Genomic DNA, 72,089 nt, shown 5'->3' on the forward strand with positions numbered 1-72,089 from the left:
TCTATAATTAATTACGCGGACAACGCAGTACACCATAAATCACATATAGATAATAATAAAATAACACATAGTTGATAGAAGCTATACTCATATTTTATTTATTTAATAATTCCACAATTACACATTTAAATAATTCAAAAGTACCCGAGTCGTTATATCCTTCCCCCCTTAAAAAGATTTTGCCCTCAGAATCTGATCCAACTATATAAGTGAAGATATTTGTCAAACATATCTGACTCTAACTTCCAGGTAGACTCTTCTATTTGTGGATTTACACAAAGCATACTTACTAAGAATATAACTCATTCCTGAGGTTTCGATTTAGGTTCTAGATTAATTCGTACACACTATCTTAATTCAAATCGAGGATACACTCCTTCGACACAAAGTTACAAAACACACTAGGAGTGTGCTGTAACTATGGCAACAACGCTGGCTCATAGACGGCTTTACCTGATTTTCTCGGTACCTTAAACGATCCACTATATCTAGGCTCAGCTGCCCTTTGGTTCGAACTTAAACAACCCTTTTCAAGGTAACACCTTTAATAATACCATCGGTCCTATTTCTATCCTTCAGACTCTTTCGATACAAGTTCGTGTTCTTTGTCTAAATCAATGCCACTGCGTCTTCAGTTTACTGCACTAACTTAAGACTTAACATATTCTTTTCTCTTACCTTATTTCAGTAAAGCGGGGTCCAATGCTTACGTCCAAACAAAGCTTCATAGGGTATCATTCCCACACTAGCATAATAACTTCCCTTATCTGAATCATCCTCTCATCTTTACCCTTTGTCTAGGGATGGTAAGTGGTAATCATATTTCACTCAATCCCCAAGCATTCTTGGAACTTCGTCCAAAACCTCAAGTTAAACCTTGGGTCTCAATTAGTCACAATTAAAACAGGGACTCCACGCTTTGTCACAATTTCATTCAAATACAATTTCACTAGCTTATCCAAGGGTATCTTTCATTAATTGAAGGGAAACATGCGGACTTCGTCAACTTATCAACAATTACCCAAAAGTTCTCTGTCATGTCTTGATACGCCCAGGTGCTTCCAGGTGAATAGAACCCTAGAATCGTGGGCTTCTTTTTATATTTTACTCTTCCGCTTAGTCACATTGAAATTAGTGCTCTAGCCGAAAAATCCAAACATACCTCTACTGTCCTTTTGGGTGCAACTTTCCTTTCCATTTAAACCATCCAATTCTTGATTCACAGTTTCTTCTTAACACTTCTCGATTCCTTCCACTCATTCTGACTAAAAAGTGATCTCATACAATTACTCCTTATTACCTCCAGGTACTTGAATTTCAATTTCTAACTTCTCCTATTCTTCTGCTAACTCTTCAATAATCTTAATGATATTCCATCTTTCTTTTCTACTCGAGGCCTTTGTCATTATATTGGTTTTTCCTGGATGTAAATAATAGAACAATCATATTCCTTCGTCACTTTCAATCTAGAATTCATACCTTGGAACTCAGCATACCATTGCTGCCTTTCCAACCTTTTTGTAGGGAAATCTTCAGGTGTTCAGTTTGATCTTTCTTAAACCTGAAGGGACGAGGATGTTATCAATAAATACCATTACAACTTACCCGAGCACTCCTTATATACTATGTCCATATAATCCTATAGATGACTGGTGCATTTGTCAATCCAAATAACATCACCGAAATCTCGTAATGTCTATATCTTATTCTGAACAAGGTCTTTAGTATGACCTCAGGCTTAACCTTCAAAAACCTTCAAAAACCAACACGCTCCTTTAATCGAATCCTATAAATAATTAATTCTATGCAAGGTTACTTATTCTTATTCGTCAACTTTCCAACTTCTGATAATCTGCACATAACTTCACACATACATTTTTCTTTTCTATAACTCACCTCCGTGCACAACACGAAATACACCTTGTCTTACTATTCTTCCATCCCACAATCCTGAAGTTTCTTTAACTACTTACTTGATTCCTATTGAGCCATACGATACGGGGCTTTTGACACCAGCCCAACTCTTTAGAGTAAACAATGAGGAATTATCTCCCACGCTGCGGGATAATCCTGGTAAGTCATCCGGTAAACCTTTGGGACTTCACATGCTATCTGGATTTCTTGCAACTTAAGTGTTTCCTTCTTAATATCCATTACATACGCCAGTATGCTTTATGTCCTTGCTTATGCCCTTAGATACTTATCCTTATATTAGCTTCCATAAATATTATTATTTACTTCTTCTGGTAACCAATCATTGCCCTAGTTCCTTATCAGGGTCTTGAGCAGCTGATCTTTTACTTATATCATACTTCTTATCCGTAGTTGTACTGGATGTCCGACCTTTTGATGCACTACCTTTTATGCTATCTTGGAAAGTACTTTTACAGTTCTTGGCAACATGCCCCACCTTGCCACAGTTGTAACAGATGATTTTTGAATTTCCTACCTTACATTCTGACTCATGGTGTCCCTTCTGACCATGCCTAAAACATTCAGTATTTGCCTTACACCTTCCACCATGCCTCTTACCACATTGCGTACACTCCGATATAGGCGACTTAACCGACTCGGCTTGAGTAGAGTTAGCTAAGGTGTTACTAATCTTGTTTAAAGAAATACTTTTCCCTCTATATTCTTTATTCTTACTCCTTTCTGGTTGGATTCTTCTTAGCCTGATGCTTCTTCCATATCATCTATCTTTCACTTCTTATATTCTTTTCCTCTAGCGGCTAACTTTTAATCAAATTCAATTACTAAGGAGGCTTGAACTACGGAAGGATACGTCTTACGTTGTAATGCCACCACTCTACAACGAATTTCAGGTTCAATACTTGTTGAAATCTCCTTTCCTTCTGAGCTTCAAAGTGTATATAATCTGGTAAACCTAGCCAACTCTATGAACTTAGCCTCATACTCAGCTACACTTCTCTCACCTTGCTTTAATTCTGTTAGGTCCCAATGTGTTTGTAGAAGGGGGGTTGAATACAAACAGTACCAAATAATCGAATAAAATGCGGAATAAAAATTGAAACAAAATTCAAGTTAAATAAGAATATTATTAAACTTGAAAGGTGTTACAACAACGATATCGATTACAAGGAATTAATCTCAAATTAATTATCACAAATCTAGAAAAAATTCGACATGAACTTTTTCTATTTTTGTAATAAAAAGATTCAAATGCTAAACGCAATTTGAGATTAAGTTCTAGGATTTTGATCCGCTAGATTGTTACACAAGAACAAGATAAAGATTTCTAGTGGTTTGGATTTAACTTTACAAACTAGAAATTTGATCTTGAAATTAGCAGAGAAGATATAATGTTTCAGAGGCGGCTGCTTTGTTCTTGAGTTGTGTTCTTTGTTGATTTTTTTACTTCTGTTCTGCTGCTTTTCTTTTTAACAAATCAACAGACATGAATAGAGCTGGCATGACAATCCTTTTAGCTGGTAGGACATTCGGTGAGACTATCCTTTTGAACTAGCAAGACAATCCCAATAGCTAGCAAGACTATCCTTTGAACTGGAGAGACTTTCGGTATGACTATCAAAATGAACTAGCAAGACTATCTCCTCCCAGTGTAACTTTCGGCAAGACAATTATTTGTACTAGCATGACTTTCAGTATGACTATTGATTGTCATACCGATTGTCATATTAGTACAATCAGATTTGTCTTGCTGAATTTAAATGAATTTTAATCCAATTTAAATTCTGAAAATCCTTAATATTAATTCAGAATTAATTAATCAATTAATTCAATTAATCAATAAATTAATCTTTGCAGATATAATTTATTTTCTTAATTAAATTATATGACTTAATTAATTAATAGAGAATTAATACTAACCTTGAGCAGCAACCATTCTTCTACAAATCTTCTGAAAATCACTGAAAATTATGAATCAATTCCACCACTTCAATGTTGACACTTGATGTACTGTCTGGTTCATGAGTGACTAACTTCCGTGACGTTTCTTCATGTCTTGACTTTGACAACTTGATTTTCTTCAGATTAAATCCTTGTAATTCTCTGATACCCTGACGAGATCTCTGTCACTTGATTAAATCCACAATCTTGATTTGTATCACTGAGGCTTGATTAATTTCTTAAGCTTCTTCCAGTGAATTAATTCCTCAAGTCTGTAGATGAACCTTGTTTCTGAATCCTTTGACAGATGTTACTTTGCGAGATCTCTTTGACGGTAGATCCACTATTTACTTATTACATTCTTATTTGAGTTGAGTTAAATCCTCGAATATACAAATAGGCTATGACATATGCCTTACAATCTCCCCCTATTTATTTGTTAGATAATAACACACAAATACCTAGAGGATAACTCAACTAACAAATAAGAAAAAGATATAAACAGAAATGCAAAGTAAATAGCAGAAAAGTTCTGGACTAGATTTAACATTTTCCATATTTCAAATAGATGTTCCTCTAGACTGAACATATCTTCAAGTAGTTTCATCTTCTTTTTGTACAACCACATTTCCTTAAGCTTAAGCTTTTATTACTCCCCTTTTGAAAAACAACTTCTTCCCTTATGAAGAAAATCACCTTGTGTTTACCACCTCTCCCGTACAATAGGATCCGTAGTTACAAACAACAATGGTGTGGTGTAGTGTACATTTATAGGATCTTTTTCTTCCTCCCTGCTATTTCTCCCCCTTAGTTGAGGAATCCTCCAAACTATTACTTAAGCTTTTATCTCCCCCTTAGAGAAGGAATGTATGCCGTTGTCTGAAGGAGTTCTCATATTTCACTTGGTTGGAAAAGAAATAACAAGTAGTTTCATCTTTCTTCCTCACTGTGAGTGTGTGATTCTGTTTAGTGTACCTCACATGTGTTTCACTCTTCTCTTCACTCGTGTTTACACTCATTCTCACAAGTGTATCACTCCTCTCATAGCTCCAACATTCAGCTGTACCTGCAAGGAAAATCACCTTAGCCATCCTTAAGGAGGTCACAGGTGGTGCAATGGGAGTTCGCAAATCCCCATCCTTGTTAAACTCGTCAGATGAATCTGAGTCATAATCTACAAGTTGCTACCTTCCCTTTTAGGGTTCCAGATTTGAATTCTGGGAAGGTAAACAATGATCCAACGAATTTAGCATAAAGATCAAAGTTCCCTTCTAATGTCTGTGAAGACATTTCCTTGTGACTCATCAGGTAATATCTGAATCATTGTCAACAAGTTGCCGATCTGCGTCTATGTCAGATCCACTATCCGCAGATGCATCTAAGGGATTTAAGCCTGGGGAGGTAGACACTAACCACTGACATATGGCTTTTGGATCAGTATCCTCTCCTAACACCTGTAAAGGCAATTGGTCCATTAACGAACCTTGAACAATCAAATCTGACCTTAAAATGGTCGAAACTCTTGTTTCCGTCAACTCATCCTTTGTGTGTGTAACCTCTCCTTGTGCATCAAGAATTATTTATGTTTGAAGTGGTGTCACTACATCGGATGCCTTGGCCGACAGGAAAATTTCAATAGACACACCCTGTTGAGAGAATGAATCAATCTAGTAACTGTTTTTGTGCCTTTTTAGCCATTACATCTTTTTGAGAAGATGTATGGGGGCTAGAAGTTGTCTCGATTTAAATACTACTCATCTATGTAGGAGACAGAGCTACTGGTTTGACTTCAGAACCTTCCTTATGTGGTGCACTAAGGCACTATCTCCCTCACGCTCACTCATACTTCATTTTAGTGGTAAGAGAGTGTTGGTTGGTTCTATTTCTGTGTTTGTCTTTACAGTCTGGGATAGATGTTGTGGGTTTTCAACCTCATGACTGTTAATGAAAGAAAGTCATTGGAGACTGAACCTGTATCATAGAACATATGGCAATAGAGAGATAAAATGTATTTAAGATCTATAATGAATGAAAATTATACATTTAATCTTTTGAGAGAGATGATGTACAATAGTGATTTCAGAGGATTTTACATTAAATAAGAAATCACTAATGTAGAAAGAAGTTTGATTTACTCCTAAAACTCACTGCACATATAAAACAATATGTTTGTGCCTAGTAATTAGAGAGTTATAAATATGACGATTGCTTGAGCAGTACACTAGTTCATACCAACCTGAAGTGAGATTGTGAAGAAGAGATTGCATAGTCCAATAGATCTGCAGCTGCAAAGTCCATGAACTGTGGTGCACTGACTTCCTCTTTTGACTCACCAACCAGGAGTACACTTGTACACATCTTACTAGAGTCCAATTCCAAGAGTAATGTGCATCAGGTGCCTGATATGTCGTAATATTCTCAAGTCTCGTCACTGGTGCTATATGTTAGATACTGCTTCTTGATAATAACCTAGCACACTATACAAAAGTTCACTGATAACATATCCAGCTTGCAAACAACCATATCCCTCAGATAAACCTTTGCTGTTATCTCCAAAGGTAACCAGGGGGCCAGCTTTCTCAACCACATTTGATAGCAGGGCTCTATCTTCGGTCATATGTCTTGATGATCCACTGTCAAGAATCTACACTAGCGGTTACACCTGTTTAATGCCCTGCACTACAAATGGATTAGACCTTCTTCGGAACCCAAACTTGGTTGGGCCCGGCATACTTGTAGAATTGTCCTTTGTCAGAAAAAACAACATTTTTAATTTTAATGGTCTCAACATCCTCAATGACTGAACATTTGACCTTGTAAGCAGCCTTAACAAATTTTTGTTTAGGCTTAGGCACAAATGTCTCCTTTCTAGCCTTAGATGGACTAGCAGTCTTAGACCTATCATGCTTCTTATTATTCACATGCTGACGAGGAGTAGTCTTATCACTAGAAACATGCTTACCATTAAAATAAGCATACATCAAATTAAAAGCACAAGACATACAATTAGAAACACCACATGCTTTATGAGAGATATTAACAGTAGGCAATTTATGCATGGTAGACATGGCATTTTTGTTATCCAACTCATGCGTGTCTGAGTTAGTCTCAGTTGCTTTCACAACTTTGACTGGAACTTTCGACACACTTGACTTGGAAACAACCTTCTCATTAGCATGATCTTCAGCACATATTTCTTCTTGAATAACAGAAGAGGTCGTATCAAATGGTTCAGCAATTGATGCTTTATAGAGGGGTTCATCAACACCCTTAAACACATGTGGTACTTCCCTACCTTTAGCACATACATGAGGAGGGTAGTTTATGCCTAATTCTCCAATAGCAGCATTGTAATCATAACCTATTCCAGATGTTTGATTAACAGCTTGCTTACTGTAGAACTCTTTAGCCTTCGAACAAGAATTGAAGTAGGCTCTAACCTTAGTCTCAAGACCAGTGATCTTGTCTTTGAGAATAGTTTCGAGTTGTCTATAACAGTCAACTCTATTCTCTAGAAAAGATACTTGTTCTTTTAACTTGTCTTGATTAATGTGCACAAGTCTTAATTCATTGACCTCTTTCTCAAGGTCTTTGATCTGCTGACTTAACAGTTCATTATCACGACGAGCACAATCTAAGGAACCTCCTAGATGATAAACTAATTTAGCATCAGTAAATTTTACCTCTTTTCTTGATGATGAAGCATTTCCATCAATAGCCATAAGAGCAAGATTCTCATCTTCTTTATCTTCACTATCAGTATCATCCCAGCTTCTTCCCTTTGCCAGGTAAGCCCTTTCAGAGTTACTCTTCTGATTTAAATCATAAGAGTTCTTCCTTACTTGCTTTGGCTTCCTGCATTCTGTGGCAAAGTGTCCCAACTCATTGAAGTTATAGCATCTAATGGTGCTCCGATCAACCATCCCTATTTTGTATCCACCACTACTGGTGTTAGAGGATGAAGATCCACCTGTCTGGAATCTGTTGTAGTTGGACTTGTACTTGAACTTGGGATTTCTCTTGAATCTGACATTGGAGAATCTCTTGACAATTTGGGCCATTGACTCATCTTCCAATTGCTCCAGCTCTTCCAAGGAATAAAAATCATCACTGGATTGATTTGTAGTAGGAGGATCATATTCTGCTACTATCACATTTTCCTCAGCCTTGGAAAACTGTACCATTCTCTCCGACTGTTGAGATTGTTGTTGTTGTTGACCTTCAGCTACAAGAGCAGTAGATGTGCTGACCATTCTATCTTTCCCGTAGACTTCCTTCTGCTGAATTTGCTCCAACTCATAGGTTTTTAACACACCGTAGAGTCTATCCAAAGAAATCTCACTCAGATCTCTAGCTTCTCTAATGGCAGTGATTCTATGTTCAAGATGAGTTGGCAGTGTTAAAAGGAACTTTTTGTTGACCTCCCTGATTGAATAATATTTCCCATTTATGTTCAGGTTATTGATCAACACATTGTACCTCTCAAACACTTCAGTAATTCCTTCTCCTGGATTTGATTTAAAATATTCATACTCAGAGGTTAGGATCTCCAACTTGTTCTCCCTAACTTCCTCTGTACCTTCATTAATCACCTCAATAGTTTCCCAGATGTGTTTGGAATTTTTACAGTTCATCACATGTCTGTTCATTAAGGGATCGAGAGAATCAACTAAAATTAACTGAAGGCTGTCATCCAAGGAGGCTTCTTCTTTTTCAGCAGGAGAAAAATCCTCAGGCTCTTTTGGATAGGTTCTAGCTTTGGTAATCACAACATCATCTACTATCACCTCTGGTTCAATAACCATTGGAGTTGTTGGACCCTTCTTTAACAAGTTCAGATATTTGGAATTTGCAACTTGTAAAAACAAGAGCATCTTCTTCTTCCACATGATATAATTTTCTTTATCAAATAGTGGAATTTTAACAGTTCCAACTTTTTGTGAAGTCATTATGAATTTTTGAATAAATAAAAATTCAAGAAGTTGAAAAATCACAAAAGTCTAGGATCTTGATTTGTTCGTTAATCAAAAGGCTCTGATACCAATTGTTAGGTCCCAATGTGTTTGTAGAAGGGGGGGTTGAATACAAACAGTACCAAATAATCGAATAAAATACGGAATAAAAATTGAAACAAAATTCAAGTTAAATAAGAATATTATTAAACTTGAAAGGTGTTACAACAACGATATCGATTACAAGGAATTAATCTCAAATTAATTATCAAAAATCTAGAATAAATTCGACATGAACTTTTTCTATTTTTGTAATAAAAAGATTCAAATGCTAAACGCAATTTGAGATTAAGTTCTAGGGATTTTGATCCGCTAGATTGTTACACAAGAACAAGATAAAGATTTCTAGTGGTTTGGATTTAACTTTACAAACTAGAAATTTGATCTTGAAATTAGCAGAGAAGATATAATGTTTCAGAGGCGGCTGCTTTGTTCTTGAGTTGTGTTCTTTGTTGATTTTTTTACTTCTGTTCTGCTGCTTTTCTTTTTAACAGATCAACAGACATGAATAGAGCTGGCATGACAATCCTTTTAGCTGGTAGGACATTCGGTGAGACTATCCTTTTGAACTAGCAAGACAATCCCAATAGCTAGCAAGACTATCCTTTGAACTGGAGAGACTTTCGGTATGACTATCAAAATGAACTAGCAAGACTATCTCCTCCCAGTGTAACTTTCGGCAAGACAATTATTTGTACTAGCATGACTTTCGGTATGACTATTGATTGTCATACCGATTGTCATATTAGTACAATCAGATTTGTCTTGCTGAATTTAAATGAATTTTAATCCAATTTAAATTCTGAAAATCCTTAATATTAATTCAGAATTAATTAATCAATTAATTCAATTAATCAATAAATTAATCTTTGCAGATATAATTTATTTTCTTAATTAAATTATATGACTTAATTAATTAATAGAGAATTAATACTAACCTTGAGCAGCAACCATTCTTCTACAAATCTTCTGAAAATCACTGAAAATTATGAATCAATTCCACCACTTCAATGTTGACACTCGATGTACTGTCTGGTTCATGAGTGACTAACTTCCGTGACGTTTCTTCATGTCTTGACTTTGACAACTTGATTTTCTTCAGATTAAATCCTTGTAATTCTCTGATACCCTGACGAGATCTCTGTCACTTGATTAAATCCACAATCTTGATTTGTATCACTGAGGCTTGATTAATTTCTTGAGCTTCTTCCAGTGAATTAATTCCTCAAGTCTGTAGATGAACCTTATTTCTGAATCCTTTGACAGATGTTACTTTGCGAGATCTCTTTGACGGTAGATCCACTATTTACTTATTACATTCTTATTTGAGTTGAGTTAAATCCTCAAATATACAAATAGGCTATGACATATGCCTTACAAATTCTAGAAATTCAATCTCTATTTGACTCCGCACACAATCTGGGGAATAATTTTCCAAAAATAACTCAGTAAACCTAGCCCATGAAATAAGGTCTTCTCCTTCTAACGCTCTGGTTAACTCCCACCAGAAATTCGCTTCCTCCTTTAAAAAGTAAGTTGCATAATCAGTCTTAAGGTTCTCACTTACTTGGACAAGATTGAAAGTTTTCTCCATCTCTTTGAACCATGCTTCTGCAGCTAATGGATTAGGTTCACCTTTAAACTCAGGAGGGTTAACATTCTGAAAGGATTTGAAACTAGCACTTTGGTTCACTCCTTGCTGTTGCTGCTGCAACAGTAGTTGCTGCTGCCGAACCTATTGGATTAGCTGCAACTGTTATTGCTGCTGCTGGCACAACAAGTCTAGAATTTCATTTATAGTTGGACCCTCCGCAAAACTACTACTATTTTCTTTAGACTGGGTAGCTTTCTTGGGTGGCATCTTCCTGAGATATATATAAATAAGTTTATTCAAAACATAACAAAAATATTTGACAAAAGGTATCACCGTTTTAACGGTGCACCTGCATCAGGAAAATGCTGCCCAATCACAGTACCCATGTCTTTAATATCGGGGTCCATTTACAAAATAAATCTAGATTAGCAGCACTAGCAACAATAGTAGCAATGATAGTAGCAGAATCAACAACAGTACAGAAAAACTGGAATATAAAGAAACTAATCACCGTAACATGGCTCCTTAATACAACAACAAATGACTAACTTCCCGTTATTTCTCTACTGCCATATCAACACTAATCTGATATACTACGAGACTTGGCTGGCTATATCAACCACTGATTACATAGATCAAACTGGTAAATTAGGTCGGCTTAAGGAACGCGAGACTCTTCTAGGCACCATAGTCCAAATTCCAACCAACCATTCTTCTAAGGATGATTTCTTATCACCCACAAGTGATTCATCAACCACTGAATTGTTTTTCCCGAGGCTATAACTCCATCATTAGGTCTTGAGCTCTTGCAGTTACCATTAATTTAAATGATATTCTGATATAGGACTTTCATTTTTTTTCCTGACAGTCAACTTTCATTTACTCCTAATAATCAAACTGTCTAACCGCAGAGGTCACAGAAGGAATTTATTATCATGGAAAACCAATTAAAATTTCAAAATCAAGGAATTCGAATGAGAAGGAATAGTGAAGAAGATGTAAATATGACTAAGGGCAACCATACAAGTACATAAGATGGCCAGCCTTAGTACTGTACAGTTCACAACACATACTTCGGTGGCGTCCCACCAGACCCTTTTATCACATAGGCAAATGGTCAACTCATATGCATTGTTTGCCCTAATCAACCGATAGAATATCCAAGAAAAGAAACGATATTTAAATAGAAAGTTCACAAATAGGGAGGGAGAAAATCTGAAATATAATGGGATCAACAGAATCCTAAGTTGCTTACTCCGAATTTGACTTCCTTGCAAGTAAATAAGCAACTTACTGGAAACAGGCATTTACCGTCCGGTTTGCAACCCCTACTACATCTGCCTTTACGATATTTACTATATTTTGTACGTTTCGGATATAGCACGTCCTTTTTTTTTTTTACTATATGAAATCCACACTTTGACACCTGAGATTCCGTAACCATTCTGGAAAACAAAATATGTCTCAAGAAATGAGTATAAGATTTAAGATATAACAACAATACTAATCCCCGTACTTCACTGAACCTGACTGTCATAGCAGCCACCGACTATTATCATATTGCTTGGACTCACCGAGTCCACAAACTCGGTCCATCAACACCCTTTAACATCAAAAATACTATATCTAGGAATAATATGGGTGGTTCTATAGCTGACACACCAAGGATCCACGCAGAAGCTGAATTCTCTCAATCAGACTCGAATTTTCAAGAGGGAACTAAAAATCTCTATCGGATACTATCAATAACCCATATATGAAGGAGACGTACTCTAAACTAGGGCAGTTCCAGCTAATCCTCAATAGACGTCAGGGTTACGTCTTCGAAACCCTTGACTGAACACATAAACCCGCTCCTCTGATTGAGTTGCTAACACACATTTATATATAAACCTCCTGTACTCTTCTGACTCTACTCCTAACCTAAATCAGGGACTCAAACATGTAGCTCTGATACCAACTGTGACGGCCTCAACCCTGGGGTCAGGAGTTGACGTCATCAACAACAACTATAAAATAAATAATTCAATAATAAAACATAACTACGACCCCTTTTACCAAGATCTTTTCCAGGTTTAAGTATGATTTAGGTTACAACTATCCCAACACCAACTTACACAAGCCATTCTGACACAACTAACTTAATACAGCAACTCAATAAACCATCTTTGGTCCAACACAACTACCTCAGAGGAGCCTGACACGGAAGGCACTTGAACTCTGCCCTGACTACCGCGGAAGAATCTCCTAGGCATCTGCAATACATATGTAAAACATTCTGCAAGGGTGAGCAATCAATTGCTCAGCAGTACCACTATATGAATAACAAGTAAAAACGATTTAAAGTAAAGCAGTTATAGGAACAGAATTCATAATTCGTGAGAAAACAAGTAAAACATGTATAAACTGGATATCAAAACTAGCATGCTCTGTAAAATAATATCATCAGTCGTGTGCTGTGCATAAATAACAGAGTCCAATTTTAGCATGCTATTTTCATTTTTAAACCTTTTGTTCCATTACAGGAACCATAAAACCATTTGTCCCATTACGGGGACCCAAAACCATTTGTTCCGTTACTGGAACTTCAATTACTTGTTCTGTTACTCGAACCACAAAATCATCTGTCCCGTTACGGGGACCACAAAACTATTCATTCCGTTACGGGAACCATTAAACCAAAATCATATATATAAGTGGATGAATTATAGGGACAGCTGATCAGTCTATCCCACAACAATTTTTATTCCGGAACTCAGAGACTAGCTAGGTCTATGTTATGCTGGACTAAGCGGGCTACCAATGCGCGCATCCGACTTAGCCTCTTACGCAACCACTTGCTGGGCCGTTACCTAATAACGGGCCTCTTACGCCACTGACCATCCAATATCTGATTCATTTTTATCTAGTTTTCAAAATCAATTACACCTATCTCTTTTTAAACAATTACAACACACATTCAAAAATCCTTTTCAATTTAATCACAATCTAGATATAGGTATTTTCAGAAGTTACTTTTTCCCCATAACATCCGTTAAACGTATTTAAATACGGGGAATACGTAACTTAAAACGTTCTGTTCCAGTACATAATTTAAATCAACAACTATTCATATATACTGAACTGTAAAAGGTTAGTTCAGGGGTACTTGCCTTGCAGAGCTTTACAACTATTACTGATCGACCTTGGACTAACTTGGACACTCGGCTTTACCGCCTTACTATCAGACTATCCTTGATCTGACTTCAACTTTCAGGTCCTTCGCTTGGAACCTCGCTACACTTGTCGACTGATCACTAGGTTATCTTTAGTTCGATATCACTTCTGAAGTCCTTCAACTAGAACCTACAGAGTCGAAATACCCTACGTTACCCGTCGAATACAATCGACGTCAATTCAACAACAACAACCAACAATCACAATCACAATTAATCAATTACCACCCGACTACACGAATTCTCAATTTTAATTTGGACCTTAATAATTGTATCCGACTATTTATATTCCGAAAATAATTGTACGAATTAAATATTAAAATTATTTTATAATTATAGGACTCAGAAATAATTCATCACAGTCCACCGTCAGTTCATCGAAATTCATTGCTGACGGTGGCGAATCTCGGAGGTACCCGATTCCGATGCCATTCACTAGTTTCACCGATTAATTTGTAACTTTCGGAATATAATCTGAATAATTACGGAAACTTATTCGAAATATCATATCAAATAATTCGAGTAAATATCTTAAATATATACTTCGAATCTTTAGAAATTTATCGAATATCATCAAATTAACCACTGGAATTTTATCAGGAAATCAAAAAAAATCAGCCATCAGAAACAATACCTGGCCGCGCGCGTATCAACAATGCAAGGAACCGAAACCATAAATGGAAAGAAACAAACAGCCGGCCGGAAAAGAAAGCCGGAAAATGAAACCAACAAGCTGCAACAATAACACCGCACATTGAACCAACAACAATCCATACATGAATACATACACTGATATACGCATATATACACATACGCACACAAGTATAATACGCATACACAGCAGCCAGAAAGAAAGAACAGGGCGGCACAACCGTACAGTTGCCGGAAATATGCATACCAGGAAGCAATCGCCGAGCAGCAGGAAGGAGGAGAAGAGAGGAACAGAGATGATCGAGAGAAAAAGGAGACATGGGAGGGGGTGAACACAATTGTGTTTATCTCCTCTTTATTTATTTATTTTTTCTGAAAATTCCAGCAGTTAACACGCGTATTGAATTGTATAAATAGTCAACACGTGTACTACCCCGTTTTCTAACAGTCCCGCTTGCCCCGACCTTTACGTTTTAACGAGTAACTTTACGGGTAAATAAAATTCTATAAATCACCAATTTAACTTTAAAATTCTCCGAATATCTAAAAACAAATAAAATAAAATTTTCATAATTTTTTTAAAATTGTTTTGAAACACAACTCATACCCGCAATCCACAATTAATGAACCGAGCTGCACTTAAAACCAACTCAGAAAATCACGAAAATAGTCTTAAAATATTATAAATATCCCAAAGTTCATAAAAACATAAATTTTAAAATTTTAAAATAGTTTCTAGAATGCAATTTATACCCGCTTTTAATAATTAAACGAATCAACACGCGGGTAAAATTAATCTTAAAATTTCCCCAAAAAAATTCTAAAATTCTTGGAATACTCCAAACTTAAATAAATATGAGTTTCATAATTTTTGAAAAATTCTGGAATTAAATACAGATTTTACAAATAAATGCAATTAGACAATCATACAGAGCAAAATAATTGATAAAATATTGATTTCTAAATTTTATAAAATCCTAAAAATAATTATTATAATTATAAAAACATAAAAACAATTTTAGAGACAATCCACATATTTATACAAATAAATTTACATTAAATCAACTTTTAAAGATGAAAATAATTCAACACAACTCTATAATTAATTACGCGGACAACGCAGTACACCATAAATTACATATAGATAATAATAAAATAATACATAGCTGATAGAAGCTATTCACATATTTTATTTATTTAATAATTCCACAATTACACATTTAAATAATTCAAAAGTACCCGAGTCGTTATAATTATAGCTAGTCATCTTGCTATGTCTCTTTCAGAAACTAATCTACATTATACTAACTTGTTGAAGTGTGTAAAAGTAAAGCTGATATATTTACATCATGGTTGTTGCAGGTTAAAGAGGTAGTACTTTTCTTCTTTTGTAGTTATTCAAATGACACCATAAAGTTTCATTGTGATTACCGGAAGCATATCAGAGCTCATCCATCCTAGTCTTGATGTTGCCTATCAAGTATGAATCTGCTACTCATTTCTATTGATATTTTACAGGGGGCGTACGTTCTAATTACAGGTTCTATACTCATTTCTATAAACCATATAAGTTATAGTGTTGTTCATATTCGATACTCCCTAACCTAGTAAGTATGTGCAATTAGTCTGATTACTCCCTAACTGTAACACCCTCCAAACCCGGGGTATAGATTTGGGGCATTACTAATAGTAACTACTCACTAATCCTGCACAAGGGCAATATAAATAAAATAATTAACCCGAACTACTACTACTCAGGATCTTTTCAAGGTTAAGGATTGAAAACAAGAATGACAAACCAACTTTATTACAAAAACCAGTTTAAACAATTTGTCTCAAGAACTCTCTTTATTACAAAACATTATTCTATTCACATTTTAAACTAAACATCTTTTACTCAAACTACCACTATTACTTATCCTGCTACACCTGATCTGGCAACTCAAAACTCTCTTCTGGGAAAGGGACAAACACCCTTGATATAAGAGGGTCCCGCTGCTTGACTCGCTTCTTGACTACTCGGCTTCTGATGGGTTTCATTCTCTCCCTTAACTGAAAAACAATGTGAATAACAATAAAAAAGGGTGAGCCAAAATTTCTTAACAAGCCTGTAACAATGTATATATAGTGTAAAGAGAGAAGAATAAATGAAACGATAATCTGCTGGTTTGAACAACCATCTATTTATCTAAAGAATAATAATTTGCCATTACTGGCGAGTGCCAAATGAACAAGACTGGAAACAAAAACCAACATATGCACTATAACCTGCTGATCAGTCAGGATACAGTGCGGATCTATACCCAACTGCATAGACCCAACCAATATATGGGGTACCCAGGCAACTATGGCCTTATAAATCAAGGGTCTGGTTAATACCCGACCCGCATCGTAACCATCTAGTCCATAGCTTAGCATCCGGAACAATCGGTATGCTTTTGATGTATCCCGATATTAGGATATATCAGAGTATATATAAGTAAGGGTATCAACATTGGAATATGAATAGATGATTCAATAAATTGAGAGAAATCAAGAATCGAAATGAAATAGAAACAAGAATCAATAACTGTGTATCAGTGTTTGTAATCAAGAATTATCAGTGTGTAATTGCTATAGAAAGTGGGATATATTTCACTATTCTGAACTTAGAATAGGGGAAAAACTTGTCTGACGCGTACTTGACCTCGTATGACTCACCGACTTCCGTCTCCTGCTTGATTTGCCTTGTTGATACTGAATCTATCATGGAAAGATATTCGTTTAGATAACTTACTTCATACGCGTATCTCGAATTGATACCACGTAGCCCTAATCGTCTACCCATACGATTCTATCAGACTCGTATACATAAATATATAAAATTATATAACACATAAGGTTCACATAATCACGTAAAGCACATAGCACATAAGGCACATAATTGACTTTAGACTCATAATTATTTTTAGAATCGATACTAGACTTATACTTGCATTAACCAATCCTATCTGGTTCGACTTATCATTTTTCAGAATTTATTAGGCTCGATTCGATCCCTAATAGGGTCTATAAACAATTAACTATCACAAGGTGACTTGCTTTCGGAAGAAATTATGATTTATAATTATTTTTAATGGAATCGTTTCATTTTTCTGAGTCTAAGGGTATTCGTTTCACTCGAATCGGACTCACGGTTTAATTATTATGCAATAAACAAGATTTAATTAATTATAAATCAATTATAATTAATTAATCACAATTAATTAAAACTTAATCATATTTTTAAATACTTTTTAAGAATTAATGTATTTTAAAATAATTAATCCTTAATTATTAGAATTAATTACAATTTATTACAATTATTCACAAATTATTAGCAATTATATGATTAGATCGATTATTTATAAATAAATAATCGATTCGAATACTTATTACGACACTCTTCGAATAAATAAACTATCGCTCGGATAATAATCCAACTCAACGATCAACTGCTCGTATAAATACAAGTTACTCACATCATTCGAATAATTATCGAATTATTAATCATATTATTTGATTATTTTTAATCTCATTTATTAATTAATTACTTAATTATTAAATAATAAATAAATTACATAAATAATTAAATGATTAAATAAATATTAATTTTCGAATTTCTAGATTAATAATAATAATTTTTAGAATTTAAAACTAATTTTCTAATTGATTTTTAGAATTTAAAAACTATGTTCTAATTTAATAAATTAAGACTAAATAATTGAATTATCACAAACACAATTCAGGGAAGGATTTAGGGTTAATGGGGATCAAACCCGGGTCGAATTCCGGGTTGAAACCGGGTCGAACCCGGGTTCTCAAGAACAGCCAAGCTGCCCAAAAAAACCCGACGCCGGCGGGCTGATTCCGGAGGTTCGATGGCGAGCAACATACAGTCAAATCGGGCTGTTTTTCCTTCGTTTTCTATCAAAATCAACCCCTTAATCACTCCGTAATCGATTCCCAGCCTTCCCCCTTCATCCTCCTTCTGTCCTCGCCGTCCCCGATGTCGAGAGGTCCAAGAACAGCGGCGGCGGCGCCGCTTTCCGGCGACACAAAAACCTCGACCAAATCACGCGAAACCGGTGCCGTTTAACTCCAAACTCGACGATCTATCCATTCCCATCAACATAATCATCAAACAACTACTGATTCTTAAAACCCGAATTCAACAAATAAACCGAAAATTTTGAATAAAAAATCAAGAATCCAAATACTACAATCAGTTATATAAACGAATAGAAAATCGAAAGGGCTTCACAACGAATACTTACATGTTTGATTTGGAGGTCGGAATCACGTTGAAATCTTGGATTTAAATCAAGAACTCAAGAACCCTAGTTCAGGAAATTTGGGGATTTTTGACTAATTTTCTGAATTTTTGTGATTAATTAACTAATTAATTACTAATAATCAGCTATTTATATTTATGAAAAATAATACCCCCAAATAAAATTAAGGGGCTAATTACACATCTAATAAAAATATTTGGCCTCCATTTTTATAATTTTTGGGTATTAATTATGAATTTTTAATGATCCAATAAATACAAAATAAATGCTAAAAATTCCCAAAAATTATGAATATTATAAAAATGCAAAGAAAAATGACATTTGATAATTCCATGATCATATAAAAATAAAAATGTGATTTTTGTGGGGTTTTTGGTACCCGAAGGGGTCCGAAAAAGTCATTTTTCGTGAAAGAGGTAAATTTGTAAAACGTCTAGATGTTCAGAATATCGATGTGGTATAGGCCATTCTTGGAAAAATAGGGCCAATGATTTTGTTTGAAATACGGGCTTTTAAAACACTGTTTGAGCTGTACGAATTTTGATATAAAACCTATAACTTATAATAAAACACTTCATAAATATCTGAAACATATTCTGATCAAAACAGACCACACGTAACACATAGCAGTTAGGGTTTTACGACTCAACACATCTAATCACATAATAATCCACATAAATTATCTTTATTAGAACATAATACAAGCAAAATTTTCTCGGTCATTACACTAACCTACTTTGATCTGTTTTTTCTATGAATAAGATTTCTCCCGAGGATAGATATTTATAAGAAAAGGTGGTGAAGCAGAGAAAAATGATTATTGGGAGAAGCAAAAGCCAAGAATTTGTTATAGGAAGAAGGGGATCAACATAGCTGCAAAGTATTAATAACCTTCATCGTAGTTTGGATATGCTTGGAGTATGGTTAATTGATCGATCGTATTTTTGTAATTTTATGTGGTGTTTGTAATATTTTAAATATGTATTGTAGATTTTAAACATAACATGTATTTCAAATTTCAAATTAAATGTTATATATGCCTGTTATAGTGTAATGTATGTTTTAATTTAGTTTTAGATTACAAATGCTACTATTACTTAATTAAAAAGATTGGTGTTACAATTGATAGAACAGACTATTATAATAAGTTATATGGGACCCACAGGTGGTCCCACTTATGCAATCTTGATTAAGCTATTGTATCACTCATTTTGTGTTACATATGGGTCTGTTAGTGTAACAGTAGGTGCCTATTGTAACGGTTTCCTCTCTGTTACAATAGATCAGTGAAGTGTTACACTAGGGTGTCTATTGTAATGCTCGTATACGTAACGCCCCCTGGTGTTATAATAGACCTATTGTAATACCATTTAGGCATTACAATAGCCCACTTATGGTGTAGTGTCCTTATATGAAGCTTTATGTAATACTTATATCGGATATTTCACTAACGTATTAGTTATAGAATTCATTTTTTATTATATCACACAATTACGTCACATAATTTAAAGATAATATTTTTTAAAATATGTGAGTCAAATTAGATATATATGTGATAGGGAATAAAATAAACCTTGATTGTGTAATTAATATCGCATTAATTATATCAGAATTAGGCTGACACCTAAGCCCATTAGAAAGGGCCCAAAGCCTTGAATATTAATTAATTTCGTAATTAATTAATAAGGGGTAAATCAGCTGACAGATAAAATCCAAACAATGACACAATTTCTTGGAGATCGGCCTTCAAGAAATTTAATGGGATAAGGAATCAGTTTCCTACTTCCTAGGACTCCAAAGTCCATTATAATTCAGAGACCTGTCCACCAAGTCATCTAACCCTAGTCCAATTTAAGGACTCCCAACATCTATATAAGGGGTCTCACCCCCACCAATCAGAATTACGTTTTTTGGCTTGATTCTCTAGATTACAGAGATACGTAGGCATCTCGTAAAGGTAGAGTTAAGCTACGAAACACCAGAGCAGCCATTAAAGGCCTTGAGCTCCCGAACCTTAGCAATAATTACAACCATTAATATACCCTAATTTTTTGTCCATAACAATTTGGTCGCCCAATTATTTAGAATTAAGGCGATTAAAATGTATAAGTAGTCTAAAGAAATATATCTAATAATTTATGCAATATGTGTTTTGTAAATTGAATAGTTTTTTTGTCAATACGTTTTATAGAATGTATTTTTTAAATATACGAGATTTTCGAGATTTTCAATAAAATAATGACCTAAGCCGAGTCCTTTTCTTCCTTAGTGTAAATGAGCTCTAAGATTTGTGGAATATGATATACAAAATAATACTCCATCCGTCCCACTCATTTATTTACAGTTTTTTTCACATGCTTGATACACATTTTAAAACTACTATAAAGTATAGTTCCATAACTTATTTTTAAAATTTTCTTTTTTTATTTAAAAATATGAACATTATATTTTTATTTAAAAGAAAAAAATTAAAAACAAATTAGAAAACTACAATTTATAAGAGTATTAAAGTGCGTGCCGAACCCCGTCCCCAATGTAAACAATTGGGTGAGATGGAGGGAGTATTATTTGATGCAATATTTTACTTGTCCTGCATAAATTTTAAGAAAAGTAATAATACCAGCATAGAAATCATGTAATAACGTGGATACAAGACAAAAGTACCAGATGAAGCTCTTAAAAATTCTATAGAGTGTACTTATAGACACTAAACAAAAATACGCGATTAATGAGCTCTTACAATATTTTTTTAAAAGCGTTACGCGCATTAGTTGCAAAAACTATAAAAATTATTATTATTGTAACACTACTCAGCTAAGGTGTTAAAATGACATAATAGTTTATATATAAATTAACTCTAGATAAAAACCTATTTAAATTAAAGATTGTATCATGCATGTCTATATACATAAGACATAATCCATAAATAAATTTAAGTAATTTTATAATAAGTGTTAATGTTACATCTTACCGTGGCCAATTTTTTTTATAAATATACCATCATTACGTTAAAATCACATCAATTTATAAATGTTCTTGATATACACAGGCGATTAATGCGAAACAATTATTTTATTATACTCAAATATTTAATTTGATAAAGTTAATCTCATGTTGTAAGAAATTAATTAATTTAGCAATTAAACTTATTTTTGTGTGATTTTTATAATACATATATTTATCCAAAATATATGAAACTTAATCAAATTAATAAAATAAATTTGTTTCTCAAAACGATATGCAATCTCTAGAAAAAGTATAATATTAATAAAACAAAAAATAATAAAATCATTATTGATCATATTTTGTTTATAAAATTATTTTAATATACACTCACAATTATGTGCGATAAATTATTTAAATATACTAGTATATAACCCGTGCGATACACTGTTGTTTTTATAATTATATATTATAAATTCTAATTTTAATATGTTGCTGGCAGAATTCGAATCTTATACATCTTAAAGAATACTAATATTTTTTTTATAATTTTAATATGTTACTGGTAGGATTCGAACTTTATATCTCTTAAATAATACTATCTTTTATGAATAAATCTAACGGTTCTTGTCGATTTGATCTGACGACTCTAGATTGAGTGATCAATGACCAACAACCACCGACAACCAAATTTTTATTGTTTCGTCTTTAATATAATAGTACTAGTATATAACCCGTGCGATACACGGTTATTTTTATCATTATATATTGTAAATTCTAATTTTAATATGTTATTCTCAGGATTCGAACCTTATACCTCTTAAGTAATACTAATTTTTTTATATAATTTTAATATATTGCTGGCAGGATTCGAACCTTATAGCTTTTATTTGATCTGACGACTCTAGATTTAGTGATCAATGACTGACAACCAAATTTTTAATATTTCATCTTTAATATAATAGTATAAATAGATATATACAAGCCCGTGTCTCGCAAGCCTGGACATATATATTTACCCAACTTGATTACAAATTTACTAATTGTATTATTAAAATAAACTTCATAATCATTTTTCTCGGCAACAATTAATTAGATACACAGATCACACGCGAGTACATGAGGCCCATTTATAATCCAATAAGGCCCATAGCCACCTTCACTTATTTATCATTACAAGGCTAAGAATCCAGGTGTACAAATTTAACCAGCCTGACAAAGATATAGATAAACGCACATATCAACTTTACATACACATATAAAATCAATGTACTTCATTATTATTTTCTCGTCATCGTTCTGATCTTAAAAAAAAAGAAGCAACATAAAAAAGAAAATTACAGAAATCTTGAAAACCCCAGAGAAGAAATACACAGACAGATTATTAGTAAAAGTGAATAAAAATGAGTGAAGAAAAGGGAGGTGGTCAATATCATCATCAGCATCACCACCATGATGAAGAACAGCCACCAGTACAGTATGGTACTTTTCAAGGGGTTGCTAATTATCCACCTCCTCAGCCAGCTATGGGCTTTCCTCACCCTGTTCCCCCACCTGGACTCTCTGCTCAGCCCACTTCTCAGGCCCACTATTATGCTCATGGTTATCAGGCTGTTCCAGGTATATTTAGATCACTCCCTGTCAATATTTTTTATTCATGTTTATGTGCATGTGTATGTGTTTATGTATGATGACTCAGCTGTTTACTACTTCAATTTATTGAAAATTAATGTTTTAGCTTTTGTGCGAAGTTGCTAAGAGTAGTGGATACTGATTTTGAGTTGATCAAGATTCAAGAAATTTTTAGAGTAGTAGTATTTTTTTGGGGAAGTTCTGGTGGGGATTTGATCATATTAGTGTGTAATTGTGAGTATTATTATTAATGGGATCTTGGTTGAGATGAAAAAATTGATGCTTTACGATAAAGTATTTGATGCTAGGAAGCAGGGACACTCGGGTCGCTGCCAAGTCCCCGGATTCTCGGACACACGTATCCCCGTATCGGACACACGGATTCTTCCATGATACTAATATGAAATTTATCTTTAGAAATTGTAATTCAAATCTAACTATATTTACAAAATTAAGTATCCATGTCTATTAGTTATTACATAAATATTGATTATCGTATTCATTTTTGCATAAATTAAAAGATATTACTTGTATTTTTGTGTTTTAGATTAATAAATGATGCATTTGATTCATTTTTCAAGCAATTTCTGGTTTTATTAGTAAGTTTTATTATGTTTAACATGAAATATATATGAATTTTTTGTTTATTTTTCCCGTGTCCCCCCGCACCCGTATCCCCATATTTTTATATTTGCCGAATTCCTGTATTCCCGCACTACGCACTCGCACTCCCGCACCCGTGTCCTTGCTTCCTAGATTTGATGTATAATATCGTGTTTATTGAAGAGTGTTATTGTATTTATCGAAAATTGGATAAAATCTTGACATAAGGATCAAAGTAAATGATATGATTTAACGTTTATGGGCATCTGCGGCCATAATGAACTACTTGAAATGTTCTTTAAAATTGAATATCAGTAACCATCTTTTTAGGATTATATAATGGTACAAGATGATCGATTTTCTTATTGATTATAGTGACTCCTGGGACGTGAGGCTCAAATGGGAACTTTGTTTCTGTTCTTGATTGTCAAGGTTCATAGTTTTATCGTATGATCTCTCCTATTGAATTTTACTTGGGGAGTGTTGGACCCTGGACCAAGCAAGAATGTAGCAATTAGTCAATTACTATGAGCAATTCATACTTTCTTTTGAATGTATTTCCTTTAAATTTGATATTTAGACCCAAACCAAATGAGTTTGTAATTTTCCTGTGCTGTCATTTCTCAATTAACTTACCATGCATAGTTCTTGAGATGAGTTAAAACTTGTCCCTATAGAGGCTTTAATCCCATATGTCCTGTTATCTTGATGATCTAGGCTATGCAGTTGTTGAAGGAAGACCAATAAGAGAGCACCGTCTTCCTTGTTGTGGCATTGGATGTGCCTGGTTCCTGTAAGTTGACTTGTGATACCCTATTTTATGTCACTTATATTTAGATGTAGACTATAGATTGCAACCAAATTTGAACGAGTTTCAAAAATAAAAAGAAAAATGTTGTTATATCAAGATTTGTAGTTGCAAGATTAACCTAGTTTCCTCACTTTATCTGTTGCAAGATTTCACTTCTTCCCAGAGCTCGGACATTATTCTCGCAACCGGAAAGTCAAATATAATGTTCTAGGGTCATGACATGTAGTGAAAGGATGAAAGCTAGCTTTTCTATGAGAGCAAGATTCCTAACTGTATTGGTCGCTATTATTTAAAAAATTAGAATTTTAACGACGGCTGAGTTTCTATTCATATATATCATCAATCCGGTATTCAACTAGCTTGGCACTCTTATGCTTTTTGAACTACCATGATATCAGAGTCAAGCTAGAAGCAAAGTCACATTTAATTTGCATGTTCTTTGTAGCATTAACTAGCAGAGTTACCGATTACCTTATATTGTTTTGGATCTACATAGCTTGGAAAGTCAGCAGTAGTCACTACTCTGACTAGTTTCTAACTTTCTTCTGTTTGCATTCCAAAGTTGTCAAGTAAATTGCTCTACTCTTTTGTACACCAATATCTGAAAAGCAGCATTTTATTCAAGACATTGCTCTGCTCTCGTGTACATTAATATCTCAAATGCAGCACTTTAGTTCAAGATCTTAAAAAAATACTTATCAGAATAGGATAGCTATGTCTTTATAATTATAGGTTAACTGTATAAGGTTCTGTTACAAAGTTTCTTCTAATGGTATTATTTAATTATCTACAGTTTAAATGTTAAAACTTATAATGACTTTTAAACATGATATCTTTGAAGGTTCATAATTGGTTTCTTTCTTGCTGGTATCCCTTGGTATGTTGGTGCATTTGTTCTACTCTGCGCCAGATATGACCATCGGGAGAAACCAGGATATGTTGCTTGCACAATAGCTGTAAGTCGTCTTTTTTTTTCATAGCAGTTAAGCAAAATAAATTCCACCCGTCTTGTTAATTTATTATATGCCCGGAAATGATTGGTTCTGTCATTTATAGTGCAAGGCAACATGTCATTGTACACTGCAATTTTTACTGAGAATAGGATTCTGTGTTGTTCATATCATTTCACCTTTTAGATAGTCTTATTGTTTTGTATAAGACTTTGGCCCATAAATTTTACCGTATCCTAATTTTTTCTAGAACACTAGCATCTGGACCATGGACTTCTTATTTATTCATAAAAAAAATCTAGTTTCCCAATTCTTTATTTTTCCATGATAATTATTCCTTTTCCATTTCCCTCATACTTCCTGGATTTTCTGCAATCTTCTACATTTCTTTGCATGCGTGAACTTTACAACGGTGGAAAGATTATACATTGTTTTGGAAATGGATGTATTGGTCGACCATGAAAAACAGTGGCTCAAACATTTCAAGTCCTTAACCAGGAACCATGTCACCAGGAACTGGCAGATCCCAGAAAATATAAGTATGATGTAGTTTAGTGGACAAGTTCACATCCATATCCACATCCACATCATGCTTCATTAGTAAGGTTTTTATTTACACTCAAATTTGATAGGTTGATGATTAACTGACTAAAACGTCCATATTTGTGTTTGCAGGCTGTTGTTGCTGCTATTGCCGTGGTATTTGGTCTGACATCAGATGACTGGGATTGATGCGTATGACCTGAAACAAAAAAAAAAGCTGCTTGTAAAGATGGTATTGCATATAATTTTTCTGAATTATACAATCATTTTCTAGCTATATACTTTGTCCATGTAAAATTTTTTAGTTGTTATGACAGATGATGTTTATGATGATTGCCATTGATATTGTTTCTATTACTTTCATGAATGTTTCATTACATTCTGCATAATATCTTTTAAACCTGTCAAGAGAAAACGAATTAAATTTATTGTTTTAATAACTTATCAAAAATATGTTTTCTATCATAAGAGTCGAACACTAAATTTTCTAAAACACTTGAGATGTGTTCACTTGACAGTAACGAAATGGATTTTCTCATGAATGGAATGGTTATTCCGTCTAAATGAAAATTAGGCTGTTCAGTTGGGACAAAAGAATGAAATGAACAATACGCATACACATTCCATTACATTACATCAGAACTATTGAATATCATTTCATCCGAAACGTGTCAGATAAATTCATTCATTTGAAACACAATATAATTTTCATAATTTATTTTGACACTAATATTTCTAGAAAATCCTTTACTCTGTGTTATAATCAGTAATGGAGATCTAGAACAGCAATAGAATTGCAGGAAATGAAAATGTTGAAGAAGCTGTGTATCAAGAAATGAATTGTTTACATGCTGGACTTGTGAAAACTTACAAACTTGAAAAACTAATCTAACAGGTTATCTAAATCTATATAGACTTATTACAATATTCTAGATCTAACAATCTGCAAGTTGCAGTAACTGAATTTGGTGTTTGCCTTAACTGAATTTGGTGTTTGCCTTATTCTGCAAGTTGTAGTTGTCCAGCTCAGCATTTTTTGTTGTCTTATCTGCTGACTTGGATTGAGTAGTAGTATCCACAACATCCCCCTTCAAGTAGGAGTGAGAAAGAGATTACAAACTCCTAACTTGCCACGAAAGTAATGTAACAAATGAGACGCAAGAGCCTTGGTGAACATGTTAGCAGGCTGAAGTTTAGTGGCAATATACATAGGTTGGATGATATTAAGTTTGATCTTTTCTCGAACGAGATGATAATCAATATCAATGTGTTTCGTACGTTCATGGAACACAGAGTTAGATGCAATGTAATTTGCTGATTTACTATCACAAAAGAGTGTAACTGGAGCAACATTGTAGAAACCAAAGTTCCTGAATAATGCAAGAAGCCAGACAACTTCACAGCAAGTGTCAGCCATACTCCGATATTCAGCCTCAGCTGAAAACCGGCTGAAAACCAAGAAGCGGTGTGTTGCTTTTTACACTTCCCGAAGATTAGAGAATTACCCAGTTTGATATAATAACCGGTTAGAGAGTGGCGAGTTTCTTTACAACTTCCCCAATCAGAGTCATAATAAGCACTCAGTTAAACAGAAGAGTGAGAATCCATAAGTAAACCTTATCCAGGAGAGTTTTTAAGAAATCTGACCACCTTATAGGCTGTAGTTAGATGATCTGCCCGGGGAGAAGTTAGAAATTGGGAAAGAACCTGAATGGCATATGACAGATCAGATCGCGTAACTGTGAGATAGAGAAGACGACCCACTAATCTTCTGTAAACTGAACCATCATGAGCATATAACAAAGGACTTGAGTTATTCTGCAATTGATGATTAATTTCCATTGGAAATTTGGATGGTTTGGCAGCAAGTAATCCGGTATCAGTCAATATTTCAAGGGTATATTTTCTTTGATGTAGATAAATTCCTTGATTTGAACGAGCAACCTCTATTCCCAGAAAATATTTAAGGGAACCCAAATCTTTTACCTTGAAGTAAGAAGCAAGATGAGCCTTGACTTGAGCAATTAATTTTTGATCATTACCAGTGATCAAAATATCATTAACATACACCAGTAAGGCAACAAATTGAGAGGATGTATGCAGAGTAAAGAGACTATTATCTGAATGAGATTGTTCAAAATTAAAGACCTTTAAAGCAGTTGAAAATTTATCAAACCAGCACCTAGGAGCATGTCTGAGGCCATAGATTGACTTAATCAGTTTGCAGACCAGGTTTGTAGGATCTGAAATATTGTGAATGGAAGCAAAGGAAGACAGTTCAAAATAACTAGGGGGAAGCTTCATGTACACAGTTTCATTCAGTTCACCATGAAGGAAAGCATTAGTGATATCTAGTTGGGAGATAGTCCATTTCTGAATGGATGTAATAGCAATTAACAATCTGACTGTGACCATTTTTGCAACTGTTGCAAAGGTCTCAAAATAATCCAAATCATGAGTTTGAGTAAAGCCCTTGGCCACCAACCTGACTTTATATCTGTCAATTGTGCCATTGGGGAGGTACTTAATTGTAAATAGCCATTTACAATCAACTATGTTGGTATGAGGATGTTTGGGAACAAGAATCCAAGTATGATTATTTTCTAAAGTATCAAGCTCTAATTTCATAGTTTTTAACCAGTTAGCATCAGTAGCAGCCTGTTTGTAGGTATGAGGAGTAAACTGTTTAACAGTAGCAACTAAGTATTGCTGATAAGAAGGTGAGAATTTAGCATAGAAAATGTAGTTGTGTAAGGGGTAAGAAATACCTTGTGTCATGTGAGCAGATGTCGAGGAGAGATTAGTGATCAGAGATGCTGGAAGGCCTTTGAAGTCTTTGAATTTATGATGAATCTGTTTATTTCTAGTTGATTTGGAAAGAGCAAGAGGTAGAGAAGGAGAAGGAGTATAAATATCTTGATTAGTTGAAACCTGATCAGTAGAGTGATGAGGAAAAGGAACTATGTCTGAGGAGATAGCGGAAAGAACATGACTAATATCATCAGATGACTCAGAATGCAATGGAGATAGAAATAATGGGATTGAAGTATTAGATGAAACAAGAGAATGAAAGGGAAATATATGTTCTACAAAGATGACATGTCTAGAAATGATGAAAGTTTTTGTTTGTAAATCAAGAATTTTGTAGCCTTTCTTATTGAAAGGATAACCAACAAAGACTCCCTTATTAGCTCTAGGTGCAAATTTATCTGAGATTGTTTTGATATTGGTAAAGTAACATAAACAACCAAATGCCTTGAGATGATTATATAAAGGAGGTTTATTGAACAACAATTCATAAGGAGTTCTATAGTTTAACTGTTTGGAAGGTGTTAGATTGATGATGTGGGCAGCTATAAGAACCAAATCACCCCGGAATTTAACAGGAATGTTAGATTGAAATTTAAGAGTTCTGGCTACCCTCAACAGATGTTGATGCTTTCTCTCAACAATGCCATTTTGTTGAGGGGTATGAGACAACTTGTTTGATGTAAAATGCCTTTAGAGCTGAAAAAATTGTGAAGATCTTGGTTGACAAATTCTGTACCATTGTCAGACCTGAGAATTTTAATATTTTTGGAGAATTGATTTTGAACATAAGAAAGAAATTGAATTATTAAAGAGGGAACTTCAGTTTTATGGGTACAGAGAAATAACCATATACATTTGGAATAATCATCTACAATAGTCAACAAATAGTGACACTTGCCATGTGTGGGATGCCTATAGGGTCCCCACACATCACAGTGTATCATATCAAACACACAGGAACTACTGGATGTACTGTTGGTGAAAGATAATTTTGATTGTTTAGCCATATGACAAATTTCACAATGCTGAATTACAGAAGAAGATTGAGACTTCAGAGTAGGTAAATGACTTAGAACAACAGAAGAAGGGTGACCTAGTCTATTGTGCCAGAGATGCACATTCAATATTTATTCTGAATAGCAACTGTTGCTATCACATTTTCAAGGAGTATATCAGTATGAAGTTTGAATAAGCCATCCTCCAGATCACCAATCTTCTTCCTCTTCATCATGACAAGCTCCTGTAAAAAGCACTTGGAAGCAGAAAAATGAATCAAGCAAGTATTGTCTAAAGATAATTTGGAAATAGATAACAGATTACATTGGAAATCTGGGACAAACAGAACTTGTTTAAGGACTAAGGAAGGTGTGAGATGAACAGTTTCAACAAATGTGATGGTAGTTTTGTTGCCATTAGGCAAATGTATCTCAGAATGAACAGAAACAGGATTGGTGAGTAATTGAAAATAAGAAGTAATGTGGTGAGTTGCACATAAATCTATAATCCAGACTTGAGGTGAATTATGGAATGACACAGTAGTAAGTGAATCAGAAGTTATACCTGCCATGGATGTAACTTGAGATGTACTTGGAGTATGGCTAATTGTATTAGCTGACATCCAAGAGTTTGAGGGAGTAGTGCCAGACATCTTTGCTTGCAACATATTAATGATTTGTTGACATTGTTGATCAGACATAAGAGGCACAGATGGAACAAAGTTCACAGCAGATTGTACATTTGAGAGATTGTCAGATTGAGTCAAAGGACCAGAAGAAGACACAGATTGTGTGATATTTGCAGCAGGCTGAAACCTCTTGTTAGTAGCATTTATAGGTTTAGGCTTTGGTTTACCATATAATCGATTCCAATCAGGATAACATTTATCTCTTGTATGTCTAGTTAAATTATAGTAATCACACATTAGACTTGAATCAGCTGGTTTCTTGACAGTCTTAGGCTTAAAGTTGGAATTAGACTTGAGTCTAACATTCATAGCTAAACTCTCTGTCATTATACCAACAGTCGAGATGTCTCTCTGATTTTCTTCTTGTAAGAGCATAGAATAGGCATAATTTATATCAGGTAAAGGATGCATAAGTAGAATCTGACCCCTAGTGTTGGTAAAAATCGTATTTAATCCCATGAGAAATTGACTCAGCTTTGTTATCTTTTCATATTGCTCTAATTTCATAACCTTTCCACAAGCACAATTACTTGCAGCACATATGCATTTTGGAATTGGAGATAAGCTATATAATTCATCAATTAAGCCTCGAAACTGAGTAAAGTAGGCAATTATAGATTTTGTGCCTTGAGTCAATGATGCTAGTTCTTTACGAAGATTAAAAAGTCGTGGTACATTACTCTGTGCAAATCTAGTGGCCAGGTCTTCCCAGATCTGTTTAAAAGTGTGAAAAATAGACACTACGCTTTTCCTAATTTCAGATGAAATTGAGTTAAGAAGCCATGAAATTACCAAATCATCGCTTCGCATCCAAAGAGAAAGTTGAGGCGAATTAGAAGCTGGTTTGACTTGTGTTCCATCAATGAATCCAAGTTTCAGCTTCGCAGAAAGAGTAATTTGTACAGATCTACTCCATTGATGATAATTCTGATCTGTAAGTTGTTCTGAAACAAGAGATAAACCTGGATGATCGGACGAACTTAGATAGTATGGATGATTGATGTCAATCACAATGTTTGCAGTAGATGTAGCAGCGGATGTATTAGCCATGGGTGAAGTTGATCGAGAATTTAACGCACTCGCATATGAACGCATATGTATCTATGTATCTATATCTTTGCCCCCTCTCTCCTCCCCCCTTTGAGCAAGAGATTATCTATCTATATAGACTTATTAGAATATTCTAGATTTAACAATCTGCAAGTTGCAATAACTGAATTTGGTGTTGCCTTATTCTGCAAGTTGTAGTTGTCCCGCTCAACATTCTTTGTTGTCTTATCTGCTGAGTTGGATTGAGTAGTAGTATCCACAACACTATGAAATTTTGTTGGGGAAAACTTATTTTCGAGAAATTTTATTCTTTAATATTTTGTCCATGGGAATGCTTTTTTTGAGTAATTTTTTTTTCCCACGAAAACTTAGTTTCGGAAAACTTGTTTTGAGAAACTTTTTCCCAGAAAAAATATTTTGTGGCTGAAGCTTTCCTAGTTCTTTTCTCGAATTTTTTTTCCAAGAATATTTTGTCAAAAAAATGTTTATCCAAAATTTAATTTCAAAAAATTCTTGATAATATTTTTTCATTTTTTTTATCATAGGGAATCCGCAGCCGCCACCATTCGGGTGCGCGCAATAACCTGCAAATCACGTGAAACAAGGTAAATCGTATTTAATCCGCTATCCTTCGGGTGCGGGCAATAGTCTGCAAATCACGTGAACCAAGTTAAACCGCATTTAAGCGATATGCTCGGGTTTCAGGAAGCATAATTATAAATTTTTCTCCCGTGAGATTCAAACACGAATATGTGACTAAGAGAATTATTATCATATTTTTAACAAACTGGGCCAACACTTACGGGCTTATTTTTTTATTTTTCATTCTATTTCCTTCAAAAATTTTAACAAGTAAACCTAAAAATATAATGATCATTATTTTCTTTTCTCATTCCTTTCTCATTTCATTCTTTTATTTATTTTTCTTCAGCTTCATTTTTTCATGTCAAGTGAACCAATTTTAAGATTTTAAAGAGTCTGTTGAAGCTTTAATTTTAATATTATTCTTTATAATTTTGAAGTCAAAATCTTACCGGAAGAGTTGCCGAGAGGCGAGAGCTCCTGGGGAGACGCAAATATGGACGAGTTATAACCGTAAGTCCGTAACGATTACCTCATGGGGTATATATGCCTGCATGGTCCCCAGCCTACATGTTTATAGGCATAACATGATTTATACTTGATTTCTTGATTACTTAAAGCAGATGCTCCAACCTTTATATATGTTTAAGACGTACGCACTAGCTAGGTTCGTAGTTTTCTTGATGGTCCTCGTATTTTTGGCCTCTGTTATATAATAACTTTGGTGGTTTTGTACACAGAGTTGTGCTACTAGCTTGTTAATTATTGACTATATATGTATAATTTATGTTATGGTATGTTTTTCGTCACTCGAACCATCATCATTTGAAGCATAGGACAAAAACATATACACAGAAAATACATATGTACGATCTTAGGCTGTGTTTGATATCACTGTTGTCCAAATAAATAACAGTTTTTTATTGGATGCAGCGTTTCTTAATTAAATTCAAAAACTTTTTTTGCTGGAAAGCAACGTCTCCGCCTACTTTTTTAATAGCCCGTAATAATTGATTTCACCATTGAAATTCATATCAAAAATATTATTTTTAAAATATTTTTACATTAAAACATATACATATAAAAAATATTACCAAATTAAGAATGTGTTTGTTTAACTCTGATAAAATCCAAAATCTGGTGCTTTTGACCCAAAAGTGGATATTAGATAAAGTAAGTTCTCATGTTTTTAGAAAAAACTGCTTTTCAGCTAACTTTCACCATTAAACCTTATCAAAACCATTATTATTTTAAATTTTTTTATATAAAACATATATATCAAAAAAATTACCAAACAATTATCTAATGTTTACAACAACACTTTTTTAAGCAACATTTTTTCTAATAATACAACAATTTTTAACAGAAATCACAAACAGAGAGCGTTAGCTAGAAAAAAACGTGTTTGATATATTATTAATCACTGAAATAAAAAATAAAAGAAAAATTTCTTTTTACAGATGAAAACAAAAATAAAAATAACAAATAATAACAAACATGTAAAATATGATCTCAAAATAAGTTTTTTAAATAACCATCTTAAACTGGTAAATTGTAAGGAAATATTTAGTGTCATTTTTGTTGTATATTGAGTACATAAGGTTTATTTTATGTTACTTTCACTTATTTATTTTCTTTCAAAATTTTCGTTAACTCAGTTTTAAATAATGAGAATTACTAATAGACAATACAAACTCTCCGTTTTGAACTATAAATACAATTAAATACTAATTTTAATTAATTTTGGACGTGAATCAATTTGTGTTAAATAGAAGCCTGATTAAAAGATATAATATTTTTAAGTTATTATATGTCTATAAAATATGTAAACTATACACTCATGATTAGAGAACAACTTAATTAAAACACCTGATTGTCTTGAATTATCTTGAAAAAATGAGCGTTACGTTTACAAATGATACTCGGGCCTTGTATTAACAATGCTTCTCCAAATTTACGAAAATTATCTTTGATTAACCACTTCACACAAGAGAGGGCTAAAATTTTCATTATAATGATTTAATTTGAGATTTTGTATATTTAAGAGTAAAAGTAGTTTAATCCTTTAACATGTTTCTATAATTTTATCTTATTTGACCCTTGGAGATTAAAAATAATGTGTTGTTATTGTGATTTTCATTTTTTGTATTTGTAAAATGTTTTAAAAATATATATATAACTAGAACACAGGGTCTTTAACACATGAATAAGGAAGGGCTAATAAATATTAATTGATTTATAATTAAGAGTAAAAATTTGGTTGATTTAGAAAATGTCAAGGGAGTTTTTTATAAAATAAGAAAATAGCTATGGGAGTCTAGATTGAGCAACCGAGATGTAAAATTAGTGAAAAAGAAACGTGATTTTGACCAGTAGTGAATTTCCCCAGAAATTAAGTGATTTGCATGTGGCTGATGCCTGTTACTAAATACTAAACATCTTACTAATAGTGTGTTAACAAAAAGGGAACAGGAACACCCTCTCCCCTTGCCTCTACTTAACTCAACAATGGTTTTGTTGTAGCCAGGAGTGGTGAACACAAGTACCGTTAAATATGGTATTCACATTTTGCATGTTAATTCTCATCAACTTTTCTATACCCTGAAGGTTTGATTTTTGAATCTATAATTTAAATTACCTCTGGACTGATTGGGAAGTTATAAACCCATGGATCCACGTCATTGGTTGGATCGGAAACGAAAGAGCAAAATGTTTTTCAAGTTCTGATCTTCGGAAATCAGTGAGATATTTATTTTTTTGAGGGCTTATTTAAAAGTCAGGAAATCAATGGAAGTATTTTATTAGATGTCTTTAGATTGTTGATCACATTGACAGGATAGAGACTTTGATTAGGGAGCACTGCTTTAAAAACATCAAACCATCAATTGTAATGTATAGAAATCGTAAATATGCAGCTGTAGTCATTAACAAATAGTATATGGAATCCGACTACATTTTAAATTGTAAGGTTGCCATTATAATTTGGTGCTTGTGAATGGTAATATATGTAGCTAGGTCGATTAGTTGCATGTTATTCCCAGATCGGGATCCTTTCACATAAACTCGTCCCCAGTCATGCACGAAGAAAAAATATATTCGATCAAGTAATTAAACTCAAGTGGTCCATAATCTATAGCCTAAATTAAAGGAGATTCCAAAGAGAACTGCTATGTATATTAACCCTTATATATTGAACCAATAGCAGATCACCACCTTCTTTTCTCAAGGAACAAACCTGGCCTATAAATTCATCATGCATTTTCACTCTTCTTCTCACATAACCCAAGTCTTCTTACTTCCCCCATTCATAGTTATTTACATACATATTCTTATACTTATACGTATTATCGATACTAAACACATGAAAGGGGTACTTGTGTTGGTAGCAATGTTATCTGGTGTTATTGTATGGGCATGGACGGTGGTGAGGTGGGTGTGGTTGAGGCCAAAAACGATGGAAAAACTGTTAAGGGGGCAAGGTCTTTCTGGAAATCGATATCGTCTATTCTATGGTGACACCAAGGAGATTAAACATATGGCGAAACTTGCTAATTCTAAGCCAATTAATCTCTGCGATGATATTGTTCCTCGAGTTCTCCCTTTCCATCATCACATTATCAAGGCTCATGGTATGTCGTCGTACGTACACATATTTAATTATTGGTCCCTGGTATTGTTAAACTCCCCCCTTGTCACTCAAAGTACACACATCTACTTTTAAAAACGAACTTACAATTAATCCTTTGCTAGTTGATTTGTACTATAACTTTTATGTTACAATTATTGAATGCTATGAACGTGTGTGCGGTACAAGTAGTGTTGGCCTTTGAGTTGCTCCTAGCTACTAGTTTGAAAATGGGGGTAAAACACAGACTTCATTTTTACTCTCGGAGTAAAAATGTTGTTTACATGAACACTCCCCAGCACCAAACTAATTGTGTAATGTTGTATGCGTAAAAAGTTGTCTTCTCACAGCGTCGCTTAACAGGAAAGAGTTCTTTTACATGGATGGGTCCAGTAGCAAGGGTGAACATTCTGGAACCGGAACTGATCAAAGAAATTCTAATGAACAACAAGGATTTTAAGAAACCTACTCCTAATCCTCTTGCAAAGTATCTAGTATCTGGATTGACTGGCTATGAGGATGAAAAATGGAGTAAACATCGGAAGATCATTAATCCAGCTTTTTATGTCGACAAATTAAAGGCAAGTTAGTCTACAGATATTCTCAGTTATAAATTACACCCTTACTGACAAGGCCAAGCACAGTAATTTATTGCAATACAAATTTGCACATTTTTTTTGTTATATAGAATATGGTTTCGGCAATGTGCGTGAGTTCTAGCGAGATGATGAAGGAATGGGAGATCTTAATCGATGGAAACTCAAATGCAGCTTGTGAGGTGAATATTCAACCTTATATTGAGGCCTTAACCAGTGATGTGATATCCAGAACTGCTTTTGGAAGTAGCTATATCCAAGGTCGAAAAATACATCAACTTCAAAAAGAACAGGCTCAGCTGACTCTCGAAGTTTTGCAATCTGTTTACATTCCAGGGTGGAGGTACACACACATTACCTTTTCTTAATCTACTTCTTGGCATGCATGTCCTGCACTAGCCGATATAACATTTGCCTCCTTTTCTTTCCCTATATGTGTTTGAAGGTTTTTGCCAACTAGAAAAAACAGGAGACTAAAAGAAATCAACAATCAACTGAGGTGCCTTTTCGAAGATATTATTAAGAAAAGGGAAAACACCATGAATTTGGGAGAAGATGATAACGACGATGACTTACTGAGCTTGTTAATGAAATCCAATCGAAAAGAAATTCAAGAAAACGGAGACAACAATAACCTTGGAATGAACACATCAGAAATAATTGAGGAATGCAAAACATTTTATTTTGCTGGTCAAGAGACTACTTCGAATCTGCTAACATGGACCATGATTCTGTTGAGCATCCACCCAAATTGGCAAGTTCATGCAAGAGAAGAGGTGTTTCAAGTTTTTGGAACCCGGAAACCAGATTATGATGGACTCGGCCGCCTTAAAATTGTAAGTACCTAATTATAAATCGTTACAGTTCTCAGGTACATGGTGCTATCAGCCCCTTTATTATCTTTTAATTCTGACATGTAGGTAACAATGATTCTGAACGAGGTTCTAAGATTGTACCCTCCTGCTACTATATTTACTCGAGTCATCTATAAAGAAACGAAACTAGGAAAAATGACACTTCCTCCTGGGGTACAGTTTTTGTTGCCAGTACTATTAGTCCATCATGACAGTGAATTATGGGGAGAGGATGCGAAAGAGTTCAACCCAGATAGATTTTCGCAAGGAATTAGTAAAGCAACCAATAATCGGGTATCATTTTTCCCTTTCAGCTGGGGACCTAGAGTATGTATTGGCAACAATTTTGCGATATTGGAAGCAAAACTTGCCATAGCAATGATGCTTCAACGCTTCTCCTTTGAGCTTTCACCTTTTTATACGCATGCACCTTCATTTGTGTTAACCCTTAAACCCCAGTATGGTGCTCATATGCTTTTGCGCAAAATATAAGTCCTCCAAGTACGAGGGGTCATATATTAAAACAAAGATCAAGAGTTACACTTTGGTACGTTGACAGCAAATTTGCAATGCAACATGTGTGTATAGATATATGTTGTTTTGGTCATACTAAAATAATGATCAATACCTCTGTTGTTTCGTGTAGACTTTCTGAGCAAATTTGCAATGGGATTAAATATCAAAATGTTGATTCAAGTAAAGGTTATATATCAATTTAATTATTAAACTTAATAAGGTATCATTTGAATCATTAAAGTCATAATAAATATCAAACAAATTCCTTAATATATATGCTTGAGATTTTTTTTTTAATCGTAGGTAACCCGCAGCCGCTACCCTTCGGGTGCGCACCGGGTAAACCCTACGGGCTTACGCAATATCATGCACGGGTAAACCCTACGGGCTTACGCAATATCATGCAAACCACATGAACCAAGGTAAATCTCATTTAAGCGACATTTGATCGGTATAAATATCTGTCGCTAACATGCTCATGCCCCTTCTCCGTGCTCGTTCGGAAAATCTTAAAATAAGTAAATTACCACTTAAAACAAATAAGTGACTTAGAAATGATAATCATATAAATATTTATTAGTTTAATTAGTTATACAAGTGTTTGGATAATTTTACTTGTAAGTCATAATTCTTTTTACATATTTTAACTAAAATAAATAATTTTTAAGGAAAAGTATCTTAATTCTTATACTTTTAGTTAGATTAACATTTAAAAATATATGTTTTAAAATTAAAATTAATAAAAAAGTGAAAAATTAAAATAAGTTAAAAAAATACGTCGCTATTAACATTTAACTTATCGGCTTATAAGTTGTAAATTCAACTTATGAGTCTGGTCGTCGATAAGTTGTTACGGGTTTACAAGTCATTAAATTGACTTATAAGATTTGTCAAACATGCCCAAGTTTTAAAAAACACGGGAAACAAATGAAATGTAAGTAAAATAATTTCATTTTTAATTATAATTATCCTTCCTAGTTTTTAAAATAAACTAAAACAAGTGGTCATTAATACAAAATTGAGATATTTTCATTCTAAAAGTTCTACAAAAATAAGATGAAAGTACTTACCTACTTATTACTTACTTCATTCCTATTTAAAAACTCTGAAGCAAGTATATATATATATATATATATATATATATATATATATATGGGCTACTCTAATATAAACCAATTTTAAAATAGAAATTAGAAATCAATTTTTTATAAAATTAATTTGAAATATATCATATATGGTATGCAAATCAATCGTTGAGAGAGGTAGAAAAATACAGTGAAATCGGATTTTAATTTTTTTTTTTTACGGTTTGACGGGAAAAATCAAATCAAAAACGGAGGGGAAAAGTTGAAATTGGGTGTGGGAGGGTGCAGATTAGTTGGGTATGGTGCTTTTAGGGGACCATTAGATTAGATTGATCTAATGACTTAGATTAATTTCTAGTTTCTATTTTAATTTTAGTTTCCATTTGATCATGTGCCTATATATATATACATATATATATATGGAGCTACTAGAAACCTTTTTATAATAGAAACTAGAAACCTACAGCCCAACCCAAATAAAAGCAACCTGTTATGGATTAAAAATTAGGGTATATTAATTGCTGTATTATTACTAGGGTTCGTGAGTTTCGAGGCTCGATTTGACTGCTCTTGTGTCTCGTGACTTGATCTGCATTAACAAGATGCCTACGTACCTTACTGATTGCCAATGATCAAGTCAAAAAAGTAGTTCTGATTTGTGGGGTGAGGCCCCTTATATAGATGTTGGGAATCCTTGATCTGGACTAGAGTTAGGAGACTTGGTGAGCAAGTCTCTGAATTAGAATGGACTTTGGAGTCCTAGGAAGTAGAATTCTGATTCCTTATCCTATGAGATTTCTTGGAGGCCAATCTCCAAGGAATTGTGTCCTTACTTGGACTTTATTTATCAACTGATTTATCCCTTATTAATTAATTACAAAACTAATTAAAATCCAGGGTTTTGGGCCCTTTCTAATGGGCTTTACTGTCAGCCCAATTCTGATATAATTAATGCGATATTAATTACACAATCAAGGCTTATTTTACTCCTTATCATTTGCCCCCCAACTTCTGGGAAACCGTAAAAGATTTCTCAAAAGTTAAGTTCGTTTGTTCCCTTACAGGGTATCGTTTTTGCGTAAAGTGTGGAGCGGCCTACACATTTACAACGACTTGTCTTGTACGTGGCTTTAGGGTTGTTTTATAACCTCCCCATTACTTTTCTTTACCTTTATTCCTATTATTTAGGAATTTTCTGGTATTTTTCCTTAATTTCCAGGATTTTTCCCTTAATTTATGGGATTTATAGGAATTTTCCTTTAATTTTCAGAAAATATTCATAATTTTCAGGAATTTTCAAAGAATTTCCTTAATTTTCAGGATTTATTCCTAATTTCTAGGATTTTTCCTTAATTTACAGGAATTTTCCCTTAAATTCTGGTATTTTTCCTCAATTTATAGGATTTATTCCTAATTTCCAGAAAATATTCATAATTTTCTGGTATTTTCCAAGGAATTTATAGGGTTTATTTCTAATTTCCAGAAAATATTCATAATTTTATGGAATTTGCCAAGGAATTTCCATTTTTCACGAAAATATTCATATTTTCCCCCCTTTTTCTTCTCTTTTTTCTTTTTTCTTTTTTCTTTTTTCTTTTCTCTTTTTTTAATATATATTCGACCAGGAATCCTTTCGACCAGGATCCTGGTCGAATAACGTGCCAATTTGCCTTGGTCGACAGCCATCTCGAGCAGAAACAGTCGATCAGGATCCTGACCGAAATTCGGTTAGGATTTTTCCTATTTTGACCGAATAAAGCTCTCATTTTATCCTGATCGTGTGCAACTTCGACCAGAACTTCTCGACCAAAATCCTGAACGCTCGACCAGAATCCTGACCGAAATTCGGTCAGGATTTATTAGCTTTTGACCGAATAATTACTCAGTATTTTCAGATTGTGAACTTTTCGACCAGAAACCTTTGAACAGAAATCCTAATCGAATTTTCGGTCAAAAATCTGATACTCGTCCTTTTTTCTAACTGAATAATAGGCCAATTAATCCCTGGTCGTGGTTGTTTTCGACCACACTGCTTCGATCAGGAATCCAGCCAGAATCCTGACCGAAATTAAGTCAGGATTAACTTATAATTCTTGTAAATTGGGCTCCTTTTTGTTTTTACCATAATTGGGCCTCAACCCTGGGTCTTTTTCTTCTTTTATTTTGAAAATTCTAGATTTGGACCCTAATACTGGGCTTCTTTGGGCCCTTTAACACAGGCTTGATATACTCTCCAGGCCCAAAAATATTTGGGTTCCTTAGGGCTTTCCAGAACTCTCTAGAACACATATATATACATATTTATTTTTATACATATAGTTATTATTCTAGAATCTTACAGAATTTGGGCCCATGACTTGGGCTGAGCCTCTATTTATTATGGGCTTCAAAATCCAAATTCCAGAATATTCTGGAATTCTGAAGTATCTTTCATATTATCAATGTTTTATTTCCAAATTTTTCTAGAATTTTCTAGAATTGTCCAATTTTGGGCCCAAATGGGCTTTTGACCGGCTATAGCTGGTTAATCTCCTATTTCACCGACCCAATTACCGGATAGTTGTTACTATATAAAGGGGGAGAGGGAAATCAGAAATCACACTTCTCATTTCTCATTTCTCAAACACTCCTCTTCCCTCTTCTCCTCAAGAAGTTTTCCGGTGTTCACCTAGCCTTTTCCGACATTCTTCTCCTCCTTCCAAGGTTTCAAGTAATCTTCTATCTCCATCAATGGCAGATAAAAGTTTCGAGATAGCGGCTAAGATCGCTTTTGCTTCAAAAGGAGGTAATGATATCGAAATCCGCTCTTCTTATATGTCCTTATTAGACATGATAAACACTAGGGGGGATGAATACCCATCTAATGCACATCTAGATTCATTTGACTATTATAACAAATGGTACAATATAGATTTTGATAAGCTTAACAAACTTTATAACTTTCGTCCCCCTATTAGGCTAGTTCCTGCTGAAGGTGGTGACCGCACATGCCACTAGAAGCCTGACACTTTATTCATATATGTAGACGCCCTTATCGTTGGGCTTAGATTTCCTTTTCATGATTTCATTCCTGTCTTACTAGAGGACTTACAAATTAGTCCTTTTCAGCTTCCCCCTAATTCTTGGAGAAATATTTTATGTTTCATGATCTTGTGTCTTAGGAGCAGTTTCCCTTTGTCAGTAGTTGTTTTTAGGAAAATCTTTCAATGTTACAATAGTTCTCAAAATACCTGTGGTTGGGTCTATATTGGACAAAGGCCCAAATGCAAACACATCTTTAACAGTGCTTCAATCCCCGAAAATAACCAATACTGGAGGAGTAGTTTTGTCGGGCTTAGGTGGGAGAATGGAGACTGGGGCACCCTCTTCAGATCCTCCTTCGGGAAGGTCAACGATGGTAGCCTTAAGTCCATTCACCTAACCCTCGAGGAGACTATTATCTACAATGAGCTCATCCAGGATAACAGTGCCACTCCCAGCTGGACTTTATTAGAGGAGTTATCCCTTATCCAAGTGGGGCTCTCCTCAGTTTCTGTACATGGTATTTTTCTTCCCTTCTCGTTTTTTTCTTTTTTCATGCATTATTGACACCACTTATTTTTGTTTCTCTTTTGTTTTTACAGCTGCTAAGGAAATCAATGAAGATAACCTGCCTGTTGTTGAGGAGACATTGAGGATGAAAAAGGCCCGACTCGCAGGGTTGGATACCCGGGGAAAGGCTTTGGTGCCTAGCTTTCTGAGGAAGCATAAGGAGCCTATGGTGGAGGCTTCCTCAGGGGGAACTAAAGTCCCAAATGCCCCTATTTCTGCTGCTTCTCCCACTTCTGTTACCACTGGTGCTTTCCAGCCTCTCTGGGGGTTTCGTCGTGGGGATACCGTGGTTGGATCCATGAAACATGCGTGGGATTGGTCCTACCACGGTGTGACCCCCAAGGACTTTACTAACATCGTGGATGGCCTAGATATGGAGAGAATAAAGCTTATGGGCGCTCAATCTTCGGCTTCGCTACGACCCCTCTTCTCAAACTCTTCTTTTATACACTTGTAGCATTCTCTTGCCTTACATTTTTTGTTTACTGTTTTTTTCAGTCTAATGCTTATTTCCAAGCTGCTGTGAGGCAAGCTAAATCATGGAAGAAGGCCTCAGATAATGCTGATAACGCTCTTAGGAGGCATCAGAAGAAGTACTCTTTGCTAGTGTGAAAGATGAAGCGTAAGGAGGAGGAGCTAGGAGAGTCAAATGCTGAACTGGTCGTGCTGAGGGCCGAGAAGGACAGAGCCATTGATTCTTATTTGGACTCGGAGGAGTTTACTCAGTCTATGAGGGTGAGGGACAACACGGTGTTCCCTGGGTTTTTTAGGACTGGATGGGACACGACCCTTGGGACCGTGAACGAGGCTTGACCCGATATCAACCCAGCAGACTATGTGTGCCCTGATGATGAGACACTACTACAAAGGTTTCGTACCCGTGTAGTCATCTCGGATGACATCCCTCATGACCCATTTCTTCCTCCTCCCGAGTCATCTTCTAGGCCTTCAGCAGCTGACCACAGCTCTTCTTCCTCAGAGACTGGGACTGATGAGACATCTAGCGAGAGCGGAGGGGACGATGATATGGATGCCGAGGACACCTCCACTCCTTAGAGTTTTACTAGCCCTCCGTGGCTAATTTATCTTATTTTATCCTTGAGACTATCTTTTGTATTTCTTATTCGAACTTGATTTATTTATCAAACTTTATGCTCTTATTGGAATTCTTGCATTTAGTTCATTTGTCATGCCATAGGGACTTTAAACATATTTTGGAAATTTTATAAATTCCATAAACTTTTGGGACTCATCCCTTACAAAAGTCTTAATAAACCTCAAATTTGAAAAAGTAGTCTTATAAAACTAAAATATGAAATCATAAGCAAACAAAGCTTCAAGGTGCTTTTCAACCTACTTGTCAATTGGACAAGTGAGAATCATGCTCATCCATCTTACACATAGTAAATTTCCAGGTTCTGTGCATGCCAGGTTCTTGGGACTTCAAAACCATCCATAGTCTCCAGCATGTAGGATCCCCTTCCTTGAACACCTTTGATCTTGTACGGCCCTTCCCAATTTGGGGCGAGTTTTCCCTTCTGTCCAATGCCAGAAGCTTCCACCTTTCGCAGAACTATGTCCCCTTGTTTGAAAAACCTTTCCTTTACCCTTAAGTTGTAGTAAAAAGAAGTTTTTTTTTCTGATATTCCACTATCTTGGCATGTGCCTCATCTCGTACTTCATCAATTAAATCTAGGGCTGGTCTTTGCCCTTCCTCATTTTCTTCAGCATTGTAGGCTTGGATGCTGGGAGACGAGTGTGATATTTCCACAGGAACAACCGCTTCCGCCCCATATGCTAACAGGAAGGGAGTTGCTCCAGTAGTGACTCTACAAGTAGTCCTATAAGCCCATAGTATTGGGAGTATTTCATCCACCCAGTTATTCCTTGATTTCTCGATCCTTTTCTTCAGTCCATCGAGGATTATACGATTCGCAACTTTGGCTTGCGGGTGAGCTACGGAGGTAAACCACAACTCAATCTCATTCTCCTCGCAATACTTCTTGAATTCCTCATTATTGAACTGTGTTCCATTATCGGTAACCAGGATACGGGGAATTCCATATCGGCACATGATATTTTCCCACAAAAATTGGGCAACCTGCTTAGTTGTGATCTTCGCTAAAGGTTTGGCTTCAATCCACTTAGTGAAATAATCTATGTCTACCATCAAGAACTTCCTTTGAGCTGTGGCCATGGGAAAAGCCCAAGTATATTCATTCCCCACATAGCAAAAGGGATGGGAGAATTAATGGAAGTCAGCATCTCAGGAGGTTGTCGAACAATTGGTGCATGTTTCTGACAACGTTCACACGTCCTCACATAGTCTTTGGCATCGGCCATCATCTCTGGCCAATAAAAGCCTAAACGGGTTATCTTATGAGCCAGTGCTCTGCCCCCAGGTGTTGCCCACAGATACCTTCGTGTACTACTTCAAGAGACAAACGTGCCTCATCAGGTCTGAGACATCTTAAGTAAGGAACCACATAAGATCTTTTGTACAAAATCCCATCGATCAAGGAGTATCTCAGTGCTCGAAAAGTCAATTTTCGTGCTTTAGTCACATCATTTGGTAGCCAACCAGTTTGAATATGGGCCTTAATGGGATCTATCAATGATGTCCCCAGCCCTATAGGGGCTACAAGCTTAACATCAATTCTCCGTGTTTTTAAAATGCGGAAGTATACGCTTCCTGAACTTTTCTCTATCTCTGATGAAGCGAACTTAGACAATGCATCCGTCTTAGCATTTTCCTTCCTTGGAATGTGCTCAACATGGCATTCATCGAACTGAGTCATCACAACCCTTACTAGGCGGACATACTTTGCCATTGTATCATCTCTTTCTTTAAACTCTCCCTTGACCTGGGATATGACCAGCTTCGAATCCCCATAGACTTTTAAGTTCTTGACCCTTGGTGTTCCTGCTAGGCCGAGGCCAGCTATCAGGGCTTCATATTCTGCTTCATTATTCATAGTTGAGAAGTCTAGCTTCATAGCATATTCGATCAGGAACCCATCTGGGCTTTGTAAAACTAGCCCAGCTCCGCTTGAATTTGTTTTTGATGCCCCATCAAAATAAAGAACCCAATATTCCTTTTCTTTAACGCCCTTTTCTTTGTCTCCTTTATCATCTTCTGTGTGTTGAGGTATAGTATCTTCCTGCCCCCCCCCCCGACTTCTTGGTTGGGTATGGTACATTCCACCACGAAGTCAGCCAATGCCTGGGCTTTTATTGCTATTCATGGCTTGTACTTGATGTCAAATTCTCCAAATTCTACTGCCCATTTAATCAGCCTCCCACTAGCTTTGGGACTATGAATAATGTTTCTCAAGGGCTGATTTGTTAGCACTTCAATTTTATGAGCCTGAAAGTAAGCACGCAACTTTCTTGAAGCTGTCACCCAGGCTAAAGCAAACTTCTCAATAGTTGAATAATTCAACACAACTCCATTCAGAATTTTACTAACATAGTATATGGGTTTTTGGACTTTAAGCTCCTCCTTAACCAATACAGCGCTCAAGGCATTTTCTGAGACGGCCAAGTATAAGTATAAAGTTTCATTCAGAGCTGGCTTGGCCAACAACGGGGTTTGAACCATATATTTCTTCAATTCTTCAAATGCCTCCTGGCTTTCCTCAGTCCATATGAAATTTTTAACCTTCTTCAGGGATTTAAAGAATGACATGCACTTGTCTCTGGATTTGGAGATGAAACGTCCTAGAGCTGCAACTCTTCTAGGGAGTTTCTGAACGTCCTTTATGGAAAGTGGTGGTTCCATATCCAGGATAGCATTTATTTTATCAAGATTGGCCTCGATTCCCCTCTTGGAGACCATCAGACCTAAAAAAATTCCCGATCCCACTCCGAAAGCACACTTTGAAGGATTTAGCATCATTTTGTGATATCTCAACACTTCAAAGGCTTCCCTCAAATGTGTTATATGATCAGCCTTTAACAAACTCTTGATTAACATGTCATCAACATAAACTTCCATAGTTTTGCCAATAAGGTCCTTGAAAATCTTATTTACCAACCTTTGATAGGTGGCTTGTAATATTCGGGATATATCGTGTAATTATTTTTGCTAATAAATAATTAATATATGTGTTCAGTATCTATTCTGTGAATTAATTGTTAAGTGTTAAATGTGTTTGGATGTTTACAAATATTATTAATTGAGTATTTTAATTTTTATATGTCCAAAATAAAATATAGATAATTGTCATATCTTCCTAATTATTTTTAGGTTGATTTATGGATTTATAAGGATCATATGAAATTTATAAAATCTTTTTCCAGGTATTTAAAATCTATTTTATAAAAACGGGAACCAATCGACGTCATCCGTTGTTACGTTTTTGGAACCCGAAACTCTTCCGAGAACTCCTTCCTAACCTAATTGTAATATTCCGAGCATATTCCATGTTTCTACTTTTTCGATCCGGTGTACGGTTTGTCCTGCGCGGGTCCCGGCGCAACATTTTCGATACAATATTCGTTTCGGTAAATCAATAAAACTATTTTCGATAAACGGGAGCTTTTTATTAAACTATCCCAATTATCACCTCGTAGAACGTGTAACTAGGCGCTGAGACCAAGACTGCAGTACAAATTGTACTGATTTGGATAATTATCCCGAAAATCGATACCGTTTGGATCAGTCTTTATAAATAAATGTACCGTTTTATATCCGGAATGATCCAACGGGATACTAATTTTCCGTAATTATATATAGCCTTTTACCGTATTTTATTTCGTATCAAAATCATTTGGAGACAGATAATTATATAATTTTCCAGAGAAAAACCTTATATTCATATAATCTTTCGAGAATCAAACAAGCTTTTGGAGGTGTTATTGAATTCAGTTTGGAAAGCTCGAGTAACCAATCTGAAGGTTTTGAAGAGCTCTACCAGATTCTGTGATCCATACACCTGCAGAAATCAAGGTTTATTTTCTATATTTTATTTATTTTCGAATTAATTTTATTAAAAATATGAATTTTTGTTCGGATGATTGTTTGTATGATTTGATGCTTGCATGTTGTAGAGCTTGTTTTCCTAATGATTTTGATATATTATATGACTGATTTGGAGTTCAATAACATGTTCAAAATTGAGTTTGATTTTTCGAATTTTGAAATTAGGGTTTATAACCTGTATGAATGTTTTCAATTGAAATTTGGGGGTTTTCGATTTAGGGGTTATTAGCTGTTGATTTATAGTGGGTTGTGTTCCTTATGAAATTTGCAATCGATTAGTATATAGTTCGTTAACAGAGGATGTCTGAATCAAAGGGAGTTGTGATTTTAAAGTTACGTCGAGTTCGCCGGAAACCGGCGAACTTCTCGACCATTTTCCGGCCTATTCAAGGGTTGTCTGTGTGATTGAATGGTATGGTTAGATTCCTGGTGAATTGTAGATTAAATCTGGAGCTTGTGGTGGGGTGAGGATGCCGGGAACGTATTCTCCGGCCATCCCCGAAGTTTTCCGGCGACACCTGTCAAAATTGCAGTTTAGTACCTGTAGTTTTAAAAAAACGATGAAGTTAGGTCTCTGAGGTTTCCAGAACTTGCAAATTTTGGATTCCTGTTTTAAAAATATTCAAAAATTATATTTCCTATTTATTTTTATTATAAAAATTCGATTTTTTCTAAAAATTCCAAAAATTATTATTTTAATTCCAAAAATTATATTTAATTCAAAAATAAATCTGAATTAATTAGTTAATTAATTTCAGTTAATTTTTAATTGATTAATTAGTCAATTAATTCGAAAATTAATTGATTAATTGATTTAATTAATTATTTAATTAGATTTAATTATTTAAAAATGATTTAAAAATTCCGAGAAATAGTTTCGAGCTTTAAAATATTATTTTAAATTGTTTTCAAGGCTCGATAATTATTATGAAATTGTTTTGAAGCCAGAATTGGCCAACCGAACCATGTTTATTACTCCAAAATTGATCTAACGACCCATTTTAATTCCGAAAAATGTTTTAAAAAGCATTTTAAATACCAGAAAGCTTGTTTATGACCCGAGATTTATTTATAAATGATATATTATTGATTATGTGACGTGCTATGTGTTATATGTGACTTGTTGGTTAACTGTCGGTCTGTATATTCGATATTTACTTGTTTATTGCGTATCTTTCAATTCGTTAATCGTATTTGGGTGAAACGAAGGGTAGATAGAAGTATGTGTCGAATAGAATCGTATGAGTAAAATATTGATAGATGCTTATGATATGTGAGCAGAAGAGGCAAGGCGTAGGAAAGGGAAACAGATAGTCAAGAAGTAAGACAGTGGTGATTGAGAGCAAGTGCAGTTTAGTAAGCTAGTACCAGGCAAGTGTTCTGAACTTTCTCGAGATATTGTAGTAATTGATATTCCTGTTTTATATTGCAAGTGCTTTAAAGCACTGAACCCTAAACCTTGATTCCAGTTATTGATCTTGAGCCGTAAACCTGATTCTTTCTAGACCATTGATTATTGTATACCCAAATACGAACCTCAAATATACGATACTACTCCACAAATACATACAAACTAAATATTAAACATTGAACCAGATTGCTTACACATTCAAACCATTGTATCTTATGCTTTAAAAGACCAAATCCTTGAAACCTGAAATGTTGATTCCTTTGTTATCCAATTATTTCATTACCTAACAGCCAAGCTTTGGAAATGCCATATTGATCTTTACACAGATTGAAACCATTTTCATTATTGAATGTCCAATGTTGTTAATGATCCTGTTTATTGTTTATTACTTCTTATTATGTTATTCTGGTAGAATTGGATTATTTTTATAAAATTGTGGACCAGATTCGTGGTCAGACCTTATAATGGTCAAGTTAGGCCAATGTGTGCCTTGGATCCAGTAGTTAGAGCAGTGCTGTGTGCTCTGCTCGGGGTTAGTGCGTGACTGATCAGCAGCCTAACCTTGGTTTTTAAAATAAAAATATAATATCCAATTCTAAATCGAAATCCATTGTTCACTTGATATCATAACCATATTTCCCTGATGATCATTATTCTCAGTTTTGTCATTGTGACTTGCTTAGCTAGTTAGCTCATTTGTGCGATGTTGTTTAGGTTCTTTTCCAGTTAAGAAGGAACCGGTTGGTACCGAGTTGAGCTAGTAGGCTTCTTTTAGAATAATTTTAAGTTTGTAAAAGTTTGTAATAATGTTTAATACTCAGTTCTGAGTTTGGTTAGTTGGGATTTGAATGGTTTGTAATATAAGTAGATGTGTTTGGCTTGTGTGCATACTTTAACCTGTTGCGGTCCGTGGTAGTTGGTAAGTAGGGTCACTGCATATTATTATTATCTTTATTATTGTTATAAGCAGGCTATAAATAAGGTATGTGTGTGTGGACCCCAAACTTCTGACCCGGGTTTGGAGGGCGCCACATGGCTCCTGCATTCTTGAGACCAAACGCCATAACAAGATAACAACAAACACCAAAGTTAGTAATAAATGATACCTTTGGGATGTCATCCATATGCATCTTGATCTAATTGTATCCACTAAATCCATCCATGAAGTTCAGCATCTCATGACCAGCAGTAGCATCTATCAATGTATCTATCCTCGGCAATGGGAAACTGTTGTGGATATGTTGTGAACTTGATGATTTAATTAACAAAACACCTTAGTAGATTTTACTTAGTGAAAAATGTAGCACTCGACGTATAAGGAATATAGTCCCGATGGATGACTCAATATAGTCCTGACGGATGATGATTTATTATCCATTGAGTGAGTAGCTTGTGTAATAATGAGTCTGTAGCACATTTCTACATACACCTTGTTTAGATTTTATAGTAGCACTCAATTCATGTTGACTTTAATGAGATATGCAGAATTGGTTGATTAATTGTACATAGATGATGTCTTGTAATTCTGCATAAATGAAATGAAGTCAAGTGCCAGATAGCTACCCGACAGATAAACAACAATGCCACTCGAAGGATAATCAACAAGGCAACCCGACGGATGAACATGTACCCGACGAATAATCAATTCAAACATCTGTTGACAGTGACAACATAGTCACATGCGTCGAGTGTATGCAAAAGGAATGTGGAAGCCTATTCAACTGGGTTTTAGAGAACAAAGAAGCATTGCCATTTCCATACTATTATGAAGATATTCAAAGATGTTGGAATAGAGTAATGAAGTAGCATAGTATTAGACTTGATAGGTTTTGTTTTATTATCTTGTCTTATTACTTTGTAATCTTGGTGATATATAAACCAAGAAGTAGCAAATAGAACAACAAGAACAAGACTAAGACCATTATCTCAGAGAAACAATTGTAAGCTGCATTCTTAGCATTTCTCTGTAAACTTAGTTGTTCATATTTGTAAGCAGCTGTGAGCTAATCTTGCTACACAGAGTTCTCTTGATATAATATATATCTCTGGTGGATACATTCAAATCCACCAGAAAGTTTTTAAAGACTTGTGTTTTTAATTACTTGTGTTTTAATTTTACTAACTTCTTATTCTGCACTTTGCAAATTAATCACTTATATATTATTAAGATAGAATATTTTATATTTTTTGAAAAAGGTTCAAGAATTACATTCAACCCCCCTTCTGTAATTCTTGTTGCATTGTTAGGGACTAACAATTGGTATCAGAGCAAGCTCTTGAAGAACAAAGAGTTTAAAGATCACAACAAACAGCAAGACGAACAAGAAAGATGTAGGAGTCAAGATTCCTTTTCTGGACAAAGATAATTACCATCACTGGAAGGTAAAAATGCATCTTCACTTACTTTCTCAAGATGAGGCTTATGTAGATTGCATAGAGAGAGGCCCTCATGTACCAATGAGAGCTGCAACTGGAAATGAGCCATCAGTTCCCAAACCAAGGCATGAATGGTCAGATCCTGATATTGAACAAGTCGGGAAGGATAAGAAGGCCATGAATATTCTGTTCAATGGAGTTGATGGTGACATGTTTGACAACATCATCAATTGCAAAACTGCCAAGGAAGTTTGGGATACAATACAGATTATCTGTGATGGCACTGAACAAGTCAGGGAAAATAAGATGCAGCTGCTAATTCAACAATATGAGCACTTTCATAGTAAAGATAGTGAGTCTCTCACTGACATTTTTAGTAGATTTCAAAAACTACTAAATGCTCTGAAGTTACATGGAAGGGTCTATCAGACAAAAGACTCCAATTTTAAGTTCCTTAGATCTCTTCCAAAGGAATGGAAACCTATGACAGTCTCATTGAGAAACTCTCAAGATTACAACGAGTTTACTTTGGAGAGACTGTATGACATCCTGAAAAATTATGAGCTTGAAATAGAGTAAGATGAGAGGATGGAGAAAGGAAATAATAAAGGAGGATCCATTTCACTAGTTATTGAGTTAGGGAAAGAGAAGGAGATGAAGATGGAAGCTGTTGAATCAACTTCAAAGGTCTGTGAAAACAAGGGCAAGGGGCAGGTAGCAGAAAATGAAGATTATTTGAGCCAAGATGATATGGAGGATATTGATGAACATCTTGCATTTCTTTCCAGAAGATTTGCCAATCTCAAGTTCAAGAAGAAATTTGGAGCAGCTAAGCCAAATAGAAACATGGTGGATAAATCAAAATTCAAATGTTTCAAATATGGCTTAGCAGGGCACTTTGCCAGTGAGTGTAGAAAGTCAGATTCCAGCAAAAAAAAGTTTGAGCCTGTGGATTATAAACAAAAATACTTTGAGTTGCTCAAACAAAAGGAAAGGGCTTTCATTACACAAGAAAATGACTGGGCAGCAGATGGTCTGGATGAGGATGAGGATGTCAGCTATGTCAATCTAGCCCTAATGGCCAAGTCTGATGAAATAGAGACAAGTTTTTCAAGTAATCAGATAATCACCACTAACCTTGCACATTTATCTAAAGCTGAGTGTAATGATGCAATAAATGATATGTCTACAAAATTATATCATTTGCGTGTTACACTTAAGTCTCTTACTAAGGAAAATGCTAAAATCAAAGAAAATAATTTATTTTTAAGTGAGAGGAATAATGTGCTAGAGTCTCAGTTCATTGAATTTGAAAAATTGAGAATTGAGTGTAAAACTGCTAAGGAAGAATTAACTGAGTCCTTGAAGAAAGAAGAGATTTTGAAGAAGCAGCTTGAACGAGAACAGGAGGTGATTAAGGCATGGAAAACATCTAGAGATGTTCATGCTCAAATCACCAAAGTTCAAGGTATTGAGTCCTTTTGTGATGAGGCCTGGAAGAAGAATAAGGAGAAGCTGGAATCCAATTTGGTTGAAGGATTGCTAACAGATGTAGACTCGACGAATGATGAGGGTCATCCGTCGGATAACAAAAAGGGTTATCTGTCGAGTGATATAAATCCTCATCCGTCGACTGTGAGCAAACCTGCGAGTAAAGCCAAACTTGCCAAGTTAAATGAGAAATATGGATCATTTTCCAAGAATTTTGTTCCAGGAGAATCCATTCAAGTGAAGAAGGAGAAAAAAGCTAATGTTAGTCATATGACTGTCAAGCAATTGAGTGACAGACTGGAAAAGATTGAGGTTAAAATAGAGGCTAAAAAGAAAAATAATAGAAATGGTAAAGTAGGAATTAACAAGCATAACAACTACACACCTGATAAATATGCTCCTAGAAAAATCTGTGTCAAGTGTGGTAGTGTAAAATATTTGTCTATTAATTGCAAAACTGCCATGCCTACTTTCATAACTGTGTCACTTCATTTTCCCAACATAAATGCCATGCCTTCTATGCCTATGAATGCTATGTCTACACAGAATATGAATGCACAGTTTGCTAATATTCCATTTGCACCTAATCCTTATTATGCTGCATTTAGTATGCCACAAATGTCATTTAGCATGCCTTACTGGAATAACATGTTTACTAGTAGCATGTCATTTCCTGTTAATCAAAATATGCATGATAATTTTGTTGTAATGAATGGTTTTAAAGGTCCAACTCAAATGACTAAGGATGAATCTGATATCCCCAAGTCAAATGAGATCAAACCTAAGAAACAGGAAAAGAAAGCTAACAAGGCAGGACCCAAGGAAACTTGGGTACCAAAATCAACTTGATTTGATTTTGATGTGTGCAGGGAAACAAAAAGAATCTATGGTACTTGGATAGTGGTTGTTCAAGACACATGACTGGTGATTCTACCCTGCTCACAGAGTTCAAGGAGAGTGCTGGCCCAAGTATTACTTTTGGAGATGACAGCAAGGGTTATACTGTGGGATATGGCTTGATTTCAAAAGACAATGTCATCATTGAGGAGGTTGCCTTAGTGGATGGTCTCAAGCATAATTTGTTGAGTATCAGCCAGCTATGTGATAAAGGCAATTCAGTAAACTTCAACTCTGAAGCCTGTGTTGTGACAAACAAAAGGAGCAACAAAGTGGTTCTCACTGGAGTGAGAAAAGGAAATGTGTACCTAGCTGACTTCAACTCATCAAATGCAGAATCTGTTACTTGTCTTCTCAGCAAAGCAAGTCAGGATGAAAGTTGGTTATGGCACAAGAAGCTATCTCATTTAAACTTCAAGACCATGAATGAACTTGTAAAGAAAGAACTGGTTAGAGGTATTCCTCAAGTGGAGTTTTCTAAGGATGAATTGTGTGATGCCTGCCAAGAAGGAAAGCAGATCAAAGCATTATTCAGAAAGAATCTTGATTCAACAATTGAAGAACCTTTGCAACTGCTACACATGGATTTATTTGGACAGTCAATGTGTTGTCCATCTCAAGGAAAAGATTTTGCCTAGTAATTGTAGATGATTTCTCAAAGTTCTCTTGGACATATTTCCTAAAGTCTAAAGATGAGGCTAGTGAAATCATCATCAATCATATAAGGCAAGTCAATAATCATCCTGATTTGAAAGTTAGAAGAATCATGAGTGATAATGAAACTGAGTTCAAGAATTCTGTCATGAGAGCATTTTGTGAAGAAAATGGGATTTTGCATGAGTTTTCAGCAACAAGAACTCCAACACAAAATAGAGTAGTAGAAAGGATGAAAAGATCACTTATTGAAGCTGCAAGGACAATGCTTGAAGAGTCTAAGTTACCAACATATTTCTGGGCTGAAGCTGTAAATACTGCATACTACACTCAGAATATTTCTCGGGTTAATCAAGCAAAATGCATGACTCCCTATCAATTGTTCAAGAACAAGAAGCCAGCTCTAAATTTTTTTCATGTCTTTGGCTGCAAATGTTATATCTTGAGAAATCAAACTGATCAGAATGGGAAGTTTGATGCTAAAGCAGATGAAGGAATTTTTGTTGGATATGCTGTTGGTAAAGAATATAGAGTCTATAATCTAAGAACCAACATTGTTGTGGAATCAATACATGTTGTGTTTGATGATAAAAAGATTGAAGGACTGCAAGATAGAGATTACCATGAGAGCCTCAAATTTGACAATGTGGAGATGGTTAGTGATGACAATGATGATGGAAGTGATCAAGAAATAGTATCAAAAGTTAGCAGAAAAATCCACTACCAATGAAGCACAAAATTCAACATCTGTCGAGTTGCATAATGCTTCATCCGTCGGGAGACAATCTGCTTTATTCGTCGGGAGATAACCAGCTTCATCCGTCAGTACTCAAAATTCACCATTCGTCGGGTCATCAAAAGAAGCTGGAGATCAGAATAGATCACTTACAAAAAGTTCCCCTTTCTCAAATCAAAGATCCATTAACTCAGGGGGAGTTTCTAATAATCTAAACTCAATCACACATCAAGACAACAATGAGGCCTCTTCATCTAGATCTAATCTACCTCAATAAAGGAAATGGACAAAGGATCATCCCTTTGAGCTCATCATTGGTGATGTATTTTCTAGAGTTCAAACAAGAAGAGCAACTCAAGAAGAATGTCTATACAGCAGCTTTCTTTCTAAGGAAGAATCAAAGAAGGTAGAAGAAGCTTTGTTGGATCCTGATTGGATTTTAGCTATGCAGGAGGAGCTAAACCAATTTGAGAGGAATAAGGTATGGAAGCCGGTGCCCAAGCCTAAAGGAAAGAATCCAATAGACACCAAATGGGTATTCAGAAACAAGATGGATGAAAATGGCATAGAAGTCAAGAACAAAGCTAGATTGGTTACTAAGGGCTATTGTCAACAAGAAGGAATAGATTTTGATGAAACATTTGCTTCTGTTGCAAGACTTGAAGCCATCAGAATCTTCTTAGCCTATGCAGCCCATGCCAATTTCAAAGTCTATCAAATGGATGTCAAAAGTACCTTTCTGAATGGATATTTGGAGGAGGAAGTCTATGTTAGTCAGCCTCCTGGTTTTGAAGATCCAAATTTTCCAGAATATGTTTACTATCTTTTGAAAGCACTTTATGGATTGAAGCAAGCACCTAGAGCCTGGTATGACACTTTGTCAAAGTTTTTTTAGAGAATCACTTCACTAGAGGTATTGTAGACAAAACTCTTTTCTTTAGAAATGTTAATAGCTCTAGTATACTTGTTCAAATTTATGTAGATGACATTATTTTTGGCTCTACAGATGAAAAACTTTGCAAAAAGTTTGCCAAATTGATGTAAAGTATGAAATGAGTATGATGGGAGAACTAACTTACTTTCTTGGTTTGCAAGTTAAGCAAGCTAGTGATGGAATATTCATTAATCAAACTAAATACATTTATGATCTTTTAAAGAAGTTTGATCTAATGGATTGCACATCTGCAAAAACTCCCATGGCCACTGCAACTAAGCTTGAATTAAACATTACTGAAAAGTCTGTGGATATTTCAAGTTATAGGGGCATGGTTGGCTCACTTCTGTACTTAACAGCTTGTAGGCCAGATATAATGTTTTCTACATGTTTGTGTGCTAGATTTCAGGCTGATCCTAGAGAATCTCACTTAGTAGCTACTAAGAGAATTTTCAGATATCTCAAGGGAACACCAAAACTTGGCATTTGGTACCCTAGAGATTCTGGTTTTGATCTAACTGGTTATTCAGATGCAGATTATGCAGGTTGTAGAATTGATAGAAAAAGTACAACAAGAACCTGTCAATTTCTAGGAAACAAGCTTGTGTCCTGGTTCAGTAAAAAGCAAAATTCAGTTTCTACTTCTATAGCTGAAGCTGAATATATTGCTGCTGGCAGTTGCTGTGTACAGATTTTGTGGATGAAAAACCAATTGCTAGACTATGGTTTGCAAGTTGAAAGGATTCCCATTTTCTGTGATAACACAAGTGCAATTGCCATCACTGAAAATCCAGTACAGCATTCAAGGACAAAGCACATAGATATTAAGTACCACTTCATAAGGGAACATGTAATGAATGGTACTGTGGAACTAGATTTTGTTCCAAGTGAAAATCAGCTTGCAGATATATTTACCAAGCCACTGGATGAATCCACATTTTCAAGGTTGGTAAGTGAGTTAGGTATGCTAAATTACTCTTGAATCTTTATAGATTGTTTGCAAGTTGTAATGTAGCCAGAAATTTAATTGATTTTTCAGTCATGGATGAAATTTTGGCTAAGTCAAAATTTACATCTCGACGAATGATCACTATCCATCGAGTTTGATCATCCGTTGGTATACTATTTGTTAATAAAATCAATTACTTTTCTGGAATATTTTATGACTCGACGGATAACTGATTTATCCTCATCCGTCGAATTGTCTTATTCTTAGCCGCTGATTCTCTGAACATTATCCATCGAGTATACTTACAGTTTGTAAGCATAACACGACGGATAATTGATGGAATTTTTACAGTTTATTTTTTTAACGGCTATGTAAGGATACTCGATGGATAGTTGATGGAATTTTTACAGTTTATTTTTTTAACGGCTACTTTGGGCAATTCTTATTGGTTACTTTATTTTACTTTATTATTTTTAACAGTTATTTTTGAGATAATATACAAGTTTAATTCATTTTCATTACTTTTCTTTTAACATTCTCAAATTAACTGCTCTAATTTCTTTCTTTCTCAAAAGCACTTACTCTCTCTCTGCAAGTGTTTACTCTCTAACAATGGCACATGTCGTCAAGATAATGTCTCAAACTGGATTTATTTATGAGAAGAACAACTTCACTGCTCTTATGAACAAGGGGATTCAACAGTCTGGTGACTATCACAAGATGATGGATTTTGTGAAGAACTGCAAACTTAACTATGCCATGCTGGAATCACCCACCATCTACTGTGATGTTGTTGAAGAGATGTGGACAACTGCTATATACAACTCAGCTGATAAGACTATCACCTTCACTATTAAAGGTAAGGAATTCTGTGTTAATAGTGACATTGTTAAAGCATGTTTCAAGATTCCTGATAATACTGTAACTTTACCACACACAGACACTGACATTATTAACATGCTTAACTCCATGAACTATGCACTCTCTACTTCTAAATTAAGTGAAATTAGGAGGTTGGGTCTTAGAAAGGAATAGAGTTATCTGTGTGATGTAGTTACCAAGGTCTTTTCTGGTAAAATCAATAATTTTGATTCTGTCAATATCTTTATGCTTAACATGCTTTACATGCTTATTACTGATAAATTTTTCAACTTCAGTGATCTTATCATAATTGAGTTGGGGTTTAAGTTAGGTGAGTTAAATAAGAGGGGTAAAAATGTTTATTATGCTATATTTTTCAACATGCTCGAGATATCAACACTATCAAAGGTGATATTGATGAGATGAAAAAGGCCATTTCTGACAAGATGGACTCTAAACTTCCAGAAGCTACAATGCTTGACATTAAGAGACAGCTCAGGAAAAATTCTGATCTTGCCACAAAGATAGATGCCTTGGATACAAGAATGACAGCAATGGAAGCATCTCTTACAGCAATTCATCTACACCAAGCTCAACAAACAGACTTGCTTCAGAAACTGGTGGCTGCACAAACCTCCTCCTCTACTCAGCTTGATGATAACAAAAAAGGGGAGATAGAGAGTTCTAGGAGTGAGGGGGAGCAAAAAGTGCTCAACATTCAAGTTAGCAAAGTAATTGTGCCTACAATTACTATCTCAAAGCCACCAGCTAAGGACAATATTGATCTGATAAATGAAGCAACAGCCAATATAAGAGCAGCTGAAAAGGAGAAGTTGAATCCAATCAACTGGGAGAAAATTGATGAGGATATTTAAAAGAAGTTTGGGTTAGCAAAGAAGCCAGAAAAGTCAGCCATTCATCACTCTCAAGTCAGGCAAATCTCTGTGAATGAAATGAGCATGAACTATCTGGAAAGAGGACAACCATCTTGCATCAAATCTCCAAAGGCTGAAGTACTTTTGAAGCCAAGGGTGAACTATCCAAAATCATCACTAAAAAACCCTTTGGATACAGTGTATGAGACACCAAAGCCTGATGAGAAGAAACTTTTGTCAAGATTCATTGCCTTTTACAAGGATCCAGCTGATTCAGCTTTGAAAAGGAGAATTGCTAAAGTTTTCAGGAATGGTAAAGAAATTTGTGTGGTAGCTGGACATCCTCAATTTGCTGAAGCAAAGAGAGAAAAAAAGGCAAGATTGAAGCAAGAAAAGAAGCAAGCTGCTCTAGATGCTAAAAAGGTTAATCAAAAGAAAGAGCAAGCTGCTATCTTGGCCAAGCTACAAGTTGTGAAACCAACACAGCAAATTCCTGCTCAGCCATCTGAAATCACTGAATCTCAAGATCCAAAGAAGCAAGTTGAACCACAACAGAAGAAATCTCACAGATACAAGGAATTGGCCAAAAGAACCAAAAGGAAATTGAACTTTGTTGATAAGGAATTGGAGGATCAGTTTCCCAAGAAATCCATTCCAACTACAACTCAAGCATCAAAACCCTCAGTGGTATTTGAAGACATTAAGGTGGTGGATCCTTATAGGAACATTCATGGTGAACCTATTATGCCTTATGATGAACCAATAGACTGGGAAAGTCTACCAATTACTGACTTCAATTTGCCAATCCTTAATAAGCCAAAGTGAACAAAGTCAAGAGCAGTCAAGAAAGTGAAGCTGTCACCTCTCAAATCCAAATCTCTAAGCAAAGCTCAATCCAAAGTCAACAAGGGAGATTACATGTACTTATGTGACATCAAGGAATTCTCTGATCTAAACCTCTATCTAGATGAACTGGAAGAAGTTAGAGGGATTGATGCCTACAGGAATCTACCAGAAAGGTTAGTTTTCAAGTACAAGGGAGGAAAGGGGATTCAATGGCCACTTCATAGGATCCTTCAAGAAAGCCAATCTGTGCTGATAAAGGTTTATTCATCATTCAAGAAGAACTTTGGATTCAATGTAACAACAAGAAGACTTTTTCTAAAGAAGATTGAAGAACTGAGGAGTATTAGAGCTAAAGATGCACTCCCAAAGGCTATAACTATTCCTTATACAGGGAGTAGAGTGCATCTAAGGCCCTACTGGCTGATGGAGTTCATGGATGATAAAGGAGTTAGAAGATTTTTCATATTAGAAGACCAAATGAGCATCTCTAGCAATAAGACTCTTTTGGAAATACAAGAAAAGCTAAATCTCTCAGAATCTGATGAACTGGAATTCCACAGACAGCTCCAAAATCAGATAGAAGAAAACAACAGAAAGCTTGGAAAGAGATCCAGATCTTCAAGGAATTAGATTAATCTGCTCAGGCTAGAGGAGCACCTTGAAAATGACTGTGAGCTAATCTTTGTGCATTTTGTTATTTGAAGCACTTTACAGTTTTATCTATTACTTTTAAAGTTATATTTTTAGGGTGTTTTGTTATCATTAAGTTTCTCTTAATTTATGGCTACAATTTCAGTAGACATAAATTGGGGGAGATTGTTGTGGATATGTTGTGAACTTGATGATTTCATTAACAAAACACCTTAGTAGATTTTACTTAGTGAAAAATGTAGCACTCGACGGATAAGGAATATAGTCCCGACGGATGACTCAATATAGTCCCGACGGATGATGATTTATTATCCATCGAGTGAGTAGCTTGTGAAATAATGAGTCTGTAGCACATTTCTGCATACACCTTATTTAGATTTTGTAGTAGCACTCAAGTCATGTTGACTTTAATTAGATATGTAGAATAGGTTGATTAATTGTACATATATGTTGTCTTGTAATTCTACATAAATGAAATGAAGTCAAGTGCCAGATAGCTACCCGACGGATGATCAACATGGCAACCCGACGAATGAACATGTACCCGACGGATAATCAATTCAAACATCTGTTGACAGTGACACCACAGTCACATGCGTCGAGTGTATGCAAAAGGAATGTGGAAGCCTATTCAATTGGGTTTTAGAGAACGAAAAAGCATTTCTATTTCCATGCTATTATGAAGATATTCAAAGATGCTGGAATGAGTAATAAAGCAGCATAGTATTAGACTTGATAGGTTTTGTTTTATTATCTTGTCTTATTACTTTGTAATCTTGGTGATATATAAACCAAGAAGTAGCAAATAGAACAACAAGAACAAGACTAAGAACATTATCTCAGAGAAACAATTATAAGCTGCATCCTTAGCATTTCTTTGTAAACTTAGTTGTTCATATTTGTAAGCAGCTGTGAGCTAATATTTCTACACAAAGTTCTCTTGATATAATATATATCTCTGGTGGATACATTCAAATCCACCAGAAAGTTTTTAAAGACTTGTGTTTTTAATTACTTGTGTTTTGATTTTACTAACTTCTTATTCCGCACTTTGCAAATCAAACACTTATATATTATTAAGATAGAACATTTTATATTTTTTGAAACAGGTTCAAGAATTCCATTCAACCCCCCTTCTGTAATTCTTGTTGCATTGTTAGGGACTAACAGAAACAATCCTTTGGGCATGCATCATTTAGATCAGTGAAGTCCACGCACATTCTCCACTTCCCATTAGCCTTCTTTACCATTACAGGATTTGCTAACCATTCTGGGAATTGTATCTCTTCAATAAAACCGGCCTCTAAGAGCTTCTCTACTTCTTTCTTAATAGCTTCCTGCCTCTTCGGAGCAAAACTTCTTTTCTTTTGTTTCACAATCTTCCGATTTGGATCCACATTCAGCCTGTGAGTGATCAGTTCTGGGTCAATGCCAGGCATATCAGCTGCTGACCATGCAAATACATCATTGTTCTCTTGTAAAAACTTCACCAACTTCCCTCTAAGGGGCTCTTCTAGTGATGCTCCTATGAAGGTTAATTTCTCAGGATCCTCAGGAGCCAAAGGAATCAGGACCAAATCTTCTGCTGGCTTCCCTCTTTTCTCATCGTTCTCACGAATATCTAGATCTTCGATAGGCAGAACCTGCCGCCCAGCTCCATCAGCCCTAAGAGAGGCCACATAACAACTCTTTGCCATCTTCTAATCTCCTCTTTCCTCTCCAATTTCATCTGGGGTGGGGAACATAATCACTGAATGGTAGGAAGAAGGGACTTCCTTGAAAGCATGTATTCCCGTTCTTCCCATGATTGCATTGTAAGTTGATCCAACTTTTACCACTACAAAGTCCAACATCTGTGTTGCTTGTCTAGGTTCCTGACCTATGGTCATTGGCAACTTAAATATCCCTTCCATGGGGCACTCCACTCTAGCGGATCCATATATCGACATATTGGTCGGGGTTAATTGAGAATCATTGTAACCCATCCTTAAAAAGGTATCATGGAGCAAAATGTCCACCGAGGCACCATTATCTACAAGGACCCTCTTCACCAGGCTGTTCCCTATTATCGGTGTTATGACCTGCGGATCATCATGAGGAAATTTCACACCCTCCAAGTCAGAATCATCAAATGTCATTGTCACTCTTGTCCTAGCCCTCTTCGGGGCTTCCCAACAATGTGCAGAAATTCTCTAGTATATGCTTTCCTTGAGTTTTTAGATGAACCAGTAGTAGTTGGTCCTTCGAAGATTATATTTATCACAGGCCCTCGGGGTCGCGGTCCTCCGAAGATTACATTTATCACCGGTCCCCTAGGCTGGGGATTTCGCCCCTGATCATCTTGGTCCCTCCTACGATCATCAAAATTCTTTCTTCCGTTGTTATTCCTATCTCCTCCATCTCCGGTATACTTGCTCAACCTTCCTTTTCAAATGAGGAACTCTATTTCATCCTTTAATTTTCTACACTCATCGGTGTCATAGCCAACATCCTTGTGAAATATGCAATATTTGCTCTTATCCAGCTTGGTAGGATAAGCTTTTAGAGGCTTAGGCCAATGAACATCTCTGTCCTTCTCAATTTCCATCAAGATCTGACTTCTAGAAGCATTCAACTTAGCATATTCAGTGAACTTTTGTCCAGGTCCTCCCTTCTTCGGGGTTGAATCATTGATTTGCTCAGTTTTAGGATACTTGTCCTTAGCAATATATTCCAGATCAGTTTTTCCTTCTTGCCACCAGCGGGCTCGTTATTCACTACCGTCTTCCTCATGTTTTCCTCCACTTTGATGTACTTCCCGGCCCTGTCTTGGAGCTGCAACATGCTTTCAGGGGGCGCTTGGCTAATGACATCTTGAAGAACTCGTCCCTAGTTCCCTGTTGCAGTGCTATCATAGCACCTTGTCATCAAGGTCTGGGACCTTTAAAGCTTCCTTGGTAAAACGATTCAGATAGTCTTTCAAGGACTCTTTGGCTCCCTGCATAATGCTCATGAGGGATGCTGAACTTTTCTCATGCACTCTTCCACTAATAAATTGCTTAATGAAAGCTTGACTCAAGTCTTTAAACAATCCAATAGAATTCGGAGGCAAACAGCTATACCATCTTTGAGCCATTCCCGACAGGGTTTGAGGAAAGGCCAACACTTAATAGCGTCGTTCACGGGCTGCAACAACAGTGCATTAGAGAATGTCCTGACATGATTAGCGGGATCTCCGGTACCATCATAAGCTTTGATGGTGGGCATCTTAAACTTTCTTGAGATATGGGCATTCATTATCTCTTCAGTGAAAGGTGGTGTGGAATCATCAGGATCTCCTAAGGGTAGGAGATCACTTGGATCAGCCCTTGGGACAATAGCCCTTCTTTGCTGCGGACCATCCAGGTCTATGATTAGAGGAGGATTTCTCCTCCTCGGTGATAGTGGGGGTCTGGGGGTCAAGTGCACCTCCAGGTCGCGCTTCAGCCTTTGAATCTCGGCCTAGTGAGCCCTGATTCTCTCCTGCACTTCTTGGGGATTCGTCCCTCGGGTACTCCTAGGACGCTGGTTACCATCAGGCATCAGCTCTTTACCAGCACACCTCCTTCTTGGGGCCACATCATCATCCAAAGATTCTGAGTCTCTCTCAGTATAAGGGCCAGAGAATTCTTGATCCTCTGGGATAGGAGCCAAACCATGTATATATTGGGGCATCTGCCCTTGTGCTTCACTTTGATTAGCATGCCCACTTCCTCCAACCTCAGGGTATAGGGGCATCCCATACAGGGGGTTAGTGGTCACTATGGTAGAATACTCATACCCAACGGGTCGAGGATTCACATGTGTATGTAGTTGCTGAAATTGGGAATTCGTCCCTTGAGGAGCCGGGGGATTCATCCCTTGTACAGCCGGGGGATTCGTCCCTTGTGGCTGAGGCTCGGTTTCCCCTATCAGGGCTCCTCCTTGGGTAGAGGCGTAGGATGAGTGTGGGGGATTCTCCACCATTGACGAAATTATTTGAGTTGTCCCAGCTGGTGTTCCTTCAGGGGCGCTATTTCCACTCCGTGTTTTCGCCATGGTTGTTGTTATGTTTTCCCACAGACGGCGCCAAATGTTATGTATTGAAAATTAGGGTATATTAATTGTTGTATTTATTACTAGGGTTCGTGAGCTTCGAGACTCGATTTGACTGCTCTTGTGTCTCGTGACTTGACTTGCCTTAACAAGATGCCTACGTACCTTGCTGATTGCCAATGATCAAGTCAAAAACATAGTTCTGATTTGTGGGGTGAGGCCCCTTATATAGATGTTAGGAATCCATGAATTGGACTAGAGTTAGGAGACTTGGTGGGCAAGTCTTTGAATTAGAATGGACTTCGGAGTCCTAGGAAGTAGGAAACTGATTCCTTATCCTATGAGATTTCTTGGAGGCCAATCTTCAAGGAATTGTGTCCTTACTTGGACTTTATATATCGGCTGATTTATCCCTTATTAATTAATTATGAAATTAATTAATATCCAGGGTTTTGGGCCCTTTCTAATGGGCTTTACTGTCAGCCCAATTCTGATATAATTAATGAGATATTAATTACACAATCAGGGCTTATTTTACTCCCTATCACAACCCAAAAAAACATGTTCGGCCCATATAAATGAATAATTAATTTGTCTTAAATGAAAAAGAAAGGCAATTATACATACATAATACACACAAAATAGTTACAACGTATTCATCTCTCTAAACTGCTCAAATCGAGAAGCATTTCTCAGTTTTTAAGCACAAATCGAGTTGACAAACATATAGATTCTAGTGATTGATACTAAATGAAAAGTAGATCAACGTTTCTTCAAAATTTGTACTCGTCATGTACGGAAACAACAAAAAGCTCCATAAAAGGTAAAATTATTATAATTTTTTTGTTAATGTAGTGATATTTTACTTATAGTCGACTTTATTGTTACATATACACATAGTTTAACTGATGCATGTTGATATTTTCATGTTTTTAGTATTTTTCACTAATTGTTGTTTAGGTACTAACTAATAATCTTCATATGTTCTTCAAACAACTTTTAATTAGCGATTTTATCATTACTAAAGAGATAAAATGGCTAGGACTAGAGGATGTATGTGAAATTAGGGTTTTAGACTTTTTTGATAAAATTTATTGAACTTTTAATGATTTTATTTGTTTTATAAATGTTAATTGTATAATTATGCCTATGTAGATTTTTTTTGCAATTTTGATGATTTTTTGATATTTTTTAGTTTTGTGTCTACTTTAATGATTACGCTATCGGTTTTTAATCTTTAAGCATAATTTAATCATGTTACGCTATAACTTGGTCTTTAAGCATGTTACGCTATCGGTTTTTAGTTGTCGAGGAATTTCAATCTAAATGCTAGTCTCGCTAACTTGTACAGTATTTCACATTAGCACCACTGATCAAATGTATGCACAATTGATAGATATAAAAAAAAGTAGAACAATCACTAAAATTTGTATTCCTATTTACTAAAATCATATGCACTAATCACTTATTACTATATACTTATTCTCAATATGTTTGTATTTGAAAATTCAAATGTAATTTTTATGATTGCTAATAATGTTGAGATATTGAATTTCTTGTCGTTAGTTTGCACTTTGGTGTTGGATATTGCATAATTGTGGGATACATAAGTAGAATAATTAAGGATGTTGTGGAAGACATACCTGTACAATAACAAGACTAAGTCTAATTAATAAACCTAGGTAAGTTGCATTGTAATCTTAGTTTGCATTTTATATTGTAACATTTAAATCTGTAAAAATGTCAAAGAGCAGACTGGAGTCTTTTTCTTTAAACAATATCAAGCCGAAGAATTCTATCTGGAAGAAGATCAAGAAGGTCGTGCCTCAGAAGAATTATGAAGAAGTTTGGAGTTGAATAAATCTGTTTTGAGAAAAATGTTCTAAGTCAAGATCTCTACAAGTCATGGATTTAGTTTTATAGATAAGTCATTCGAGAACTCCAGAATGACTTATAGAGAACTCAAGAAAGCTACTAGAGAACTCAGAGATATCGACAAGCCAAATTGAAGACATAAAGATTGGAGATATCAACAAGTCATTTCTTCACTAGAGAACTCAGAGTTATCGACAAGTCAAATATCACTAGAGAACTCTGAGTTATCGACAAATCAAATATCATTAGAGAAATCTGAAATATCGATAAGTCAATTATCACTATAGAACTCTGAGATATCGACAAGTCAAATATCATTAGAGAACTCTGAGATATCGATAAGTCAATTATCACTAGAGAACTCTGAGATATCGATAAGTCAAATATCACTAGAGAACTCTGAGTAATCGATAAGTCAATTAGTCACCAGAGAACTCAGAGATGTCTATAAGCCAAAGTGAAGACATGAAGTGGAGAGATCTCGATAATCCAAATTCTCTTATAGAGAACTCAAAGACCTCTACAAGTTAAATCAACTATAGAGTAATGAGAGATCAGATAAGCCAATATACTTATCGAGATGTCTAGTTCTCTATATACCAAACTGGAGATCTCGAGGCAAAACTCAAAGTACAAAGTGCAGATCAGTTCAATATCAAAGATTAACAATCAACAAAAAATTCAACCAGTTCGATTGACAAGTCTACCAAAAGCTGCTTGAAGAGTGTGCAAAGGGTGAAGATTAACTGACAAAGGAAGATTAAAGTTAACACGGTATGCAAAGATATGCTAAGCCAGAAATGGAAGATATACTTTTCCTAAAATGGAATGATTAGTGACAGTTTAATAAAGTGAATATCATTTCTTATTACACACTATGTAAACCGGTAGTTAACTATCATATAAAGTTAACACTGGTCCTTTGTTAGAAGTAACAATTTAGATCAGAAAATTCTTGTATTCTCTCAAGGAAGAAGCTAAGCTCTTTAACAACAAAGAGCCTAGAAATTTTGTAGCAAAACATTCTTAATTTTAATATAAAATTCAGTGAGTTTTGAAAGATCTGTGTTCTTTACTGTTATTGTTTAATTTCAGTCTTAACATATTTCACTACAAGATTTGATTTACTTTGTTTACAACCATAAACACTTCAAGAAAAACAGAAAAACATGAAAAGACATTCACCCCCCCCCCCGTTTGTGTGCAATTCATTACCTAACAAATGGTATCAGAGCAAATTCTGAAAGCAAACAGATTCAAGATCTTGGAAGAATGAATACACAGAAAATCAGTAGCATCAAAATTCCTACTTTTGATAAAACTAACTACACTCTATGGAAGAAGAAAATGTTGTTATTTATCAGGATGGCCAATCCATTATATATTCAGATTCTTAGAAATGGGCCTTTCACTCCTATGGTTAGAGTTGAGGAATCTACAGATGGAGACATGGTCATCCCAGCTCATTATGCTCCCAAAGATTCTTCCGAGTACACTGAGCCTGAAAAAGAAAAAGTCTCCCTGGACAATGGCTTGCAGTTGATCCTAATAGAGTCACTTGACAATGTAATGTACAATAACATTGTCAACTATGACACTGCTAAGCAGATTTGGGAAAAAATTGAAATACTCTGTGAAGGAATTGAGGAAGTTAGATCTATTCAAAGAAGGATATTAATTTCACAGTATGAAGGCTTCATGGCTAAGCTAAAAGAAAGTATCACTGATGTGTTTGAAAGGTTTAACAAGCCGATAAATGACTTGCAGCTCCGTGACAAATACTATGAAGCTGAAGAAGTGAACTCGAAATTTTTGCTTACACTCCCTGATCATTTCGAACAGAAAATTTTAGCAATTAAAAAAGGGAGAGACTTGAGCAGAATAACTCTGAAAGTTCTGTATGGAATCTTAAAAACATATGAATTAGAGATAATTCAAAGGAAATTATTAAGACCTGGTTAAGGGCTTGGTGTAGATGGTTCAAGTGCTCTAATTGTCAATGAAATCCAGGCCTCTAATGATGAGCCAAGATCCCAGACTCCAGTTGCCTCAACAAGTGAGCAAAGAAATAATGATTCACAGGAACAAGTCATACTGGAATCGGAAGAAGATGAGTTTTACACCCTGGATGAACTTGATGAGCTTGATCAGTCAATGGCCTATCTGGAAAGAAAGTTCTCTAATATTAGAGTAAAGAAGCCAAGATTCTTCAAGGGTAAAGGACAATCATTCAACAAAGACAATAGATGGAAAGGAAAAGGGAAGTACACATCTGATAGCAAAAATGGTTACAAAACTGGATCTGTTGACAAATCAAAGATAAGGTGCTTCAACTGTGATGAACTAGGCCACTTTGCTACAGAATGCAGGAAACCCAAGAAAGAGAAGAAAGACAAAACTTATCTTGAACTGGAAGCAAAGTATGAAGCTCTTCTGAAGAAACAACAAAGCAAAGCTTATATTGCAGAGGGAAGAAGTTGGGATGATTCTGATAATGATGAAGATGAGGAAGTTGAAAATTATGCACCAATGGCCTTGGAGTAAGGAGAGTCATCCTCATCAAAATCACAGGTACCAACTCTCACTACCATTGATTTAAATGTGAGTCAATATAAGAAAACTGTAGAGAAGATGAGCACAAAAATGTTTCACATTCATACAAGTATGGTTGCTGCTAATGAAGAGGTTAGCAGACTGAAAAAGATAAATGAGAAGCTTGAAAATGAGAAACAAGAAGCTCAATTGTTGCTGGAAGAGATTGAAGCTGTGAGGCAAGAGAATGCATATCTGAAGAACAAGCTCAAGTGTGCAAGTGAGATTGAAGCATTGTTAAGGGAGAAGCTGGAAAAGAATGAATTGAAGTTGAAGTCCTTCAAGAATGCATCTGAGTTGGTTGGACAATACCATGAGAAAAACAAGCCACGTGCAAATATTGCTATTGGGCTTGATTATGATGCCTTGAATAGCAAGAAGAAAAATATAGGTGACAAAGGAAAAGCAACTGAAAATGAAAATGTTTCAGCAATGCTGAAAAAGGTTGTTTCACCTATGTTCAAGGCATGTGAAGTTAACTTCAGTGAAGAGAGGTGATTATCAAGCAAGAAATTGCTGATGAAGACAATGAGAAGAAAAATGAAGAAGCAACTCAATCTTCCAAAGCTGAAGAAACTCATGGATAACCAAGGTTCCAGGACATCTATCAAAGAAACCAAAACTGAAGATGCAAGAAAGATGAAGAAAAATATAAATGGGAAAATTGGGATAAACAAATGCAACAATTTTGCTTATGTTGCAGAAGCTCCAAGAAAGAAATGTGAGAAATGTGGCTCTATGAATTACCTAACTCACCTTTGTAAAAAGTATTTTAGCAAGCCAGTTCAAGGAGCCTGCAAATACAATGAAGGAGATGCAAATGATCTCTACTCATTATATGACAAGTTTTATTGCATCCCTTGCAACTTGAAAGTGATGAAAAGTTGCCACAAGCTGAGAGTAGACCTCAAAGAAACAAAAATTGGGTCTATAAAAGATAGGGAAAAATGCACAACAGTCAATGAATTATATTTTATCTGAAACAACTCATTCTACTTCTATTAAATCAGTTAACAAGAAGAAAGTGCCCAACACTGCTTGGGTTGCTAAACACACTTAAAACTCATTGTATGCAGGGAAAAATGAAGAAGGTCATATGGATCATAGACAGTGGATATTCCAGACATATGACAGGTGATAAGGCCCTGCTATCACAATTTGAGGAGAAGGCTGGCCCTTTGGTGACCTTTGGAGACAACAACAAAGGATTCACAATGGGATATGGCAAGATTGTTTCTGGAAATGTTGTCATTGATGATGTAGCACTAGTAGCTGTCTTGAAGTAAATCTTCTCAGTGTTGGCCAATCTGCAGACAAAGGCTTTCAAGTTTTATTAAACAAAGAAGAATGCACTTTTATCGGCAAGAAAACTGGTGAAGTTGCTCTGAAAAGAGCAAGAAAAGGAAGCTTATTTGTTGCAGACTTGGACTCAGCAAATAAGGATGGAATTTGTTGCTTCTACACCAAGGCATCAGAAGAACAAAGTAAGCTATGGCATAAAAAGTTTTCTCACTTGAATTTCAAGGCAATTAACACCTTGGTCAAAAAGGAGTTAGTAAGAGACATGCCTAATCTGGAGTTTGCTCAAGTTGAAGTTTGTGAAACCTGTCAGAAAGGAAAAATGAAAAGATCAACTCACAAGTCAAAAACTATGAATTCTATAAGTGCACATTTACAACTTATTCACATGAACTTGTTTGTGCCAATAAATGTCTTATCAATTTTAAGGAAAAAATATGCACTTATAATGCTGGATGATTTCTCAAGGTACACTTGGGTAGAGTTCATGCACTCTAAAGATGAGATTCCTCACATCATAATTGAGCACATAAAGAAGATAGAGAAACAGGATAAAGATCAAAACTGTGTAAAGAGATTGAGAAGTGATAATGAAACAGAAATGCAATATTAAGTTAATTCTGCAAAAATAAAAGCATTGTTCAAGAGTTCTCTGCTGCTAGAACACCTCAAAAAAAATGGAGTAGTTGAAAGAAAGAACAGAACATTAGTCGAAGCTGATAGAACAATGCTGCAACATGCCAAGTTGCCAACAAGTTTTTGGGAAGAAGCTGTTAACACTGCATGCTATACTCAAAACAGATATCTCATTAACAAGGCCCATGGAAAATCACCTTACTCAATCATGTCTAAGAGAAAGCCTATTGTAAAGCATCTTCATGTATTTGGAAGAAAGTGTTACATTTCAAAAGACAACTCTGAATATGTGGGAAAATTTGACTCAAAGGTTTCTAAAACAATTTTTCAAGGATATTCATTAAAGAGAACTTCCTACAAGGTCTATATGATTAATCAAAAGAAGATTATGGAAAACACATATGTGACATTTGATGATGACAAGTGTCCACGCTTGGAATGCCTTGATGATAACGAAGCTGAAGCCTTTGCATTTGAAAATCTCAACATTGATAGTGATTCTGATGGAGAAGATGAAGCTAATGCACAACATATGATGAATGAAGAGACTACTGAACAGGAAAATCATGGGAATGGAAGCTCATTTCAAACACCTGAATTTGATAGCACAAACTCAGGGGGAGAAAGAGAAGAAGGATCTACAAGTCATACCAATGATGAAGAAAATGATGAAGGCACAAGTCAACAAACTCACACAAGGAAGTGGGATAGAAGTCACACTAGAGAAGTAATTATTGGTGATCCTACTGCTGGTGTGAGAACTAGAAGTGAAACTGCTAATGAGTGCCTACATGCATGCTTCATGTCTCAAGTAGATACTAAGAAAACTGAAGAAGCTCTAATGGATCCTGATTGGATTACTGCCATGCAGGAAGAGCTGAATCAGTTTGAAAGGAACAAAGTTTGGTAGTTAGTTCCTGTACCAAAGAACACAAGTATAATTGGAACATAATGGGTGTTCAGGAAAAAGATGGATGAAAATGGTATAGTTACTAGAAACAAGGCAAGGTTGGTTGCAAAAGGCTACTCACAGGAAAAAGGAATTGATTATGATCAAACTTTTGGTCCAGTTGCAAGACTTGAAGCAATAAGGATTTTTCTAGCATTTGCTGCACATTCAAATTTTAAAGTGTATCCAATGGATGTTAAGAGTGCCTTCCTAAATGGTGAGCTAAAAGAAGAGGTTTATGTGCAACAGCCACCTGGCTTTGAAGATCCAGAATTTCCAGATTTTGTGTACAAGTTACTCAAGGCTCTATATGGACTAAAGCAGGCACCTAGAGCTTGGTATGATACATCATCAGAATTTCTACTTAAACATGGTTAGAGGGACTATAGAAAAAACTCTCTTCTACAAGAAACATGGTAATGATATGATCATAGTTCAAATTTATGTGGATGATATCATCTTTGGTTCTACATATGAAAAGCTTTT

General features: G+C 35.3%; 3 protein-coding genes across 3 annotated transcripts; 2 read left to right on the forward strand and 1 right to left on the reverse strand.

Moving 5' to 3' along the window:
- Nucleotides 1-22,865: 22,865 nt before the first annotated feature.
- LOC141708418 (large ribosomal subunit protein eL20z-like) lies at nt 22,866-26,497 on the forward strand. Its single transcript, XM_074512040.1, has 4 exons — nt 22,866-23,221; nt 24,554-24,629; nt 25,489-25,603; nt 26,273-26,497. Exons 1-4 carry the CDS (start codon nt 23,005-23,007, stop codon nt 26,327-26,329), a joined length of 465 nt encoding a protein of 154 aa, XP_074368141.1. The 5' UTR covers nt 22,866-23,004; the 3' UTR covers nt 26,330-26,497.
- Nucleotides 26,498-30,054: 3,557 nt separating this feature from the next.
- Nucleotides 30,055-31,730, reverse strand: LOC141708419 (uncharacterized). Its single transcript, XM_074512041.1, has 2 exons — nt 30,512-31,730; nt 30,055-30,191 (listed from the first exon to the last, which is right to left on the reverse strand). Exons 1-2 carry the CDS (start codon nt 31,728-31,730, stop codon nt 30,157-30,159), a joined length of 1,254 nt encoding a protein of 417 aa, XP_074368142.1. The 3' UTR covers nt 30,055-30,156.
- A 3,831-nt stretch (nt 31,731-35,561) lies between these two features.
- On the forward strand, nt 35,562-38,009 carry LOC141706277 (cytochrome P450 CYP72A219-like). The gene is made up of 5 exons (XM_074509076.1): nt 35,562-35,896; nt 36,256-36,473; nt 36,581-36,831; nt 36,934-37,324; nt 37,409-38,009. Exons 1-5 carry the CDS (start codon nt 35,629-35,631, stop codon nt 37,832-37,834), a joined length of 1,554 nt encoding a protein of 517 aa, XP_074365177.1. The 5' UTR covers nt 35,562-35,628; the 3' UTR covers nt 37,835-38,009.
- The last annotated feature ends 34,080 nt before the right edge of the window (nt 38,010-72,089 follow it).

The sequence above is a fragment of the Apium graveolens genome, chromosome 2 (genome assembly GCF_009905375.1).
Source record: "Apium graveolens cultivar Ventura chromosome 2, ASM990537v1, whole genome shotgun sequence".
NCBI classification, from domain to species: Eukaryota; Viridiplantae; Streptophyta; class Magnoliopsida; order Apiales; family Apiaceae; genus Apium; species Apium graveolens.

Coding starts and splice junctions, on each gene's coding strand:
- LOC141708418 (XM_074512040.1), top strand. CDS start 23,005: ATGAGTGAAGAAAAGGGAGGTGGTCAATATCATCATCAGCATCACCAC. Junction 23,222..24,553: donor TGGTTATCAGGCTGTTCCAG/GTATATTTAGAT, acceptor TTGATGATCTAG/GCTATGCAGTTGTTGAAGGA. Junction 25,604..26,272: donor ATGTTGCTTGCACAATAGCT/GTAAGTCGTCTT, acceptor TTGTGTTTGCAG/GCTGTTGTTGCTGCTATTGC.
- LOC141708419 (XM_074512041.1), bottom strand. CDS start 31,730: ATGCGTTCATATGCGAGTGCGTTAAATTCTCGATCAACTTCACCCATG. Junction 30,192..30,511: donor TCAAGTTACATCCATGGCAG/GTATAACTTCTG, acceptor TGCTTTTTACAG/GAGCTTGTCATGATGAAGAG.
- LOC141706277 (XM_074509076.1), top strand. CDS start 35,629: ATGAAAGGGGTACTTGTGTTGGTAGCAATGTTATCTGGTGTTATTGTA. Junction 35,897..36,255: donor TCACATTATCAAGGCTCATG/GTATGTCGTCGT, acceptor GTCGCTTAACAG/GAAAGAGTTCTTTTACATGG. Junction 36,474..36,580: donor TTTATGTCGACAAATTAAAG/GCAAGTTAGTCT, acceptor TTTGTTATATAG/AATATGGTTTCGGCAATGTG.